Raw genomic sequence first — 72,089 nt, forward strand, 5'->3', positions numbered from 1 at the left:
ATCTGGAAGTCAGTGTCTTGTAAGTCCCAGCACACGTGACATCTCTCGCTTAATTGCCCTTTAAACTGTTTTATGGCTTTATAGCAGCCCGTAAAAGGTGATTTCCAAATATGACAGGCGCTGAAAGGCTGAAGGGGCGAGTTATCCAGGAACTGTAATCACTACATCTGTAGCTGCTCCCCTAAGAGCTCAGCCTTCCCAGGAAAGGGAGAGGGACCGTGGAGAGCGGAGCGCCATGGGGCGATACTCAGGGAGAAGCTTCCGTTTAATCCTCATGTGCGTTGTGAGCAGCCTCCTTTTCGTGATGGAGCTGGTGGTCTCCCACCTAGGCAACTCCCTCTCGTTGGCCTCCGATGCTTTTGCCGTCCTTTCCCACTTCGTCTCCATGATCGTTGGTCTTTTTGGCGTAAGGGCCAGCAGTATAAAACAGCACCGGAAGAGCACATTTGGCTTTCTTCGGGCAGATGTCGTGGGAGCATTTGGCAACTCCATTTTTGCTGTGGCCCTGATGTTCAGCATCCTGGTTGAAGCTGTCAAAAGGTATATTGATCCCCAGAAGACAGAGGCTCCACTGCTGGTTCTCAGTGCTGGAGTCATAGGGCTGGTCTTCAATGTTCTTAATTATGTCATCTTCTTGGACTGCTGTTACTGCGAGGCCCCAGGGCCCCAGGGAGACGCTGAAACAGGTAAACGGCTCCTCAGATGTTGTCGTTTGGTCAGAGTCCTGGCAGGTGCTATCTTAGGGGGCCCCTGGGGGTGCTATGGAGAGAGGCCCCATTCATTTGATCACCCTCTCGTCCCCCGGACATTACTAAAGGTCTTTCTCCAAAGAGTCGTTTTCAGTCCAAAGTTCCTTATGAGCTGGGTGGCAACTGGCCACATGGGGGTCTTTTTTAGTCACAGGGAATGAGAAAATAGGCAGACAGGCAGACAGGGGGAAAGGCGCTAAACTGTGGCCATAGAGGGAGCACTTTGAAAGTGGAGGTGCCGTTGAAAGCAGCCTCCTTTAATTAGTGACTCAGTTTTGTTTACCCAGACATGACACGACTATGTTTGAATTTTAAAATAATATTTTAATGTCCCCTAAAAATATGTTCAGAAAATACTGGGGTACATAACCAGCTCACATGGAGCAAAGGAGCAAACAATTGGTTAGGCAGATCAACTCAGGAATATATTCAAGGAATGTGATGTAAAAGGGAGAGAAAAAAATAAAGAAGATGATCTAGTAAACTTAGCTCTTTTTTCGGAATGGAAATATTTGTATTTATTTATCATAGACATCTGTCCTGTTTGAGAAAAAGGAAAGCTTATTTACATGTGAATCTTTAGGAGGCACTTAAGAGTGGGTACAAAACTCTTTGGGTCATCCATCAAAAGATTGAGTTAAATCTCGGAAGAGAACAATAAATCGAAAAAATATAAATCCAAAAGATAAACTATTAGATGGAACCATGTTTCTTCAGTGCCACAAAAGGAAGTTTAAAAAATATATGTTAAAAGCTTCTTGCATAAGAGCAATTCCCAGTGCTTTTTAAGGAGTCGTATAGCATGAACAGACCAGGTCCAAATCATGGTTCTCCTACAGGGCAGCTGTCAAATTACTTCACCTGGCTGTTTACCCACCTGTAATGTGGAGTCAGTAAGGACTCAATGGGAATCTAAGTGTTTAGCACTTGGTATAGACTCGTTATTGTTTTTTAAAGAAACCACAATGCAAGGCTTTGAATTATGTGATCACCCAGTATCACTGAATTCTAATTACTCATCTGGATTTTAAGAAATTTAAAGATTTTTCTTATTTGATGCTGAAAAGTTTTCTCTTACTAGTCAGGGCATCATATAACTCAGCCCAGGGACCTCAGAGTAAGAGTTTGCATCTTTTATTGTACTCCTCCTGCCTTTCCTGCCATTGTAAATTTTCTCAGCTGGGAGCACTCCTTTATTCTATCTGGGTCTAAGTTTTCCTATTGGTAGAATGTATGTTATGAGAATCTCCACAGTATGTGTTAAGTATAAAAGGGAACAGACAGGAAACTAGAGTCTGTATCTTTATTTGATTTAATGAGTCAGTTAAGACCTCATCTTATGTAAAAGACAATAATTAACTTGAGATTTTATGCCTTGTTTACATTAGTCATCATGCAAAAATTACTCCTTGGGGTTCCAGATCATAAAATTCACATATCTGATACAAGAAAAAAATATTTACTGCTAAGTATAAGTTTAAGGCAAGGAAGCTGATCAAACCCATGGTTAGTATTGACAATGGTAGTGTCACCATTTCTAAACTTGTGTTTTTAGTTCTAATTTTGTCTTTACTCTAGACATATGATATTTACCTGCATATAGCAAAAGCAATTTAGGCAAAGAGTTTGACTCTTTGACCAATGCAAAAATTGGTAGACAGCCATAGTTCTTTTTTTTATAAATTGAATTATTATCAGGTAGATCTTAGTTCAGCCCTTGTTTGGGAAGCAGTGCTTTCCAATGTTTCTGTCCATGCTCAGATAACAAGAGCCTTAAAGACAAATATTTCACCCTGACCACATGGGTTTCTACTGTCTTAATTCCAGCTTATCTATCTTCTCTTGAAGTGTTTGATGCTGTATAGTATTCTACTTTAACTAATTGTAATGATAGGTACTATATACACATATAGATAATGCTTTAAGATTTATGTTCTATGTTTAAATTATTATTTTAGGTACTATACACACATATAGCTAATGCTTTAAGGTCCATGTTCTTATGCTAAAATTATTATTTTGGTAGCTTTTGTACTGCTGAATTCTTCTATTAGAAATTTTAGAGTATTTAAACCCTCCAAGTGATTTTAGGATAGCTGCTTAGCTTCTTAGCATTTATGTCTCGAGTTATGTATTTATCGCTTTCACTAAAATATACGTTTTGATATCCTTCTCATCACCTAAATAAGCTTAAAGAGTAAATATTTGGCTTAGATACATCTTACTTATTTACATTAACCCAACTATCTCCTAGTGTAAGAAAAAATGTGATTAATCCATACATATTGATTTAAACCAGTAGGTGTAAAATATGAAGAAAAAATGATTCTTGATTTCAAAAGATTCAGCCCAAATTTAGGATAAAGATTTTCTATGTATCTAAATTTTAGCTCGAAGCATTTTGAAGTACCTAAAAACTAAAGAACTGTGGTACCTCCTGATTTAGTGATCAGAATCAAATAATCCATCACTTTTTTTGGTGAGATCTGTGGCCAAAGAGAATTTTTTACTTAGCAAGCCTTTAGTCTCTCCCGGTTCTGTGGGTCTTTTACATGTTTTGCTTCGTCTGGTGTAGGAATTGACACGAGTTATATTTTATGTCTGAAATCACAGAAGAGTAAGAAATAAGACCACTAATTTATTTTAAATATTAGCAAAACAAACTGTATATACTGTAAAGACTTTAAACCTCTCTGGGACTCATGGAGTGAGATACTTTGAAGAATCAGACAGAGGGAGGCAGAAATTTAAAAAATCACCTTGGAGAAAAGAATGTCTGGAAGGTTTAGTTGAGACAGGGAGTCTGGAAGCCTTAGATCAGTAGCTAGCCAGTGGGTGTCGATCTCCGACAGGAAAAGGCGATGGTGGAGCAGATTTGGCTAAAGTAAAAAGCAAAATGAAAAAAGTAAAAATTGCAAGCACGAAAGAAAAAAGCAAACAAAATAGGTTTAAAGTCCAAACTTTGGATGGCTATATGTGTGAGTGTATTCGGGGGAAGAGAGTTATAAATGTGTTTCGGGAAGAGGAATAGGGGTGAAAACAACATGTCGATTCAGATCCTAGGAAATACGGGGCACCCACTACCTTCTTTCTCTAGATTTAGGGATGAAACTTGCTTTGTTTGCATTTTTCCTACTCCTTGTTTACTTTATTAAATTTACCTTGACTTTCACATTATCTTTTATGTTTGCATTTTCTTTCTGACTATTTTTCAGGCTTGAGTTTTCTTTAAAATTTAATGGACAGAACTCTCTTTGCCCTTGACTTGCATTTGAACAAACACTGTGCTGTACATTGGCTTTTATTTTAAAGCAAAGGTAATTTCGTTCAGCTCTGTCCTGGATAGGCTTGCCGTGTACAACAATTTAGATCTAAAATATCTGTTTGTATTTAAAAAAATTTTTTAACAAAATACCTTTCTTGTGTATTTATTTACATTAATTTTGTTCGGTTTCCAAACTGTTTTCTTTCCCTCTCTCTCCCTGTCTTTCTCTTTCTCTCTCTCTCACCACCTTTGTGGCATTACATTTCCCCAGCCAACCTGCTAGAGGCAGTGCCAGCCCAGTAATCAGCAAAGTTTGTTGCTGGGGAGGCTTTTAACAGGCTTCTGATTAGCTGCTCTCACAAGCTTCTCGTTGACTCAGTGCTATAGCCTAATGGGAATATTTTACATGGACAGTCCTGTAGACACTGAAAGCAACTCGTTTTCCTTTTAGAGCAAATTTTATCCAGAGACAAGCAAAGTAGGCAGGGCTCCGAGGGTTTAGGAGAGGCAAGGTTGTGGGGCGGCGGGGGGCGGGGAATTGGCTGCCTCTCTCTGGGCAGCAAGTCACAGAGTAAGTCAGAGATCAGAAACTTCACAAGTGAAGGCGGCTTTTCAAACCAGAAAGGGGAAGAAGGCTTTCTAGATATTGGTTCCCTGAGTGCTCCTTCTACTTCAGAGGCAGGATCGGAATGATTGGGCGTTTGCAATAATTATTAAACAGTTCTAGGAAGCATGATGCTTAATTCCCAGAAGCTGTTACTTTCTCGTTTGTCCATATCTGACACTCACTGTTGTTCTCCAAGCGTTTTGAACAGTTCAGTTCCACAGGAGCACTCAGTGGTAAGTATACACACACCCACCACAGATCACAGCATCTATTCCAGAGCAGGTGCTCTTATGTCTCTTTCTGTACGTTCATGCCAGCTTGCGTAGCACCTCACCTCTCTTGCTGCCCAGAGACCGGGTTCTGGGTCAGTTATAGGGAACGAGTAAGAAAGATTAAAGGAAGACTGAAAAATACGTGCCGTTTCATGGTTTTTTTAAAAAAATAATAATTATTATTATTTTTTTCTGGCTGCTTTGGGTCTTCATTGCTGCGTGCATGCTTTCTCTAGTTGCAGTGAGTGGGGGCTATTCTTTGTTGCGGTGCGCGGGCTTCTCACTGCAGTGGCTTCTCTTGTTGCGGAGCACAGGCTCTAGGCGCGTGGGCTTCAGTAGTTGTGGCTCGCAGGCTCTAGAGCGTAGGCTCAGTAGTTGTGGCACGCGGGCTCTAGAGCGCAGGCTCAGTAGTTGTGGTGCACGGGCTTAGTTGCTCCACGGCATGTGGGATTTTCCTGGACCTGGGATCGAACCTGTGTCCCCTGCATTGGCAGGCGGATTCTTAACCACTGCGCCACCAGGGAAGTCCCTGTTTCATGTTTGTGAAATAAATTCAACCGAATTAATAAAAGGAAGATAAAGAAACCAGATCCCTGTTCTCAGCCATATTTTTCTAATATGCAGAGGCCACTCTGTCTGACACCTGAGTTAAATCTTAATGAAAACCAAGTCTTTCTTGACATCTGTGAGTTGTCAGGTGCTGTGAAAGTCTAGGGAGAATAATCATAGCAGCATATCACATACGTTTGGAGCATTATATGTTTTGTGAAATGATTAGTGAGAAAGAATACTTGCTATTTCTACTTTTTCAGATAAGAAAACAGAAACAGAGTCAGGACCACAATCATGTAGAGACTTAATGGTAGAGGACAAAGACTTAGAAGGTTTAATTATAAAACCTACTCTGCTTGACCAAAGAAAGAAAAAAAAATCATGGACAGTGAAAACTTATTTGGAAATAATCACAAAATTGCATGTCAAAAAGTGCAAATTAATACACCACACATTGATCCTAATTCCAGTAGCTAAATGACCTCCAGAAAGTTACTTCAACTTATTAAACCTCAGTTTCTTGATCTGTAAAGTGGGGAATTATCTGTCTCCTAAGGATGTTGTGAGGATGAAAGGATATAGCGTGTATCAACTGTTCAACATGACACTTGGTGGTGGTGGTTGGTAGTGAGTGTCCAAGGGCTGAAGGGACAAGGAAGAAGGAAATGTTAGTAAGATCCCTCTGTAGACAGGTCCTTGCCTACTCCACATCCACGGACTGGCAGCTGACCTCATCCCGGGCCAACACACACAACGGTTTGCTGTTAGTCATACGTATGGTCCATACAGATCTGTCGCCATTCCTGAAACCTCACAAAACACATGTCTTCCTGATGACAGGTTAGTAGCATCTTTAGTGGGGTGAACAGCAGGAGCAGGGACTGTAACTGCAAAAGACAGGTTCTGGAACTTTCCCTCTTTCACTGGGTCTGACCCTGCAGAAGACACTTAATCATTATGAGCCTCATCTCAGGTATCATTACACCTATTTTAAAGAATCTCCATGCTTTTCCTTTGATAAATAATAATACCTTCACAATGCATTATTTTTCAAAGGGCTCTCATAAATGTTACATTCCTCATCTTCAGTGCTCAAGATAGCACTTTGTAGAAGCGCATTACTTGTATTTTTCAACTGTTAAAGATTATATATTTTGAACAGTTGTAATGGTATTAACATGTCAACATATCACTCATTAAAATAATGCAGATGTAGCTCATATTTCCAAGTCACATATTTACCAATTACGAATGAAGAAACCGAGACATGAAGTGTTTTATAGCTAACCCAAAATTGATGTCAGAACCAAGACTTTGCATTTCCACACCTCTTTTCTGCCATAAGATGGTTTGCCTTTTAAACATTCTCCTGCAGTTCTGCCTAGTTAGATATTCCTATTCTCCTTACTGAGAGGCTTACTTTTCCAGGAAAGTGGGGTAAAAGTAAGCTTATTATTATTTTTTTCTTTTGGTCAGAGGCTTATAAGATATAAAGAATATATTTGTTATTTTTTGCCTCCTTCTTGCTCTTTTGTGGAGAGAGTAGTCATTGAGATTTATATAAAACATTGTGTATAACTCCCTCTGATGATTATGACATAGACTAGTTTTGTCATCATTTTTTTTTTTTTTTTTTTTTTCTGTACGTGGGCCTCTCACTGCTGCGGCCTCTCCCGTTGCGGAGCACAGGCTCCGGACACACACAGGCTCCGCGGCCATGGCTCGCGGGCCCAGCCGCTCCGCGGCATGTGGGATCTTCCGGGATCGGGGCACGAACCCGTGTCCCCTGCATCGGCAGGCGGACTCTCAACCACTGCGCCACCAGGGAAGCCCTGTCATCATTTTTTATAAGAGGCAATGATATCTAGGGACTCCTTTTTCTTAGAAGAATGTCTTCCAACATCTGTGTCCTGCTATTTATTGTCTACATCTGAGAAGGTGTCTTGAGAGAATTTTAAGGGAAGTGATTTTCGATGAACTGTATCTGTGGTCTCGTTCTTTATCTGCCTTGACAACACTATAAATGTATCAGCCCAATAGACACTGGGAAAAAAAAAAGATGATCCTTGACTCAGGCCAATGAGAACTAGAGGTTGGCTCCTTATAGGAGAGCAGCCAGGAAGTCAGGTTGAAGGAGGAACTGCCTGGACAGACCACCTGTTTTCTGTCGAATTATTAACCTGAAGAAACCACCATGAGATTTTGCAGGAGAGAAAATAGGGGAGCCGGTAACCAGCTCTATAGCTCCTGACCAGAGTTGATTGATGACATTGTTGGGACTTTATGCGGCCAATAAATAATGTCTGCTCATGAGTCGAGAGCTAACTGAGAACTAAGGGATCAAAGATAGTCAGATGGCGATAAAATTGTAGCTCTGTTTTTGAAAAAACTGAATTGGAAGATAGACCTTGGAAGTCCCCAAATGCTTCCTAATATTACACTTATCTCAGCAGTAAACATACCCATCTTCTTTGGGGCCAAGATCAACAACGGGGGGCACAGAGTTGGACCCAGGAGCAGAGAGAATGGACACTCCGAGGACAGGTAGTTCAAAGTATAAAGCACGGGAGGGCTGAGCCAAACTTCTATTCCTTTTACTAAGCCCACCAATGAGAGAAGACCTTCCCACCCCAGGAGTGACTTCTCACATGGAGGTTGGAGAGGGAATGAAGGGGTCAGTAAGAGCCTACGTGGTGCTCCCCTCATGGAAACACAAGACCAGAGGAACCATCTCCTCCCAATACTCTCCAGCTTTATGTGTTCTTCACTGGGGGCTCCCCTTGAAGAGCTAGATACAGTTATCAGGATAGTATTGCTGTCAGTATTCACAAGGCTTGCATCCCCTACAATAACCACTGTTTCCTTTGGATATTTTCCTTGTGACCAGTGTTAAGCAATTTTGATACCCATCCGCTCAATGGCTAAAATGTATTAGAACAGAAAATATATAAGTGAAATGAACTCTGAGGCCCCCAAAATGTTCATTATTGCTCATTAGAGATTACATAGTGACATGAAATTTTAGCGTCAAGATAGTCTAATAATTCAATGTCAGTAACATAAAAATGCCCCAAATTTAAATAACATGAATCCCCTGTTAATATCAAATTATAAGGGAAAAATTAAAATTCAAAATTAAATATATTTGACCTTCTGACTTTCTATCTGAAGAAATCAAAGCCCCTGATTATTAACTTAAAGTCCAGGTCAAAGATAAATCAAAACAACATCACAAAACACCAAATCTTCCTCAGTTTGGGAACTTCCTCTGAGTTCATTCTCAGGCCTGGGAGACTCATGATCCCTTCAGTAGTTTTAATCTGGATTGTCTTCCACTGGAATAGATGTCATTCCTTCAGGACATCCAAGGTTGGATAAGTTCACCGCCTTTTAAAGATCTTCTCTTTGTCTTTGGTGTTCTTCAGTTTTGCTACAGTATTTCCAAATGTGAATTTCTTTTTATTTATCCCCCCTGTGAATGGTCCCATTTTGCAAATCTAAGCATTTATAGCTTTTATAAATTCTGGAAGATTTTCAGATATGATCTTTTCTAGTTTTGCCCCTGCCCTGTTTCTCCTTCTGCAACACTAATTAGATAATTTTAGATCTTCTTACTCTGTCCTCCATGTTTTGTAAACTGTTTTTCATATTTTCTACTTTTTGTTGCTCTGTGTTGCATTCTAGGTAGTCTAGGTAGTTCTTTAGATGTACCTGCACTTATTCAGAAATGGACATTGGTGCAATGTGTGTATATAGTTCTATGACATTTTACCATGTGTGTAGATTTGTGTAACCACTACGAAAATCAAGATGCAGAATGATTACATCACCACAAAGTTATCCCCCATGGTACCCTTTTATAACCATACCCATCATTCCATATCCTCACTCCCCATCTCTATGCCCATGAAACCACTCTTTCCATCTTTATAATCTTCTAATTTCAAGAATGCTATATAAATGGAATCATACATATGTGACCTTTGAAATTGGCTTTTACCTTTCAGTATAATGCCCTTAAGATCCATCCCAGTTGTTCTGTGTATCCGTAGTTGGTTTCTTTTTACTGGTGACTATTCCATGGTATGAAGGTAGTTGGGTGTATTTTTTTTAGTCTCTCTGCCAATCTTAGGCCTTTTAATTGGTATATTTAGACCATTTACATTTAAGGGGTGTGGAGCTCCCATGCTCTCTCTGAGTGCACCAACATCCCGGCATCCTGATGTGTTCAATGACCTGGAAGCTCCTGTTCATTTTCCCACCTATCTTCTCTTTGTTGCTCAGATAGGGAACTTTCTGTTATACTATCTTCAACTTCACTGATTTTTTTCTCTATCTTCTCCACTCTGCTGTTGAGCCTATTCATGGAGTTTTCTTCAGTCATGCTGCGCAGCATGTGGGATTTTAGCTTCCTGATCAGGGATTGAACCCAGGCCCTCAACAGTGAGAGCATGGAGTCCTAACCACTGGACTGCCAGAGACTTCCTCATTGAATTTTAAAATTTTGGTTATATTATTTTTCAGTCCTAAAATTTTCATTTGATTCTTCTTTATATCTTCTGTTTCTTTGCTGAGACTTTCTATTTTTTGATTTCTTTCAATTGTGTTTGAAATTGCTTGTGGAAGTATTTTTATAATGGCTACTTTAAAGTCCTCATCAGATAATTCTAACATCTGTGTCATCTCAGCACTGGTGACCTTTCTCACTTAAGTTGAGATTTCCCTGGTTTTTGGTACGATGAAAGATCTTCAAATGAATCCTGGACATTTGGGGTATTATGAGACTGTGGATCTTATTTAAATTTTCTGTTTGAGCAGGCCTTCTCTGACATGGTGCTAGTGGGAGGAAGGGGGTGCTGCTTTGTTATTGTAAGATGGAAGTGGAAATTCAGGTTTCCCACTTGGAGTCTGTTGACCCCCTGAGGAAGAGGGGTACTTCATCACTGCTGGGCAGGACTGGGAGTTCAGGCTCCCCACCAGGCCTTCACTGATAACAACCTGGCTAGGCTAGGAGGAGTAGGCATGCCTTGTATTGAGTTTTCAATTTCAACTAATATATTTTTCATTTATAGTGCTTTGATCTTTATTTATATTTCCTTTACCTTTATTCCTGTATGTTAAATATACTCAGTTTATATTCTGTAGCTGATATTCTCAACATCTGCAACTTTTGAATGTCTGATTCTGCTGTTTATTACTTTCCCTGCCTCTCTCAAAGTGGTTTGCTTCTTCATGTTTTCTGTGTTTCCTAATTTTTTTTTTTTTTTTTTTTTTTTTTTTTTTTTTTTTTTTTTTTTTTTTTTGCGGTATGTGGGCCTCTCACTGTTGTGGCCTCTCCCGTTGCGGAGCACAGGCTCCGGACACGCAGGCTCAATGGCCATGGCTCATGGGCCAAGCCGCTCCGCGGCATGTGGGATCCTCCCAGACCGGGGCACGAACCCGTGTCCCCTGCATCGGCAGGCGGACTCTCAACCACTGCGCCACCAGGGAAGCCCCCATAATTTTTTATTGTAAACTCATGATCAATGGAACTTTCTTTGAGGGAATTCTTTGAGGAATAGATTGTAAGTACATTTTTTCTACAGAAGATTTGCATTTCTTTTCATCGGGTCCCTGAAGCCATTACCAACTTGTGAGCACTTTAAAAATTCTTTGCTTGAGGACTATTATTATTATTATTATTATTGTGAGAATTTAGACTTCATTCCCACATGAAGGCCACAGTACCATTCCAACTTCCCATAGGGGATGTTTTTCTCTCCACCCAAAACCAAGGCTGAAACATGCAAGTTTTCATGCTGTCTCCTTTGAGGTAGTGAGTTTTTGTTTATTTTATCATTTGTTTTGTTTTGATTCAAACTTTCACCAAAGGATTTACCTTTATGAGGGGAATCGCTGATCTCATCTTGCATGGATCTAACTTTTGTCTCTTATGCCATACCTGATCACGTGGCTATTAAAATCCAAGGCTAGAGCTTTTGTCTTTATTGGACAGATATCCTTAAATTGGATTCCGGCTTCAACTCACCTTTCTGGATTTGGGCTTTCACTTCATTTCTGGCCTCTGAGTATTTTCTTAATTTCCTGCCACACTGTTTGAAGAGTCCAAAAACTTTGACAGAACCACATAATATTATCCCAGAGCTAGAGCATTTAATAGAGGTAAATTTATGTTCCCAGAACTCAGCACTTAGTATGAGCCAGGCCCTCATTACTACTTACAAGGATCATAACAGAGGCTCAAGGATGTCAGAGGAAAGGGTGACTGACAGATGGAGTCTTCTTGGTTTCTGCCTCTCTAAGATGTGGGTTGGTATGTGCCAGCAGACTTAGCTCTGCTGGCACAGACCTCACAACAGGAGTTTAATAATGATACCAAGATTTTTATATCTGGTAAACCCACTGCATCCTTTTTCAGGGAGCGACATTTAAAATATTCCCTGTCTACTTGCAGAGTTTAGAAATTTGCAGCAATGACATCCTAGGCTCCAGATTTTATTGGTGGCACTTTTCCTTCCTAGTCAGTGTGTGTGTGTGTGTGTGTCTGTGTGTGTGTGTGTGTGTTTGTGTGTATGAGAGAGAGAGAAGGAAGGAAGGAAGGGAGGGAGGGAAGGAGGGATGAGGTGGGGGAGGGAGGGGGAGTGAGGGAGGGGCGGAGCAAGGGAGGGAAGGGAGGGAGGGAGGAAGAGAGGAAGGAAAGAATGCAAGTAAGCAAACTCCTGAATTCCATTTCCATCTTCAGTGCCTATTTCTGCTCTGTCTACACTCACTCTCCTGTGAGTGGTCTCTTATTGATCCTGTGCCTCAAGGGTTTGCTGCTGCTGTCTCCAGCTGCAGAGCTGCTTAGGCCTGTGACTCCTGCCTCCTGAGGAAGGCTCTCCCTCACTCCCTTGTTTGTTTCAGCCTGAGGGTCAGTCTCCTTGGATTTCTGAGCTGAAGCTGTTCTGAAATATTGGAAGCTCATCCTGTTGTTCCTGCTCCTGCTTTCCGAGCCTCCAGAGATTGTCTGCCCACGGCCTTTGATTGTTGCAGGCCTTGCGGAGTGGATCATCCTGCTGAATCTTCTGAAGTGTAGGAGGGGCTTCTAGTGTTCTCCTTCCTCTTGTGCTCTTCTCTCAGGAAGGCTAAGTTGAGTTGCTCATGGTTTCATGGCTTAATAAGTTCTTAAAGTTGTTCTCTTTCCTTCTCTACCCCACATAAGGCTAGTGTTTTTGTTGGACTTTTTTCCTTTTACTTGGTCCTTGTTTTCTGGGCCAGACATTTATTTTTCCAACACAGATTTTTTTCTTATCACAGTGAGGGAAATGAATTCAGTGTTTATGGATCTGCCAAAAGCAACTGTTAACTGTTGTCCAAACAGATCTCATCTACTCTCACCTCTCTGAATTGGATCATCTCACTTGAAAAGCATTTTCTAAATAAACCCAAAGTCTAAGCCAGGCCTGGACTCACACTATTACGTTCTTGCCTGGTTCCCTTCAGTACGTCTCGTCCTCCTTTTCCCTGACCTTGGTGTCCTAGCTCTGTCTGTTTTTGACTTGTCCAACAGGACACAGGCAAACCGCCACATCCACGATAACTGTTTTGCTTTGAAGGACATCTAATAACACCTTAAATATTCTATGCTAATCTTCCTGGCTTCTCCTCTCAAATAGCTCCAAATTGTGTAGAAGCTTTGGTATAGCTCTGTCAGTCTTTACATGGTGGTTCCCTGTTCTGGTTATGGTGTAACAAACCACCACAAATAGTGGCGTAAAACAGTAAAACAACAATCGTCTGATGATACTCAGGATTCTCTGGGCCAGAATTGGGAAAGGACATAGTGGGAAGATTCAAAGGCCGGGGGTAGCGAGGTGATGGTGACAGGCCGCATCATCATATGTCTGGCTCCTGGGCTGGGAGGTCTCAACGTCTAGGACTGCTGACTGGACCCCTACACATGCCCTTGCTGTGGGGCTTGGTTTCCTCACACAGCGTGGCCTGAGGACATCATCCACGGTGGGTCAGGTTTCAAACATGAGTGTTCCATCAAACAAGGTAGACACCTCAATGCCTTTTCTGGCCCAACCTCAGAGTGTATGGGTTACAAGCAAGTGACAAGATGCAAGGAGAATCAAGCCCTCAGACCCACTTCTGGATAGAAGCATCAAGGCCTCCCTGTGGAATAGGAGATATGGTTGTGGGCATCTTTGGAAAAAATGATCTGCACAGTCTGCCCTCCAGCTATAGTTCACATCATTTCCACATACAAAATCATTCACTGCTCCCCAAACCCCTACAGTCTCATCTCATAGGGCATTAGCTTCACGTTCAGGATCTTGTCATCTTACTCAGGGCCCAGGGCAAATGAGGCTCCTCAGATGCAGCTCCTTAAGTCTTCTCCCCTCCACCCCCCCTGAAGATCTGTGAACTAAAGCAACAAAGAAAGGGCCTGCATTCCGCATCCCCAGCATATGACAATGGGGCAGATGTGGGACAATTGCTGTATTCCCCAGTTGCTTTTATTTCAGATGGTATCATAGCTTTAAGAGGATGCCTTTTTTGTTAAGACTATTGACTCTTTTTAAAAATCTTTTAAAAATTTATTTTATTGAAATATAGTTGATTTACAGTATTGTGTTAATTGCTACTGTACAGCAAAGTGATTCAGTTATACATATATTTACATTCTTTTCCATATTCTTTTCCATTACGGTTTATCACAGGATATTGAATATAGTTCCCTGTGCTATACAGTGGGACCTCGTTTATCCATCCTATATATAATAGTTTGCATCTGCTAATCCCCAACTCCCAGTCCATCCCTCCCCTCCACCCCTTGGCAACTCTAAGTCTGTTCTAAGAGGATGACTTTTAATAGGTCCCTGCATCTGGTTCCCTCTGGGGGTGGTGAAGTGCATTCCTAGATGCCAGTCAGCCATCTGAAATCTTGCTTCCTGTCTCTGAAAGATATCTTTGGTTCTCAGTTCCCAGTCTGATCTAATCTAATCCCCTCTTTAAGTATATTTAGATAGATGTGCATCTCCTTTTCTTTTCTGCATTTGTCTAGCCTGAAGAAAACTCTCTCTTCCTGTGGTGCAATGTCCTTGTTTTTGAGAGCAAACTACTCTCTCTCTCACTTTCTTAAGACTGAAGCACATAGTAAAAAAACAGTCTTAAAAACTCATGCTCTCAAAGGCCTATTAAAACATCTATAACAACAACCATTCTTCTGTAGGCAATAAGCTGCTTTGATTTGCCAAGGTCAAAATCCTGCCTGGCTCACACTTACTGGAGACCTAAAACTTAACAGCGCCTGCCCTGGCCTCACCAGAAGCCTCAATCTCCATGTGTTAGTTTGGCCTCTAGATTCTCACCTTTATCCTTCTCAAGGTTCCTGCCAACTCACCGGTATGTTAGGGCTTTAGGTACTAATTAAGAACACCCCTTTCTTACTCTCCTAGGTTTGGAAGCAATTGATAGGTAAGAGACAGATGATAGTTGAACATAACACCAACTTTAGTATAGATATGACATATTACAGGATATGGCTTAGATGTGTAGCAGCAAAGAGCTTTTTAATAGTTCATCCCAGAATTAAACTCACCCACCCAGTCCCAGACCTCCCTCCACAGGACAGATCCTGCTGGTTAGTTTCCCTCATGTCTAGGATTGCAGGTCTCTGAGGGAAGGCAAATCTGAAAAAGACAGGCCAGAAGAGGTTATCTGGGTATGCGCCACTCTTTCCCCCATGCTTACTAACCCAGGCAGTTATCCTGCCTCTGGGAAAGGGCAGGCAAGTGACAGGAAGTGGGCAGGAATGTTACTCCCGGGGAGGTGCCCTTGTGGGGAATGTGAAGCTTGGGGAATAGAGGGTCTCCTTAAAACAAACAAAAAACTGTCAGCTGGAAGGATCCAACCTGTAGACCATCTGTCGGTGACCTACTTACCTTGATGGGAAGAAGCATATTTGGTAAGGAAGTTCTGAGACATGTGCAACCTGAAGTCACCAGATACCTATGTCTTGATCCCTCCTCCACCCCTTCCCACACTATCAGCAGACTTGGAGCTAAGTGCCCCACTCAAAGGTGCTTAATAAATAGCAAAGACCCAATGTGGGAACACACACATATACTACAGAGAAAAAGTGAGAAAGGAACCAGCAAAAAGGCAGATGAAAAATACATGGAAGAATAATAACCCAGGTGACAGAAGCTGTTTTCAACTAAAACAATGAACATGAACCGTCAGAACTCAGGGGGGGAAATGGAAGATAAAAAAATATTACAGAAATGAAAAACCATTTTGGAAGCAGTGAGACATAGAATAAGCACTATGGAAAGCAATAGATGATGTGGAAGGCAAGCTTGAGAAACTGACCAAGGAATTTAAAGCAATTAGGAGGAAGATAATAGACACAAAAAACAAACAATAGAGGTACTTCATGTACATACTAGGTGTTTCCTGAGGTAGAAAGCAGACAGATGTATCAGAAAAAAATATTCAAAGATATAATAGAAGAATTTATTCTGAAATATTCTAAAGGAAGATAAGAAAATCTGCAAAACAAAATGGAAAATTGATATGGTGCAATCAATGCATACATTCTGTGAAAGTTTCTGAATATCAGGCAAAAGAAAGAATCCCATAGGCATCCAGGCAAAAAACAAACTCATCTACAAGGAGCAAATGTCACGCTGGATTCAGATTTCTTTACAACAACATGCAGTGCCAAGATACAGTGAATCAATGTTTACATAGTCCTGAGAGATAAAGTAAAACATGAACCTAAGAATTGTATACCCATCTAAGTTTTGTTCATTTATAAAGGCAACATAAAGACCATATATATATATATATATCTCCATCACAAGAATACTTGAAAAAAACCACTAAATTATCTGGTCAACCAAAATACGAATGAAGATGAGTTCAGAAATTCAAAAGCCATGGTATGAAAAGACTCTTAGTAAGCATTAAGCCAACTGAAATATAAAACTAAAGCTAATACAATGGAACAAATATAACCTTTTTAACAGAAGGTGCTGGAAGAACTGGACCATCGCATGCAAAAATAAATAAATCTAGACACAGACCTTATACCCTCCACTGAAATTATCTCAAAGTGCATCAGAGACCTAAATGTAAATTGCATAACTATAAAACTCCTAGAAGATAACATAGGAGAAAACCTAGATGACCTGATGTATGGTGATGATTTTTTAGATACAACACCAAAGACACATTCCATGAAAGAATTGATAAACTAGACTTCATTAAAATAAAAATCTCTGCTGTGCAAAAGACAAGAGAATGAGAAGACAGGTCACAGATTGGAAAAACATATTTGCAGAATTCACAGCTGATAAATGACTGTTAGATAAAATATACAAAGAACTTTTAAAACTCAACAATAAGAAAACAACTAATCATATTAAAAATAAGCCAAAGACCTTAACACACATCATCAAAGAAGATAAACACGTGGCAAATAAGCATGCTTCACATGTACACCTATTAGAATCTCTAAACTATGGAACACTGACAACACCAAATGCTGGTGAGGACATAGAGCAACATGAACTGTGAAACACTGCTGATGGGAATGCAAAATGATTACAGCCACTGTGTGAAACAGTTTGGCAGTTTTTAACAAAACTAAATTTACTACTCTTAACCATATGATCCAGCAATCATGCTCCTTAGTACTTACCCAAAGGAGTTGAAAATTTATGTCCACACAAAAACCTACACATGGATGTTTATAGCAGCTTTACTCATAGTTATCAATACTTAAAAGCAGGGCTTCCCTGGTGGCGCAGTGGTTGAGCGTCTGCCTGCTGATGCAGGGGACACAGTTTCGTACCCCGGTCCGGGAAGATCCCACATGCCGCGGAGTGGCTGCGCCCGTGAGCCATGGCTGCTGAGCCTGCGCGTCCGGAGCCTGTGCTCCGCAGCGGGAGAGGCCACAACAGTGAGAGGCCCGCATACCGCAAAGAAAAATAAATAAATAAAATAAATTAATTAATTAATAAAAGAAGACGTGACATTTTGGAGAAACCATGGAGATGCCACTCCGCAGGCTGATGGCACAGCTCAAAATTCATATTAGAGCCGCCTCCTTCTCATGGGCTGCAACTCAAACGTTGATAGTACTTCTCCCAATCAACCTAATTTTTATCTTTTTCATATCTCCTGACTCTATCATTAAAAAAATAGTCATCTCAATTAAAGCATCTCTTAAATTTAATGCATTCTAAAAATCTTCTGAGGGACAAAATGCATACTTTTGGGTAGAAAAATTCCTTTGTGTTACAAATATACATATTATATAAATTCATCAATGAAGAACTGATTTGTACACAAGATTCCTCAGCTGCCTGGAGAAGCACTTTCCCTTTGAAAAGTCATCATGTTTGTTTTGCACTTAGCATGTTTGGCGCTGGGCTAATGATGAGAAGGCTCCAGCCTTTGATGATGTATTTACAATCTGGAGACAGATACTGTGGGGGAAAAGAACTACCTCTTCTTTTGAGTAAGAATTTGGTGCCTTGGACAAGATGTCCATTCTTTTCCCTGAAGGGAGCATCATCCCTTGTCAAAGAGAACTAAAAAATGAAAACAAAAACAGCTGCTTTCAATTTCTAAAACAAAAAACAAAAAAATGGTCTTTTAGTTTCTGGGTCAAACACCAACGTAAAAAGAATTTTGGGTGTCATAATCCGACTTTATGAATTGTAGCACATCAAGTTCTGTACTAGTAAACGGTGAACTTAAAGTCCTTTCATTTGTTTAGAACAAAAGAAGTGTTAAAAATGATCAAATTAGTATATTGCGGGGGCGAAGAAAGTACACTCAAGAATTTGATGCCTAGATCATATCTCTATTCTATCATTTACAGATTGTGTGATCTTAGGCAAGTTACTTAAAATCTTTGGGCTTTAGGTTCCTCACCTATAAAGTAGTACAGGCATGCCTCATTTTTTTTTATGCTTTGATTAATTGTGCTTGGTAGACAGATATTTTGTGTTTTACAAATCTAAGGTTTGTGGCAACCCTGCATCGAGTAAGTCTATTGGGGCCATTTTTCCAATAGCATTTTCTCACTTCGTGTCTCTGTGTCACATTTTGGAAGTTCTCACAATATTTCAAATTTTTTCATTATTATTATATTTGTTTTGGGGATCTGTGATCAATGATCTTTATGTTACTAGTATGACTCGCTGAAGGCTCAGGTGATGGTTATCATTTTTAGCAAGAAAGTATTTTTAATCAAGTTATGTACATTGCATTTTTAGACATAATGCTATTATTGTACACTTAATAGACCACAGTATAGTGTAAACATAGCTTTTAAATACACTGGGAAACCAAAAATTCTGTGTGACTCACTTTATTGTGATATTCGCTTCATTGGCCTTCATTGGGGTCATCTGGAACCGAACCCACAATATCTCTGAAGTCTTCCTGTACTTATTTTATGGGGTGTTGTGAGGATGAAATGAGATAATGACTATAAAGTACTCAGCACAAGGGCTAGGCAGAGAGTCAGAGCTCAATAACCAAAAGCTCCCACTGCTAGGCAGATATCTGGAGAAAACCATAATTCAAAAAGATACATGCACCCCAATGTTCATTGCAGCACTATTTACAATAGCCAAGGCATGGAAGCAACCTAAATGTCCATCAACAGAGGAATGTATGAAGAAGATGTGGTATATATGCACAATGGAATATTACTCAGCCATAAAGAAGAATGAAATAATGCCATTTGCAGCAACATGGATGGACCTAGAGATTAGCATACTGAGTGAAGTAAGTCAGACAGAGAAAGACAAATATCATATGATATTGCTTATATGTGGAATAAAAAAATGGTACAAATGAACTTTACAAAACAGAAATAGAGTTGTAGATGTAGAAAACAAACTTATAGTTATCCTGGGGTCGGCGGGGAGGGATAAACTGGGAGATTGGAGTTGACATATACACAGTACTATATATAAAATAGATAACTATAAGGACCTACTGTATAGCACAGGGAACTCTATTTAATACTCTTTAATGGCCTATATGGGAAAAGAATCTAAAAAAAAAGAGTGGATATATGTATATGTATAACTGATTCACTTGCTATATGCCTGAAACTAACACAACATTGTAAATCAACTATACTCCAATAAAAATTAAAAAAACAAAAAGGGACTTCCCTGGTGGTGCAGTGGCTGGGAGTCTGCCTGCCAGTGCAGGGGACACGGGTTCAAGCCCTGGTCCGGGAAGATCACACATGCCGCTGCTCCTCAACAAGAGTAGCCACTGCAATGAGAAGTCCACACACTGCAACGAAGACCCAACACAGCCAGAAATAAAAAATAAATTTAAAAAAATTTTTAAAAAAAGCTACCAAAACCTCATAATTCATAGTAACTATAAGATGCAGTCTAAATTTTTGGCAATTAATTTAGATTATATATGTATAACCTATATACATATAGATGTGCATGTATACATACACACACACACACAAACTGTATATATGTATATTTACACACAACTATATATATATATGTACACACAGCAACATGTATGTATATACATATACACATAACTATATATATCAGAACATTTTCCTTAAGTGCTTTTGGTTGACACCCTTAGTCTTTAGACTTCCTTGAAGTTAGGAACTAGGCCCTGGGCAGGGCACTACGCTTCGTCAGCCGCTGGCTTTCTAGTTCCACTGACTGCCCTCCCAGGGCAATGACATAATTCTTCTTATATGACTTTGGTTAGGAGAATGACTGGGCAACAGACACAAGTGATATATTTCTGCTGCTGTCAGGTTTTTCTTGCAGTTGTGAATGACAGAGAAATGCAATCAGCGGGGACTGTGTTAGTGCTGTCAAGTGATCTCCAAAAGGCCTTTCTCCCTTATTTTGACTGCTTGGCTTTCTGTCATAGGTTACATGTCTCAGGGGTTTCATAGTCTGCAGTACTTGGGCATAGCTTCTTCTTGTGTTAGAGTGTGTCATCTGTGGCTCAATAGCAATTTTGTTACACATGCTGTACTACTAATATTGGCTAATTATTACTAATTACTAATTATTACTAATATTGGCTAAGTATTACTAATATTAATACCAATATTAATGCCATCATGTGGCCCTCTGGACCACTTCATTCTTCCCTTCTCTTGCCCACTCTCTTCTTCATCCCACACCTTCTTTTTCTTCCTGTCTGCTTCTTTTTTTTTTTTTAATAAGCAGTTAACATCTATTGAGTGCTTACTATTATAATCTGTTACTATAGCACTGTTATAATCAGTTTACACCTATTAACCCCTTCAATCCTCACAACCTTATGAGAGGGCACTATTATTACCCTCATTTTACAGTAGTGAAAACAGGCCCAGACAATTAAGGAACTTGTGCAAGACCATTCAGCCTCAAAACTTTCATCAGCCTATATATCTTTACTGCTTTTTAGTTTTTGATCATTTTAATACTAATTTTTGAAGAAGACTTTATTTATTGATTTATTTTTGAAATAACGGTGGTGTGGTTTTTTTTTTAATTTTATTTTTGGCCGCACCATGAGGCATGCGGGATCTTAGATCCCTGACCAGTGATCGAACCCGCGTCCCCTGCATCGGTAGCACGGAGTCTTAACCACTGGACCTCCAGGGAAGTCCCTAGAGAAGACTTTAAATGATCAATTTCCTCAAGTTCTCAGTGTAGGGATATTTTCCTGGAGGTGGGAAGGGAATGCATCACAGGTTCCCAGAATTTCGAGGCTCATCTTGTATAAGGTGGGACCCTCAGATCCAAGAAGTTTTTGCATCTTGTTAAGGATCCTTGGGGACCATTAAAAGACAAAATCATGCTTTACAAGGCTAAGGCAATGAATGGGACTAGAATTAGAATGTTCCCTGAATGGATTCTGTGGCTATTTTGGAGTGAGACATTTTTATTCATCTCCAAGCCAAAAGCAGATGTGTTTTTTTAGGAATGGTTAAAGTTCAGGGGCTGGGAATGGGGGAGGGAGAAGAGAGATCATCAGACTTCACCCTCAGATCTTTTTCGGAATGAGACAAGAGTATAAAACCAAAACAAACCAATAAAGAAACCTGCAAGGTTCCTCCACCCCGCTCCCTGAACTGACCAAGAGCAAACACCCATCTTCAAGGACCCCGATCCTTGGTTTTTCCCCGAGTCCTGGTGACAGTCCTTATCTAGGTAACGTTTACTTGGAACACAGCCTGTTGCCAACAGAAAGGCTCTATTTGGAATAAGCCTTCACGTAGGTCAGTCACTGAACTCTATCAGGTCATGCTGGGAGGGACCCATGGGGGTGAGGAAAATATTCTCTCCAATGGAGAACGGAGACAGGTACACAGAGGAGGCCAGCCTTGTCTTCTTTGGTGGCCAAGGGACCTGCACCTATGACAGAGAAACTGCATTTCTGAGAGCTGGGAGGGAGTGCCAGGCTCACAGAAGTGTGATCTGAGCTCTCCCCCAGGGCTGCCTGCAGTTCACCTCTGGAAGGCGACCTTGGGAGCCAAGTTCCTAAAGGCGGACAGGGATGATGCTGGGCCATGAGGGGGTGACAGGAGCGATAGTGTGCCCATTAGGAAGGCTGTGAGCAAGAAGAGAGGGTAAAATAGCTATACCACGTGTGGTGTTGGAGCGGGAGCGCCAAGTGAGCAATCAGCTCAAACTTCGCAAAATGCAAGGCAGGAAGCACCCGGAAGGGCAGGGTGGGACGGGTCGGTGCTCCCAGCTTATTAGGGAATCTGTAATGAATCGGTGTCTGGGCACGTACGCGAAGGTGTTCACGTCCACCACTGCGAACACACCCCGCAGCAGTCAAGGTCCTTATCACTAAAAGCCAACAGTCACGGCACGGATGATCAGAGGGACTGGAGAAAAGGGGTCGTCGGGTGAACACCACTTGTGTTTAGGGGGTGTCTGTGACGGGTGTCATCCAGGCACGCCCCCTCTTTTCGGCAGCTCTCCTCTCTGCCCACTTCCGTCCTTAGAAGGACAGACACTGGCCCGTGGCCACGTGCCAAGGGAGGCCCAGCCGCGAGGGAGGGGCAGGGGTCGGGGAGGCGGCAAAAGGTCCCTTAGATACGGCCGCTCGGCCCTTCCTTTAGACTCTGGACGTGCGGGGACCGGGGCCGCTCTGCTTCCGCCTCCGCCTTATAAGAAGCCCGGGCGCCGGCGGGCAGGGCGGCCCGGGAGGCGGGGACCAGGCCTCGGCAGAGTCCAGGGCGCCGCGCCCCACCTGTGGCGGCGGGATATCGGCCGGGCGGGGATGGGCCGCTACTCGGGCAAGACATGCCGGCTGCTCTTCATGCTCGTGCTCACCGTCGCCTTCTTCGTGGCCGAGCTGGTGTCGGGCTACCTGGGCAACTCCATCGCGCTGCTGTCCGACTCCTTCAACATGCTGTCGGACCTGATCTCGCTGTGCGTGGGGCTGAGCGCCGGCTACATCGCCCGGCGCCCCCGCGGGAGCCTGAGCGCCACCTACGGCTACGCCCGCGCCGAGGTGGTGGGCGCGCTCGGCAACGCCGTCTTCCTTACCGCGCTCTGCTTCACCATCTTCGTGGAGGCCGTGCTGCGCCTGGCCCGGCCCGAGCGCATCGATGACCCCGAGCTGGTGCTCATCGTGGGCGCCCTGGGGCTGGCCGTCAATGTGGTAGGGCTGCTCATCTTCCGGGACTGCGCCGCCTGGTTCGCCTGCTGCGGCCGCCGCCACCGCCGCCAACAGCAGCGGCATCAGCAGCCGGCGGCCGGGGGCGGCCCTCGCGGCGTCTTCCCGGGTCCCCAAGGCGCCGAGGGCCGCTGGCACGCCGCCGCCCTGCCAGCCCCCGGCCGCGACTCGGCCGTGACCCTCCCTGTGGCCTCGGTGGACAGGAAGGACGAGAAGGGGGCGACCGTGTTCTCCAACGTAGCAGGTGCCTTTCGGTTGCATCTTCTGGACGGCGTTGCCGTTCCCTCCCCCGCGCGCCCGGTCCCTTCCTCCTCGCCCCACGCCCTCTTTTTACCTGTCTGCTTTAAAAACAAAAAACAAACAAACCAAAAAAAACCCACAAAAAAACCCCACAACTATTTCCTCTGCCGGCCGGCTTTAAGTCTGTGCCGCTAACTGAACGTATTCCCCCGATTTCTTTTCTTTTTCCTCCTGGGTCCTAGGGCCCCCTTTGCTTCTTTTCCCCTCCCCCTATTCTCTTTGTATAGGAGTATTGATTCTCTCGGAAATCAGTTATTCTTATTGGGCAACAGATAGCACTCCCCACCTCTCCCTCCTCCATTGGATACTATCTGCACTTTGTTTTTCTCCCTCCCCCTTTACCCATCCTTCCATCCCCCTGGGAGTTAGGAGTTTGGGGTTGGGGGTGGATTCCCACTGCCTCTTTTTTTGTTTGTTTGTTTGAACTTGAATGAAAGTGTGAAGGTAGTCCAAAGGTGAATCACAAGGCTGATTTAAAGGCCAAAATGTGCCACTCTGGGCTGTGTGTTTGGAGAGGTGGGGGGGCTGATGAGGTAGTGGGCTTTGAAAATAACGAAACGTTTTTTTGAGTCTATTGGTTCTTTTTGTTTGTAGAACTTATACACAACACAAGGTTTCTTCTTTGAATGCAGGTGATTCCCTGACTACGCAGAATGAACCAGAAGAGACTATGAAAAAGGAGAAAAAGTCCGAAGCCCTGAATATCAGAGGTAGGATTGACTTGGGGTCAAGCTGAAATCCTTTTCAGTGTTACGCATGGACTGGGCTGGACTCTTCATTTCTGTTTGCCTTTTCATAGGTGTGTTAGAAAGTAGGCTGGTTACATGCAGAGACTATTACCTAGGTCTCTTGCCTAATCACGGCATTGATTATGGGGGAGACAGAGTTGCTAATGATTTATCCTTGCTCCACTTAGACCCATGCTCACGCTGCCTGCTCCAGAGTCTCACAGATCCCTGGCATGCTACTGCTTGATTTTGCCCGCCCGTGGATATTGCTAAGATAAAATGCAGCCTGTTTGAATTGGATATCATTTGGATAAAGGTTGGAAGAGAGTAGGTGGGATATATCCAAAGTTATGCCCCAAGTGAACTTGCTGACTGACCCTCATTGCCTCACTTTTTTTGGCCAGAAAACTGCTCCTGAGACGGTCTGTTGGTTCAGTTGAGTTTCCACCTCAAGGTACAAAGAGGGGGGTTCTGGGGAGACAGAGGAAGGCACATGACTTTCATCCCTCCTACCATGTGCTCAAGGTCACAAACCCAGGGCATAGTTGAGCCCTGGGAGTTCAAAAGTGGGTTTCTCATCAGACACCAACATGGTACACTACATCTCCCCTTTCCAGCTTCTTGGGCACAGATTTTGCTTCAGAGTGATTCAAGAAAGCCCATTTCCCAATCTGATGGAGAATTTCAACAAAAGTGATGCAGCCCTTTACCTTTAGATGGTTTGAGGAAGCCTGCAGTGGGGCTTAGAGGTAAATAATACAAAGAAAAACAAATAATGCAGGAAACGCCTTCATTTCTGAGAGTCTCACATCTGTTTTACAAAGTGGTATCCAGAATGAATCTGGAGGGAAAATCAGAAAAGACCAACAGCAGCACATGAGCTCCTAAAAATTTCTAAATGAATTAGTTAAAAAAATTTAACTGCAACAGGGGAATTCCTAAAAAACATGGCGGTGAATCTTTTCGGAAAGAGGATCTGTGATGAAAACTCATAATCCTTTAGTTTATCCTTTTTTTAAGGTTCAGTTTAAATATAAATATATAGAGTATATATGTTATTAATATATTATATATAATATATATTAATAACATATATACTCTCTATATATATATTTAATGGGTTTTTAAGATGGAGTTCACCATCATAGCACTTTACCTTTCCAAAGCACATTCTGTTTTTTATTCTTTCTTTAATTGAGATATTATTGGCATATAACACTAGTTGCAGGTGTACAACATAATGATTCTATCTTTGTATGTATTGTGAAATGATCACCACAGTATAAATATAAATACATGAATAACAGTGTCTGGTTAACATCCATCATTATGCACAGTAACAATTTATTTTTCTCATAATGAGAACTTTTAAGATCTACTCTCTTGGCAACTTTCAAATATATGGTACAGTATTATTATTTTTTTCTTATTTTATTTATTATTTTTAATACACATTTATTGGAGTATAATTGCTTCACAACACTGTGTTCGTTTCTGTTGTACAACAAAGTGGATCAGCCATATGCATACATATGCCCCCATATCCCCTCCCTCTAGCGTCTCCCTCCCACCCTCCCTATCCCACCCCTCTAGGTGGTCACCAAGCACCGAGCTGATCTCCCTGTGCTATGCGGCTGCTTCCCGCTAGCTGTCTGTTTTACATTTGGTAGTGTATCTATGTCCATGCCACTCTCTCACTTCGTCCCAGCTTCCCCCTCCACAACCGGTGTCCTCAAGTCAACGCTCTATGTCTATGTCTTTATTCCTGCCCTGCCACTAGGTTCATCATTATAGTCACCCTGATGTCCATGGCATCTCCATGACTTATTTATCTTATAACTGGAAGTTTGTACCTTTTGACTCTATTCACCCATTTTGCCCACCCCTCCACCACCTCTGTCAACCACCAATCTGTTCTCTGTATCTGTGAGCTTGTTTTTTTTTTTTTTTTTTTAAGATGCCACATACAAGTGAGCTTGTTGATTTTGTTGCTCAAGGAGACATTTGTCCAGGTGCAAGCACTGCAGCAAAGGGTCCCAGGTCCCAGCCTGTCTCACCACCATATAAGACACACGTATAGTGGGGTGAGGAGGGCTTAGGCAGGCGGATCTGGTTTGAGTTCTGTCTCTGCCTTCCACTAGCTATGTGACCTTGGGCAAGTAACGTTCCCTCTTGGACCTTCAGTTTCCTTACCTACATAAGGGAGATAATAGCAGTGCTGACATCTCTGTGTTGTTGTGAGAGATACATGGCTGATGGGAACAGCACAGAGGATTCACTTAATGAATTGCCTTCCCATCAGTTCTGTGCACTTACTTCTCAGTGGGTTTTCAGACGTTGTTTCACATCCTTTTTTTTTTTTAATTTCTACATTTTATTTTTTATTATAAATTATATATGCATAATAAGTGACTCAAATTTCAGCTAGACATAGAAATAACAAAATAAAACATCTTTTGACTAGCATGATAATAAGACATTATCCCTGAAAGTCTTTGAGATGGCAACATGCAACACAAATGTATTCAAGATAGCTGAGTCACTAACAAGTTTCAGAGCTACAGATTAGGTCATATTAATTTCCAAGCATTCTACTGACTCTGTTATTCTATGGTCCTGACAGTCAGTAGCAAAAAGCAAATCACGGCAGTATTTCAACAGTTTATCCGGCCACACACACACACACACACACCGGCTATGTTTTCGTTAGATTTTTATACACATTTTTTTCTAGTATCACGTCCTCTTCAGAACTAGCCTCTTCAAGAAGTGAGACAGATGTTATTCTTATTCCCATTTCACCAGTGAGAATCTTGCTGCTCAGAGAGGTTGACTTTCACAAGATCCATGACTCACAGAGACTGTCAGGTCTGTGACTGTAAATGTAGCGCACCCGTCTCCCACGTTGCCTGACAAGCACATGCTCTTCTGCAGCCTCCTTTGAGTTCTCTGCTTAGAGGCCCCTCCCATTGCGGAGCACAGGCTCCAGACACGCAGGCCCAGCGGCCATGGCTCACGGGCCCAGCTGCTCCGCGGCATATGGGATCTTCCCGGACCAGGGCACGAACCTGCGTCCCCTGCATCTGCAGGCGGACTCCCAACCACTGCGCCGCCAGGGAAGCCCCCACTGTTGCCTTTTGAAGTCTGTCTCCTCTTCGAAGTCTTGCCCATCTCTTGAGGAGCCTTTCTTGAGATTTCTCATCACAGGGAATAATCCTCCCTCTGGAAGTTACTGACGCACTTACCCAGAATCCTGCCAGTGGACTGAGGTCCCCAGAAGATAATGACCATCTTTGCATGGGAGGCCAGAAAACACACAGCAATATCTCAGGAATTTAGTGAAATGAAGCTGTAAGCAGTTTTTCAGACTGAAGGTCACAATAGTTTGGGTTGTAAAATCAATTTAGTAGAGTATGATCAGCCTTTTGAAAACTAACTAGAATTGAATGAAATAGAATAGAAAATAATAATAAATCCCATGTAAGGATAGGTTTTGTTTTTTCAAGAAACATTTGTTTCAGTGTGTGTTTGTGCCTGGGCTAGGATGCAAAATAAGATTCTTACTGTGGATTATGTGAAAAATAAGTTTGAACACTCTTTTATATAATTCTTAGGGTCCAGTAGTGAGATTTCTCAGAAGGAGAACCTGAAACTGGAATTTAGGACTTAGATGGGGCAGGATGCACAACGGTTCTCTAGTCATACTATGGAGATTTATATCCCCACACAAACACTTTCTAGCTGTGTGCTCTTGGATAAGTTACTAAGCTACTCTGTGCCTCAGTTTCCTCATTTGTAGAGTTGAGAGAGTAACCACTTCAGAGAGTCCTTAAGAGGACTTAATGTGTAAATACATGCAACATACTTACAACAATGTCTGGTGCATATATGTTAGCTAGCATTACAGTTATTATAATTAAGTAAAAGGCAGAAGGTACTCTATGTCGTGGGAGTTATGACTGACCAACCAGAAAACTGTTTTTTATTGAGTGCCTAGATTGTATGCCTCCAGTGCTAAAATACAAACAAAGGAAATGCAGGGTACGACCCTCACCTTCATGTTACTTATAGTCTAATGGAGGAAACGAGGCTGACATCCATGAAAAAGAGAATAACAGATAGTCTCAGGCTGTGAAAATGATGTTGAGTGCATATAGGAAATGTTTGGTCTTCATATATATATATTTTTAACTCCAAGCTTTATTTCACCTTCATTTTGAGGGATTTTAATTGGAAATAGAATTATAGCCTGACAGCTTTCCTTCAGCATTTTTTTCTTCCAGTTTTATTGAGATATAATTTACATACAGCACTGTTTAAGTTTAAGGTGTACAACATAATGATTTGACATACATACATCATGAAATGATTATCACAATAAAGTTAGTAAAATCCTTCATCTCATGTAGATACAAAAATAAAGAAATAGAAAAAAATTCTTTTTCTTGTGGGAACTCTTAGGATTCACTCTCTCTCTCTTTTTTTTTTTTTTTTTAGTTTCTTCTTTATAACAAAGTGAATCAGTTATACATATACATCTGTTCCCATATCCCTTCCCTCTTGCGTCTTGGTCTTCATATTTTTATGGTAGTATTTTTTACTGTCCTGGAGAAGGTTAAAACTTTGATCTTCAGTTCCTCCTGGAGAAACAAGCTGTAGAGACCAACTCTTGGGAACATTTTGAGTTTCTCTTTTTGGCTGAGGGCAGGGACTAGGGAGTAAGAAGCTCCCATAGGGGTGGGGTGGGAAGAAGGGGGCACAGAATTTAAAAATGGGACTACTTAATGTATTTATTGAATCGGGACCCTATTACCGTAAGTATACACTCAGCCAGAAGGAGATGTGGGGATTCTTTTTATTCTTGTATTTTTTGGGGGGCGGGGGGAGGTTGCCACAAACTACATTTAGTGTGTTTACAAAATGCCATTCGACCTATGATGCTACTCAGAATCTTAGAAGTGCTGCCAGGAGGAAGTAGCCTCTTCTAATTGAAACTATTCAGTTGCAGCCATGAGTGAGTTGTTAGTATTTTGGATGATTATTAATTCTACTGAGTGAATCTGGGATACATGGAGGGTTAATCCATATACTTTCTTCTAGAGCAGTGCCTTGAAAACTTTTATGTGCATTTCAGTCACCTGGGGATCTTATTAAAATGCAGAATCGATTCAGTAGATCAGAGGTGGGGCCTGAGATTCTGCCTTTCTCAGAAGCTTCTAGGTGATGTTGGTGCTTCTGGTCTGCAAACCATACTTTGGAAAGAAAGATTCTGATGTTGCTTTCTGTAAAGAAAAAAACTTTGTGTTTATACTTTATAATCCTAACAAATCTCCACTCCATTTACTAAATCCCAGTTCAGTCTATGTCCAACAAACAATTGGACACTTAGATCTTCTTTAGTATTACATGCTTTCTGTATCATAACCGAAAACTTTCGAAGTGGTTCCCTTAAGTAAAGGCATCCACAATTTTTGTTATTATCTGTAGAATTTAAATTATTTTATTGTTACAAAGGGCTCTTTATTTAGTGGGAATGTTGCTGGACACTGTGGAGGACCTCTTAAACCAAAGGCAGTTTAAGTGACCACAGGCTAAGTGAGAAGTAGGTAGATGCATTTAGGGAAAGGGAAAATGGATCAAGGTAGAGGGAAGACAAAGAATAAATAAATAAATATAAATATTATATTTATCTGTAACAAACCATAATGGAAAAGAATATGACAAAGAATATGTATACCTGAATCACTTTGCTGTACACCAGAAACTAACACAACGTTGTAAATCAACTATACTTCAATTAGGAAAAAAAAGTTTGGAAATTCCTTGGTGGTCCAGTGGATAAGACTCTGTGGTTTTACTGCTGTGGACCTGGGTTCGATCCCTGGTTGGGGAACTAAGATTCCACAAACCACGTGGCATGGCACCTACCCCCCACAAAAAAAAAGAAATGTTTGAAACAATTTAAATCACAGACACCTGTCTGAAAGAAAAAGAAACCATTTACATAGTGTCTATTTCCTGCTTGGTGCCCTCTGATGGGTGGTAGGTCACAGCAATGTGGCACCTTGAACTGGCACAGTCCCTCTTCCCGCAGGTGTCTGCAGCTCAGAATCTTCCTAGACTGTTCCAGGTTCTCTGGACCCTGGGATGGTGGCCTGAGGTTTTGTTTTCTGTGCAGTAGTGGCCATTGCTTTTTGCTTTCAAATCCAGCCTGCACAGAGAACAAATAGCAACAGGTATTCATAGACATGGGAAGCCAAGTCAGTGAGTGTCACGTGGGCTTTATTGGTCTTTCTTTCTTCCCCACAGGGGTACTTTTACATGTGATGGGAGATGCCCTGGGGTCGGTGGTTGTGGTGATTACAGCCATCATATTCTATGTGCTTCCCCTGAAACATGAGGACCCATGTAACTGGCAGTGCTACATTGACCCCAGCCTGACTGTCATCATGGTCATCATTATTTTGTCATCTGCCTTCCCACTCATCAAGGAGACTGCTGCCATTCTGCTGCAGATGGTCCCCAAAGGCGTCAACATGGAAGAGCTGAGTAAGTCATGCAATTCTTATCTTGAACCACTGCCCAGTGAATGTTCTTCAGGCCAAAGGGCCAGCATTATTTCAGAGCAGTGTTTGATTTCTGTATCCTGAAATACTTTAAATCACAAAGCAATAGAGACATCCTCACATGTTTTGTAGATGACTGCTGCTACTAAGATGACTCACAGCTCCGAGAACCAAAGGTCTTTTTTGGCCCATCATTCTCTGACTCTACTGCAAATTTTTAAGAATGTGTTGCTTTGGCAATACCTATTCCTGGGCTATTTATTTACCTTCATGTCAGAGATTTATTCTAACTCAGATAAGGCCACTTTGCCCAGGACTTGATTTTTATTCCCCCTATTCTGAAAACATGAGTCATTCCTTCCTATTCTAGATCCTGCTTTTTAGTTAACTGATTTTTGTGGGCACACAAGGCACTGTGTGTCCTATAACACAGTAAAATGGACCATATTTAAATTCACTCATTCAGTAGTGGAATCTGTTTCTTTGCTTTGCTCAAATAGAAGGTCAAACTCTCACTTGAGTTTATGTGCATCTGAGGATATAACATTTTTATAGACTTTATAGAATGTCTGAATGGGAACTCTCCAGATGTTGGTGAGAAACTGAATGTGCAACTTTAGTTCTAGTGTTTCTAAATGGAGATGAAGTTTTTATAGGAAAAAATTTTTTATGAATATTTGCTATTATTCTATGTATCATTACTTCATCAGTGAGTCAGTAAACATGAACTATAGCCCAGGCCCACTATGCAGCTGAAAGTTGGAAGACCTTATTTCATGACAAATAGCTGAAATTAGATTTGATGGGTCTTAATATATGGAATAGCTATGGCTAGCCTTTCCCCCTACAGGCATGATATACAGTGTGACTGTCCTGCATGCCTACTTTTTGCCCAGTGCTGCAGGCAGAGGACGATGGAGGTAAAAGAGTCTCCGAGGAGCAGATATATAGCATCATTTTCCTTCCAGGGGCTTGTTTGCCAATGGAAAAAACAAAATAAGCATATACAAAGCAACTTGTGATATATATTGGCTTATATTGCCTTTTAACAAAATAATATATATATATATTGAAAAGCAGATATTAAAAAATTAGATTGTAAGAACAATAGCAACACTTTTTTGATACTTATTACATGCTAGGTAATGTTGTCCAAGTGCTTTACTTATATTAACTCATTTTAATCCTTAAAATAAACTTATGAGGTACTGTCATTATCATTCCTAATTTACAGATAAGGAAACCGAGGCACAGAGGGACTGGGTAAATTTTACAAGGTCATGCAGGTAGTAAATGATTAACTGGGATTCAAACTCTATCTGGCTACAGGTTGTTCATAATCACTGTTCAATACCATCTTTCTGAATACATACTAATTTTAGAAAGTATGGAAAATATAGAAGAGCCAAAATAAGAAAATAGAAATCTTTCATAATCCTACCACCCAGAAATTACCACTCTTAATATTTTATGTCAGTCATTCAATAAAACAAGACTTAATCTATGTAAAAAAATCATTTTTGTGTGTATATATATATACACTGATGTTTCATTATTTAAAAAAAGGAAAGGTAAGCAAAATAAGAAGACAGAGAAATACACAGCAAGTGAAGGAGCAAAGTAAAAACCCACCAGACCAAACAAATGAAGAGGAAATAGGCAGTCTACCTGAAAAAGAATTCAGAGTAAAGATAGTAAAGATATCCAAAATCTTGGAAATAGAATGACAAAAATACAAGAAACATTTAACAAGGACCTAGAAGAACTAAAGAGCACATAAACAATGATGAACAACACAATAAATGAAATAAAAAATTCTCTAGAAGGAATGAATAGCAGAATAACTGAGGCAGAAGAACGGATAAGTGATATGGAAGGTAAAATAGTGGAAATAACTTCTCTAGAGCAGAATAAAGAAAAAAGAATGAAAAGAATTGACAGTCTCAGACACCTCTGGGAAAACATTAAACGCACCAACATTTGAATTATAGGGGTCCCAGAAAAAGAAGAGAAAAAGAAAGGGACTGAGAAAATATTTGAAGAGATTATAGTTGAAAAATTCCCTAATATGGGAAAGGAAATATTCAGTCAAGTCCAGGAAGCACAGAGAGTTCCATACAGGATAAATCCAAGGAGAAGCACACCAAGACACATGTCAAACTATCAAAAATTAAATACAAAGAAAAAATATTAAAGGCAGCAAGGGAGAAACAGCAAATAACATAAAAGGGAATCCCTATAAGGTTAACAGCTGATTATTCAGCAGAAACTCTGCAAGCCAGAAGGGAGTGGCAGGACATATTTAAAGTGATGAAAGGGAAAAACCTACAACTAAGATTACTCTACCCAGCAAGGATCTCATTCAAATTCAACAGAGAAATTAAAAGCTTTACAGACAAGCAAAAGCTAAGAGAATTCAACACCACCAAACCAGCTTTACAACAAATTCTAAAGGAACTTCTCTAGGCAGGAAACACAGGAGAGGGAAAACAGCTACAATAACAAACCCAAAACAATTAAGAAAATGGTAATAGGAACACACATATCGATAACTACCTTAAATGTAAATGGATTAAATGCTCCAACCAAAAGACATACACTGGCAGAATGGATACAAAAACAAGACCTATATATATACTGTCTACAAGAGACTCACTTCAGACCAAGGGACACATACAGACTGAAAGTGTGGGGATGGAAAAAGATATTCCATGCAAATGGAAATCAAAAGAAAGCTGGAGTAGCAGTTCTCATATCAGACAAAATAGACTTTAAAATAAATACTATTACAAGAGACAAAGAAGGACACTACATAATGATCAAGGGATCAATCCAAGAAGAAGATATAACAATTGTGAATATTTATGCGCCCAACATAGGAGAACTTAAATACATAAGGCAAATGCTAACAGCCATAAAAGGGGAAATTGACAGTAACACAATCATAGTAGGGGACTTTAACACCCCACTTTCACCAATGGACAGATCATCCAAAATGAAAATAAATAAGGAAACACAAGCTTTAAATGATACATTAAACAAGATGGACTTCATTGATATTTATACAACACTCCATCCAAAAACAACAGAATACACTTTCTTCTCAAGTGCTCATGGAACATTCTCCAGGATAGATCATATCTTGGGTTACAAATGAAACCTTGGTAAACTTAAAAAAATGGAAATCGTATCAAGTATCTTTTCCGACCACAACGCTATGAGACTAGATATCAATAACAGGAAAAAAACTGTAAAAGAAATACAAACACATGGAGGCTAAACAATACACTACTAAATAACCAAGAGATCACTGAAGAAATCAAAGAGGAAATCAAAAAATACCTAGAAACAAATGAGAATGAAAACACGATGACCCAAAACCTATGGGATGCAGCAAAAGCCGTTCTAAGAGGGAAGTTTATAGCAATACAATCCTACTTCAAGAAACAAGAAAAATCTCAAACAAACAATCTAACCTTACACCTAAAGGAATTAGAGAAAGAAGAACAAAAAACTCCAAAGTTAGCAGAAGGAAAGAAGTCATAAGTATAAGATCAGAAATAAATGAAAAAGAAATGAAGGAAACAATAGCAAAGATCAGTAAAACAAAATAAAAACTAAATAATAAAACCTTTTTCAGGTTCTTTGAGAAGATAAACAAAACTGATAAACCATTAGCCAGACTCAACAAGAAAAAAAGGGAGAAGACTCAAATCAACAGAATTAGGAATGAAAAAGGAGAAGTAACAACTGACACTGCAGAAATACAAAGGATCATGAGAGATTACTACAAGCAACTCTACAGCCAATAGAATGGACAACCTGGAAGAAATGGACAAATTCTTAGAAAAGCACAAACTTCCAAGACTGAACCAGGAAGAAATAGAAAATATAAACAGACCAGTCACAAGCACTGAAATTGAAACTGTGATTAAAAATCTTCCAACAAACAAAAGCCCAGGACCAGATGGCTTCACAGGCAAATTCTATCAAACATTTAGAGAAGAGCTAACGCCTATCCTTCTCAAACTCTTCCAAAATATAGCAGAGGGAGGAACACTCACAAACTTATTCTATGAGGCCGGCCACCATCACCCTGATACCAAAACCAGACAAAGATGTCACAAAGAAAGAAAACTACAGGCCAATATCACTGATGAACATAGCTGCAAAAATCCTCAATGAAATACTAGCAAACAGAATCCAATAGCACATTAAAAGGATCATATACCATGATCAAGTGGGGTTTACCCCAGGAATGCCAGGATTCTTCAATATAGGCAAATCAACCAATGTGATACACCATATTAAAATATTGAAGGCAAAAAACCATATGATTATCTCAGTAGGTGCAGCAAAAACTTTTGACAAAATTCAACACCCATTTATGATAAAAGCCCTCTGGAAAGTAGTCATAGAGGGAACTTGCCTCAACATAATAAAGGCCATATATGACAAACCCAAAGCCAACATTGTTCTCAATGGTGAAAAAATGAAACCATTTCCACTAAGATCAGGAACAAGGCAAGGCTGCCCACCCTCACCACTATCATTCAACATTGTTTTGGAAGTTTTAGCCACAGCAATCAGAGAAGAAAAAGAAATAAAAGGAATCCAAATCGGAAAAGAAGAAGTAAAGCTGTCACTGTTTGCAGGTGACATGATGCTATACATAGAGAATCCTAAAGATGCTACCAAAAAGCTACTAGAGCTAATCAATGAATTTGGTAAAGTCGCAGGATACAAAATTAATGCACAGAAATCTCTTGCATTCCTATACACTAATGATTAAAAGTCTGAAAGAGAAATTAAGGACACACTCCCATTTACCACTGCAACAAAAAGAATAAAATACCTAGATATAAACCTACCTAAGGAGATGAAAGACCTGTATGCAGAAAACTATAAGACACTGATGAAAGAAATTAAAGATGATACAAACAGATGGAGAGATATGGCATGTTCTTGGATTGAAAGAATCAACATTGTGAAAGTGGCTCTACTACCCAAAGCAATCTACAGATCAATGCAATCCCTATCAAACTACCAATGGCATTTTTCACAGAGCTAAAACAAAAAATTGCACAATTTCTATGGAAACACAAAAGACCCTGAATAGCCAAAGCAGTCTTGAGAAAGACAAACGGAGCTGGAGGAATTATGCTCCTTGACTTCAGACTATGCTACAAAGCTACAATAAACAAGACAGTATGGTACTGGCACAGAAACAGAAATATAGATCAATGGAACAGGGTAGAAAGCCCAGAGATAAACCCATGTGCATATGGTCTCCTTATCTTTGTTAAAGGAGGCAAGAATATACAATGGAGAAAAGACAGCCTCTTCAATAAGTGGTGCTGGAAAAACGGGACAGCTACATGTTAAAGAATGAAATTAGAACACTCCCTAACACCATACACAAAAATAAATTCAAAATGAATTAAAGACCTAAATGTAAGACCAGACTCCATAAAACTCTTAGAGGAAAACATAGGCAGAACACTCTGTGGCATAAATTACAGCAAGATCCTTTTTGACCCACCTCCTAGAGAAATGGAAATAAAAACAAAAATAAACAAATGGGACCTAATGAAACTTGCTTTTGCACAGCAAAAGAAACCATAAACGAGACAGAAAGACAACCCTCAGATGGGAGAAATTCTTTGCAAATGGAGCAACTGACAAAGGATTAATCTCGAAAATATATAAGCAGCTCGTGCAGCTCAATAACAAAAAAATAAACAACCCAATCCAATAATAGGCCGAAGACCTAAACAGACATTTCTCCAAAGAAGATATTCATGTTGCCAACAAACACATGAAAGCATGCTCAACAGCATTAATCATTAGAGAAATGCAAATCAAAACTACAATGAGGTATAACCTCACACCAGTCAGAATTGCCATCATCAAAAAATCTGCAAACAATAAATGCTGGAGAGGGTGTGGAGAAAAGGGAACCCTCTTGCACTGTTGGTGGTAATGTAAATTGATACAGCCACTATGGAGTACAGTATGGAGGTTCCTTAAAAAACTAAAAATAGAACTACCATACAACCCAGCAATCCCACTACTGGGCATATACCCTGAGAAAACCATAATTCAAAAAGAGTCATGTACCACAATGTTCATCACAGCGCTATTTACAATAGCCAGGACATGGAAGCAACCTAAGTGTCCATCGACAGATGAATGGATAAAGAAGATGTGGTACATATGCACAATGGAATATTACTCAGCCATAAAAAGAAACAAAATTGAGTTATTTATAGTGAGGTGGATGGACCTAGAGTCTGTCATACAGAGTGAAGTAAGTCAGAAAGAATAAAACAAATACCACATGCTAATACATATATATGGAATCTAAAGAAAAAAAAAGTTTCTCAAGAACCTAGGGGTAGGACAGGAGTAAAGATGTAGATGTAGAGAATGGACTTGAGGACACGGGGAGGGGGAAGGGTAAGCTGGGACGAAGTGAGAGAGTGCCATGGACATATATGCACTACCAAATGTAAAATAGATAGGTAGTGGGAAGCAGCCGCATAGCACAGGGAGATCAGCTCTGTGCTTTGTGACCACCTAGAGGGGTGGGATAGGGAGGGTGGGAGGGAGACTCAAGAGGGAAGGGATATGGGGATATATATACATATAGCTGATTCCCTTTGTTATGCAGCAGAAACTAACACAACATTGTAAAGCAATTATATTCCAGTAAAGATGTTAAAAAAAAGAGGAAAAATATCACACCTACCACATGTACATTATAGCTATTTGCTTTTTCACTTAAAAATACATTATATACACTTTCTCATATCCTTAAATATGCAACTTACTTTTTCACAGCTGTATCATATTCTATCACATAATTGATTTAACGATTTCCATTTTTTTCATTAACACAAAAAGCATTGTCCAAACCATTCTTGTACATAAATATTTGGTTATTTGTTTCAGTTAAATTCCTAGTATTAGAATTGCTGGTTAAGGGTTTTTTTTGTTTGTTTTTTAAAATTTATTTATTTACTTTTGGCTGTGTTGGGTCTTTGTTTCTGTGCACAGGCTTTCTTTAGTTGTGGCAAGTGGGGGCCACTCTTCATCGCGGTGCGCGGGCCTCTCACTGTCACGGCCTCTCCCGTTGCGAAGCACAGGCTCCAGACGCGCAGGCTCAATAGCTGTGGCTCACGGGCTTAGTTGCTCTGCGGCATGTGGAATCTTCCCAGACCAGGGCTCGAACCCGTGTCCATTGCATTGGCAGGCAGGTTCTTAACCACTGCGCCACCAGGGAATCCCTGGTTAAGGTTTCTGATCCACATTGCCAAATCCCCTTTAAAAAAGGCATCCTACTTTATATTCCCACGCCAGTCCATCAGAGCGTCGAATGCCCTGTAAACTCAACCACCCTGGGCATTTTGTGGGGAGGATTGTTATGAAACTTATTTTCTTGAATTACCTTTTATGGGCTAACAGTATATGGTAGAGGAATTCAGAGAGGAAGAAGAAGATTATTATGGGAAAATATATGGGAAGATGTAGCCATACACGGTACAGCTATTTTGCTTCCTGTTATTCTTAGTTACTACATCATTCTGGTGAGAATGCTTAAGGGGACCCTATCCTCCCGTGGTGGTTCCATGTTTCAAATGGAGCCCTCACCTTGGCTATTGTTTTCTTTGCCCTATTCTAGTGAGTAAGCTCTCTGCCGTGCCTGGAATTAGCAGTGTCCATGAAGTTCACATCTGGGAACTTATAAGTGGGAAGATCATTGCCACTCTGCACATCAAGTATCAGCAGGACGGGGGAGATCAGGATGCCAGTATAAAAATTCGAGAAATCTTCCACAACACGGGAATCCACAATGTGACCATCCAGTTTGAGAAGGTGGACCTGAAGGGACCCCTGGGGCAGAAGGACTTGCAGTTGCTCTGCAGCTCACCCTGCATCTCCAAGGGCTGCGCCAAGCAGCTGTGCTGTCCCCCCGGGGCACTGCCTCTGGCCCACGTCAATGGCTGTGCTGAGCACAATGGCTGTCCCCCACTGGACTTGTCCCGGAGTGATGGCCTTGGGAGACGACAAACAGCAGAAGTGGCTCTTGAAGTACCTTTGGAAGGTTGTCTGAGTGACCATGGACAAGCTCTTAGCAAATCTCAGGGGGACTCACATTATGTCAACAGCACACATTTTTAGTTTGGTGCCCACATCAGTAAGCTGTATAGGCGAGGCACTTTGGAACCACTAGCTGGGCTTGTGGGAAGAGATTTGTGGGTCATAGACTCTGATCACACTCACAGTGTGCACACGCTCTGTGTTCAATAAGGGTTTTGGCTGTTTGTGATGTTAGTTGAACTTGTCTGTTAATTTTTATGTGACCGAGAACCCTATTATATTATCCTGGGTGTTTCATGCTGCTCTTCAACAATTTTGTTTGAACATTTATTTTCTGAAGCAAATGCACTAGTATACATATCAGGGACATTGAAGGCTGGGACTCAATAATTGTGGACACAGGATTCAAAGTAGTTTTTGTTTGAAATTGCTTAGAACTGCTAGCTGACTCTCAGGTGAGCTCATAGCCAAGCACATCAAAAAAACCTTAAGAACCATAATAGCTATATTCTTTTCTATTCCACTGGGAGATCATAAAAGAGGAAAGTTAAGTAGTCCTATAACTGCAGAAATTTTTTTTCTTTGACTAATTTTTGAATAAACGTAAAACGAATACCTAGTAAGGTAGAAAATATTCTCAGAACATTAGAGGATGTCAAGTTTATTGGGGGTGGGGAAAGGCAGGAAGAAAATGCATTTTGATGATTTCTTCATTTTGAGAGGTAGAGAGAAAAAGGCTTTCTGCTGTGAACTGAACTACAACTATAGGATGTTTCAAATGTTCAAATACATAAGATGCTTTTTTTTTCACTTGGAAGTGTGGGAATATTTCTACTTCTTTAAGTATGACACAGTACTTATATACTGTCTTTTAGAGTCAGCCTAGTTAGGACTGTTTTCATTTATTGCTTATTAATGACTTACTTATTTGCCCAAGTTTCCCTTCAGTCTTCTTTTATATGATCACATTGATCTATGTAGCATTTACCAGGAAAAAATGAGTATTCTCGGGATAGGAGAATATATGACATTGAGTATGTATTCCTGCCCAAAAAATAAGCTAGATTGACTTTCCTTTAATTAGACATATTTTAAAGTATTTACTATAGTTGCCAACTAGTAATTTGATGGAAAAGTGTATGTCCAAGGGAGAAATGAGAATTAATTAAATTGCTGCCTTTAATGTGTTTCAAGGAGCTTACATTTTTCTTTTATGTCTCTTGACCCATATTATCAAGTTCAAATACATCTATTAGAATCTGATTTTCGTTCCATGTACTGGAGAAACATCTGGCATGAATTCAACAAACTGTTCAGGCAGCAATATTTTCACCAGAACAGTCTCAAAATAAGTATAAGAAAACGGAGGTGCCTCGCTAAAGAACTAGAATCTTTTTTGATGGGTTGCAAAATTGACTGAAAAAGATCATCCCTCAGGCTCTAAGCACTGAGTCTGCACAGTTTAGAATCTTCACAGTTTTCATCAGAAATGTTGGATTGGGAACAGAAAAAGCACCCACATTTTTCAACACAAACACCATTTAAAAAACTGTGTCTTAGTTTTAAATTCTAAGGCTGAAATAAAAAAGCAACTGTGATCAGTAGAATAGGAAAATTTTTATTCCTTGAAAACTTATTATCTGAGTTTAAATTGGCCATGAATTAGGTAAATAGAAAAATGCCTAAATATGTTTTTATCCCTAGGAGTTTATTAAGCATATATACTTAATAGTATTATATAGTATGTACTATAGCTATTATATAGTATGTACTTAATAGCTAAATAGTATTATATAGTATGTACTTAATAGCTAAAATGGGGGTAGATATAAGGCAACATTTTTACTTTTAATATTAAAAGCATGGCATGTACTCACACAAAACAGAGGATTCTCTGTGAAACTCACCACAGTAAAATGTGGACCAAATTCTCTTGTATAAATGTTGGTTGAGATGCACTGATTGGAGCCAAAGAAGAAATGTCTCTCACTTCCAGATTTGAAGGTCTAATTTGATTTCATATCATTCTGCTTTTATTGAAAGGGAAAAATTATAATTTTATAGTTTTTGTGCAGCTGGGTAAAGGAATGCATATTAGTTTACATCCAAATAATGTTCTTTAATTAATCTCTAAAGTATTTTTCTGGAAAGGAAAGGCTCTTAATTCCAACATAATTAAATCTAACCTCAGAAAATTATCTCGATGGACATTTATGAACATACCAAATTATGGAGTGCAGTCAATGTGAAATAGTACCTTTTTTTTTTTTTTTTTTTTTGTGGTATGCGGGCCTCTCACTGTCGTGGCCTCTCCCGTTGTGGAGCACAGGCTCCGGACGCGCAGGCTCAGCGGCCATGGCTCACGGGCCCAGCCGCTCCACGGCATGTGGGATCTTCCCGGACTGGGGCACGAACCCGTGTCCCCTGCATCGGCAGGCGGACTCTCAACCACTGCGCCACCAGGGAAGCCCGAAATAGTACCTTTTGAAGACAGTTGGGCTCGGTGTGTTTAATAATGTCCAAACAAGCTAATTAAGTGCAATATTTTTCTATCGGGTTAGGTGCTTGCATTTGCCACTCAGGCACCGTGATGCCTGCTGTATGGTGTTTTTACTTGGGTTTTACTCTCCCATTAGTTGTCCTGCATTTTAATTCTCCCAAGGAAACACAAAAATTTTCTTTTTTCCTTTGAATGAGTCCTGCACAGTGGCAGTGGTGCCTAAACAACACTGTTTTTTCCCCGAGATTACAAAGATACTGCTACTCAGTTTCCTGTGTGCTTAGGTTAGTTCCAGAAAATTCTCTTTTTTTTTTTTTTAGGAACTGAAAATAAGTTTTTAAGAGTCTAGGGAATCCTCTCGGTGTCAGATCAGGACCAGCCATCAGGTGTTCTAACCTGGGGACGAGGGATAGCCTCCTATTTCTATGGAAAGAGTCCTTTCCGCATTATTTCATCACCAGCTATAATAGGAAAAACTAAGTCTGCTTTTATTTTCCAACTTTCAACTCTGTTTGTGAAAATAGAGGTTACGTTTTTTTTTTTTCATGATATATGTCCGTTATGAATACCCGTGGGGTTACCAGGTTCCATTGTTGACAGAAAAAAATATTATCCCTTTAATTTTTTGATCAATAAAATAGGGAGACATTGAGGAAGAATTTAGAATACTCTCCATATTTATTTACTTTTTTTCCTTCTTTCTATTTTTTTTTTTTTTTTTTTTTTTTTTTTGCCACCAGCTGGCCAAACTCTAGTGGAGGTAAATCAGGAACTTCAAAATTCAGTAGGAATGGGTGCTTTGAATGTCAAAGAAATCACTGGGGTAGATTTTGTAGTATAATAAACTGCCTTTTGAGGTAGTAAGAGCTTTTGCTATGCTTCTTCAATCTCCTTGTCCTTGACATTTGAACTGGATAACTCCTTGTTGTGTGGGGCTGTCTTGGCCTTGTAGGATTTTTAGCAGCATCTCTTGACTTCTACCCCCTAGATGCCAGTAGCATCCCCCCAAGTTGTGACAACCAACCATGACCCCAGACATTGCCACAGGTCCCCTGGGGAGCAGAATAGCCCCTAGTTCTGAGCCACTGACTTAACCTAAGGGTCCTTGAGGGATATTGTTGATGAAAGCCCTTCCAGGGCCCAATAATCCTTTTAATATAATCACTCTGCAGAATTTGCTCTTTAAAAAAATATTTTTAAAGGCTAGATAAAACTATTTATAAAAATACAGTCGTCTTTACATAGAACAATGTAATTTGGAAAATAAAGCCCTTATAAATCTGACTATACAGATCAGTCAATATAACAGTGAATAAAATGCTCACTGTTCTGTGATGACCTCTTCAACTCATGAATATTCTCAGTTTGATGAACTCACTGCTAAATGAGAAGGGGTTACATCAGCACAATTGATTCTTGGAGTTAAGGTGTTTAATTTCCCACCAATTTTAAACTTGATGATATTTTTTTGTTACTGGTTTCTGACAAACAGCGCATCTTAGTGCTATGACAAATTCGGATGTTAAAAACATTTTTTTATTGTTCATGACTCACTTAATCCTTTGCCCAATCATATCCATTTTTTTCCAAGAGAACAAAATACATTTCCTGTTTTTTAAATTACCCCGCGTGTAATGTATCTTCACACTCTTGCAATTAAAGATCGCAAAAAAGACTGGTTTAAAAAAAACGACGAAAGGCAACCTAATTTGGGTTTCTAATTTAGGCTTAGTAAGCATGCCTATTGTATAGCCCTTGTCGTTCACTTGATAACTTGTCACCTATTTGTGCTTCTGAGTGTATTTGCATGTGATTAGCCACAGGAATAAAACAGGAATGAAGCTGTTGAATCGGGGAACTAGCTGCTCAAATGGAACTTGCATCAGACCCTAATCCTCACTGTAATCTCAATGTTCTTATGAATTTGGAGTATAGCTAATGAAAATGTGCATTTTTTTCTGGAACGTTTCAGGTGTTTTATTCTGGACTTTTTTGTTTACATGGAACTTTCTTGCTTATTGCTAGATGGATCAGTGGGCTCCTCTTGGTACAAAGCCAGGCCAGAGACACTGAACCTCCTCTGAATTCTGATGGGAATAATCTGGAAAGGACAATGATTTTCAAGGGAGAATAACCCCTTCCTGGAGGTCTGACATTATGTTACAGTATTGTGGAGTTTTGTTGCTTAAAGTCTTCCTTCTGCCCTCACAGGTGATTTTGCCGAAGTATAATTGTTACATTTGGGGGAATTATTAAAACTCTAAGACACAAAGTTTCAATAACTCATCGCTAATTGCATGTGAAGTCCCCCAGTGATGTATGCACAGATGCATACCTTTAAAAGTGAAGATGTTCAATGGTGCTATCAATAAAAAGTTTTTAAAATAAATATATGACTGAGAGATATGTTTGTGAAAATTAAACCGATAACGCAAAGTAGCTGAACGCATTTTGTCTTTGTCACTTACTCTAGTCAATTGCCACGCAGTAACTCCGTGGATTGATTTTAATAATTCAGGACTAATTCTGTCTCCATTTCACACCCCTCTGCCACTCTCCACTCTTGGCAGAAATGTCACCAATTGACCCAGCTACCTTACTTACTGTAACCTGGACTGATCTGGTTTTCTGGTGGGGCCTGTTTGGCCCTGGCTACCCAATGGGTTTGTGTAGGAGGGTAGCTCCTGGGATTTAGGGAATGGTGAGAGGTTAGGCTTTTTTTGGGAGAGACCCTATAGATTTGAAAATCTCTCCAATGAATTGACTGGCATCTTTATGACTATTGAATAAGGGGAACAGTCTTCCATTTCTTTCAATTGCTTTTATGCTACCCATCAGTCAACTGATTAATCGGCTTATACTTATTGTAAATCATGTACAAGTGCTTCTTGCCTCTAAGGAGTTTATAATCTATATGTGAAAAAGGCAGTCCACCTTTGTGGGAGTTTAAAGAGAGCTACCTGTAGCCTGGATGGCCGGGGAGTGGGGGGATCTTGTGCTGGAGGGGTTCTGGTGCTCCAATGTGCACATTCTAAGCCCTGGGCAGCATCTGCAAAAGGAGAGGGTTACATAATATTTCATGACCATTAGCTTCCTTCAGCAGTAAGAGTCTGGAGTATGGAGCAGAGGTGAAAGTACTCAGTACTCTAGGGCTTAGGCTCCAGAATCTCTGACTTCTCCATTTAAAAGAGAACCCAGCCTCTCTCTGTGTCTCTTACCTTCCTTAATGTTTCTTTCTTTTTTTTTTTTTTTACATCTTTACTGGAGTATAATTGCTTTACGATGGTGTGTTAGTTTCACTGTTGCTTGGTAACATTATATTACGCATTTGTTTATTTCCTGTCTCTCCAAATAGAATAAGGCTTTGTATAATCCACCACTGTGTTCTTCAGCCTCTATCCCAGTGCTTGGAACAGTGCCACAGTACCTGGCACATGAATGAATGAATGAACACATGAATGAATGAATAGGCTCAGCACTTGGTGTTCCTGGTTGGAGGCTTTGGACAAATCATTTAACTTCACTGTGCTTCAGTTTTCTTATCTATAAATGAGGTTAATGATGAAAGCCTGTGTTATCTTCCTTACAGGGTTATTGTAGGAATCCTAGGAGATCAAATAGGTGAGAGCAGAGTTAAATGTCAATGGATTTTATTATCTTATGCTTTCAATCTGGCGTTCACATCCTTCCTGCTCTTATCCTGCCTCCTCTCATCTCTGTAATCCCATTTTGTCAGTTAAATACCCCGTAAAGCTACATGGCAGTAAACAGTGGTACCATCAACACGGGTAAAAGTGAAGAGGAGAGAATGAAGAGTCAAGGACAGCGCAGAAGATTTCCATTTGAAACTAGCCTTGGGGTAGTTCAGTGGGTGAAGAAACAGGGAGAGGACAACCCATCTGGAGAGCTGAGACTTCATTCTCTAGGCAGCAGGCGCCAAGCTTTTGTAGGAGGGATGTTGGAGGGTGCAGATTGGGGAAATACCAGGAACAAAGTTTTTTGGTGAAACGATTTTATGCAGACATCTTCCCCACCACGATCTATGCTGCTCTGTGTTCAGTGTTCAGCAGACCTACCACCTCATCTCCTGCCTCACGCAGGATCTTGTGCCCCAGGAGCTGTTGCTAAGGACTCCCTGGGGATGTCCTACAGGAGTCTACAGACATTCCACATTCACTGGGAGTTTATCCCAATTCTTTTTTTCTCTAATGAAGTATGGTTGATTTACAATGTTGTGTTAATTTCTGCTGTACAGCAAGGTGATTCATTTATTCATGTATATATACATTCTTTTTAAAAATATTCTTTTCCATTATGGTTTATCGTAGGATACTGAACACAGTTCCTTGTGCTGTACAGTAGGACCTTGTTGTTTATGCACTGTATATATAATCGCTTACATCTGCTAATCCCAACCTCCCACTCCATCCCTCCCCCAACCCCCTCCCTCTTGGTAACCACAAGTCTGTTCTCTATGTCTGTGAGTCTGTTTCTGTTTCCTAGATAGGTTCAGTTGTGCCATATTTTAGATTCCACCATATAAGTGATATCATATGGTATTTGTCTTTCCCTTTCTGACTTACTTCACTTAGAATGATCATCTCTAGTTGCATCCATGTTGCTGCAAATGGCATTATTTTGTTCTTTTTTTGTGTGTGTGGTACGCGGGCCTCTCACTGTTGTGGCCTCTCCCGTTGCGGAGCACAGGATCTGGACACGCAGGCTCAGCGGCCATGGCTCATGGGCCCAGCCGCTCCGTGGCATGTGAGATCTTCCCAGACTGGGGCACGAACCCGTGTCCCCTGCATCGGCAGGTGGACTCTCAACCACTGCGCCACCAGGGAAGCCCTATGGCTGAGTGGTATCCATTGTATATATCTACCACATCTTCTTTATCCATGAGTTTATCCCAATTCTAAAATCAGCGTTCCATGATGCTCTTCTGTTGGTTTTAGTGGGAGCATTCTGCCCACAATCCCTCCTCCATGCCCCTCTCCCCAGACCAGCTGGAACCTTGCTGCCACATTTAATACCACCTTCCCTCTCATCCTGTGTCTAACTAATCTTTACGCTCAATTAATGTTCCCTTCAAAGGACTCTTGACATCAGCCCCTCCTTTTCTACTCCTGTCCCATTTCTTGGGCGCAAACACCTCACACCTGTGCTGGTGCAGAAAGCTCCTGACCAGCCTCCTGGCACCTTGAACTTCCTGTCGACCCTCTTGTTTCCCTCTGCTCCAGGAAGAGGACAAACTCCTCAGCCTGTCACCGAAGCCCCCTTTGCCCCGCTGGGCCCCGGCAAGCTTTATCTTCTTCAGCAGACAAGAAGAGCACCAAGATAACCTAAGGAAGTTAGAACGTTAGAGGGTGTAATGGTGGGTCCTTGTGGACTGGTAAATGGAGTTTTGTATGAGTTGGGGAGTGAATATCACACAGTAGCCTGTTCTGTTTATCCTTAAAAGGCATTTTCACTTTTTTGAGTTTTGAATGAGATTTGCCAAGTAATTTCCTTTCTGCTTTCTCTCTCATTTTTTTCTGATTCCTTCCTTTTCTATGTTATCATGTCACTTTGCCCCAAAGGGTGATTTTCTGTGGATGACAAACTGCCACTCTTCCAGCCCTAGTGTCCTGATTCAGGAGCATGCTCTGAAATGAATATATTCCATGCAGGGAAATAGAGCCACGATCTCGCTCATCTTTTGTAAGGCAGAAGGATGGTGGACTTTCCTTTGTCTCATACTTGAACCCTATGTTCACAGAGGTGGCTGTACCATTATAATAAGCTCCCATATAACGTCACAATATTTGGTTCATCACACTGGTTCTTTTAGGCTTGGAGATGCAAATGTAATTTTCATGGAATTTTTAACCACAGGGCTGGGTGGGTTTTTTGCCTGCATTTTCTCAGGGGAGGGAGGGGAAGGAGGAGGTATAAATTCTCTGAGTGGCTAGTGTCGATATGGGCTTGCAGTGGCAATGATAATAACCAGGTCTTCTATCTGCCTCAGAAACCTGGGACCTGTGCCGGGCTGTGAGTGTGTGGCTGTAATCGGGTGTTCAAAGGTATTTAGAAAAAACGAATATGACACTTTTAGAAGGAGTGATGCCTGAAGCTTTGCTTTATAGCTTTTGCTTTCTATTGTCAAAACTTGCACAGCAGAGGACTTCCTAAGTGCAGAGACGTGATCTGGCCCATGACCTGACCAAATCTAGGTTATAGAAAAGGGCTTTCCAGGAGGGTGAGAGGAATTGGGAGATTGGGATTGACACATATACACTATTGATACGATGTATAAGATAGACAGCTAATGAGAACATACTGTATAGCACAGAGAGCTCTACTTAATGCACTGTGGTGACCTAAATGGGAAGGAAATCTAAAAAAGAGGGGATATATGTATATATATAGCTGATTCATTTTGCTGTGCACTAGAAACTAACACACCATTGTAAACCAACTATACTCCAATAAAAATTAATTAACAAAAAAAGAAAAGAGGTTTCCAGAGAGATTTTATTATGAGAATTAACATATACTATGAAGTATAGCTTGGAGTTTGAGCATTCTGGCTCTGGGGTCTGCCTGCTGTCAAGTCCCAGCTTCACCAGCTGCTTGGCCTCAGGAAGTCCACTATCTGTGAATAAAAAAAGTTTCCTGGGCTTCCCTGGTGGCACAGTGGTTGAGAGTCTGCCTGCCAATGCAGGGGACATGGGTTCGTGCCCCGGTCCGGGAAGATCCCACATGCCGTGGAGCGGCTGGGCCCATGAGCCATGGCCGCTGAGCCTGCGCGTCCGGAGCCTGTGCTCCGCAACGGGAGAAGCCACAACAGTGAGAGGCCCGCGTACCGCAAAAAAAAAAAAAAAAAAAAAAAGTTTCCTGAGCCTCATTTTTACCATCTGTAAAAGTGGAGAAAGTCTTAATTCCTGCCTCATGAGATTTTTGAGAGGATTAAAGGCGATGGTCCCTGTGGAGTACCTAGCACAGAGCCCGGATCTATAAATGCCCTTAGGAATGCTAGGCCTTCTTTAAACTACCAACTTTAATAAGTAAGATTTCAAGAGTTAGTCTTATTTTTGACTCACTACCCACAGTGGAAATGCCAAAATGTATAGCATAGACCAGCCTTGAGTGTCAGCACCCAATTCTATTTTAAACGTCTTGAGGGCAGAGGCCATATTCCACTATTTCACCAAAGAACAATCTAGACTTGGTCACATGACCGAAAAATCCCAAGGCACCTTATTCCCAGGAAAGCAAAAGTGACACAATGCTGAAGGGCTTCAGTAGATTACCAGGGCCCAATTCTGCAGGGCCTCACCTCCCAACCAAGTTGGTGTCTCCAACAAGAGCTTTACGGAGGGTTCCTGGGTCCAGGTTCCAGTCAGAGGCAGTGAGGGCTTCAACTCCATGGCTGTCACTGCCTTTCAGCCACAGACCGCCAGGACACACCTGTGGATAAATAATAAAACAAATGGGTTTTAATGTTCAGTGCAGGGAGGGGACTGTCCACCATGGGGAATCATGAAGCATCTTGGCAAGAGCGTGTTCACAAGGATTTGTTACAGCATCTGGGCTGTGTTAGCTGATCTGGGGGAGGATTCAAGGAAGGGGGGCTTTGCCCTGGATTAGATGCTGCTGGCAAGTGGGATAATTCTATGACTGGTGTCTTAATAAATTCTGTCTATAAGGTGAGGGGAATGAAGCGAGGCTTCAGTTTTAATAGGTAAAGAACAGCAGTCATTCATATTATCCTGGGTAGGGGGATGTCCAGTATTTCTCTGGCTGGCAGAGCGCTCTTGTTTTTATCTGAGCTTAAGATCAGAGGGCAGAGTGGCTTCTTGTGTGGTGCTGATGTCCTGAGAGATTGTATTCAACAGAACACTGTGACTTAGCTGTGAGTGCCAGGCCAGTCGTAGCAACACCAAGGCCAAGCTGTGTCAGTTCCAGAGGTCAGGGGACCTGCTTGTTTCTTTTTCATATTTTCAGTATGTAATATATTTGTTGATGCATTTTAATGAAGCAGGCTATGAGCATTTAAATCCTGTTTAGAAGATCACTTAGAAGCTCTGTGACCCTAGGCAAGTTACTTCACCTCTTGGAGCGTCAGTATTCTCCAAACTTTTCGACGTGAGGTATGATACCTACTCTCAGGAGTGCTGTGAAAATAAAATGAGATCATGCATGTTCCTGGCAAAGACTCAGTGACTTTAAAATGTTAGCTGTTTTTATTGAGCCCCTCTATGTATATATCTGCCTCCATGACTGTCTCATTTTTAGGACATGAATCAAATGCACTTTCTCCTTTTGCCTCATTTCCTTTCATCATGGGACTATTAAAAAAAATCCTTTAAGAAAAGGGAACCCTCCTACACTATTGGTGGGAATGTAAATTGGTGCAGCCACTATGGAGAACAGTATGGATGTTCCTTAAAAAACTAAAAATAGAACTACCATATGATCCAGCAATCCCACTACTGGGCATATATCTGGAGGAAAACATGGGTTTCAAAGGATACATGTACCCCAATGTTCATTGCAGTGCTGTTTACAATAGCCAAGACATGGAAACCACCTAAATGTCCATCGACAGATGAATTAATAAAGAAGATGTGGTGCATATACGCAATGGAATATTACTCAGCCATTAAAAAGAATGAAATAATGCCATTTGCAGCAACATGGATAGACCTAGAGATTGTCATACTAAGTGAAGTAAACCAGAAAAAGACAAATATCACATGATATCGCTTATATGAGGAATCTAAAAAAATGATACAAATGAACTTGTCTACAAAACAGAAACAGACTCACAGAGTTAGAAAATGAACTTATGGTCACCAGGGGGGAAGGGTGGCAGGGAGGGATAGATTGGGAGTTTGGGACTGACATGTACACATTGCTGTATTTAAAATAGATAACCAACAAGGACCTAAGGTAAAACACTGTTGTCTTTTTAATGAATATGTGCAAACCAACATCCAATTTCTCTTATTACAGGTAGATTTCTTGTAGCTGTTTATGTTATTATGAAGAGGGAAAATATATTGGCCTATTTTTCCGACTTTTCCCTTAAAGCACAAAGCCATTTTTTTTTGTTTTAGTTATAAAGAAGAGGGGGAATACATGATAAAGTAACTGGTTTGATTTCTCTTTCATTGTACACTGCTTCTGAACATCTAATTGTTTTTAGTTGTCTAAATAAAATGCCTCTAAAACAAAAACAAAACAAAACAAAACAAAATCCTTTAAATATCATGATTAGAAGGCTTGCTAGATGTCTAAGGTGATTTCTTCTTTTGTGGTCACTCCTAGGAAATACTCTTCATGTCACTGCAGCCATCACTACTGCTGTAACCAATAAGATGGTGTCAAATAATCAGGGCTAGAGAGAGTCTGGCTAACGTGTGTGTCCTAGCATGGGATGTCACACAGCTTGTCAGTGGCCAGACTGTTACCCAAATACTCAGGTAACTATCTGTCAAACATCAATACATGAATGAATGAAGGGAGGTAAATGGTGAAGTGCGGTTCACCTCTCACCCCACAGTCTGTCAAGTAGGTATTTTCTTTCTCTTTTGACACCAACATTCAAATGAGGCTCTGATATACAGTTTATAAGTCACTTCAGTGCTCAACACTTAACTGCAAAAATGCCCTGGGTGAGATATCTGTGTTTTCCAACAATGTTGGCCTCCTATCTCCTCTTTACAGTGTCCTGGACTTGGACTTCCACGCCCACATATGTTTCAGGCCATCACATTTGAAACAGATGTTTTGAACCCCGTTGCTCATATGCTAAGATAGTGTCCTTTGTTATTTGGGAGTATTTTTTTTTTTAATTTTTATTGGAGTATAGTTGATTTACAATGTTGTGTTAGTTTCTGCTGTACAGCAAAGTGAATCAGTTATACACGTACATATATCCACTCTTTTAGATTCTTTTCCCATATAGGCCATTACAGAGTATTGAGTAGTTCTCTGTGCTCTACAGTAGGTCCTTATTAGTTATCTATTTTATATATAGTAGTGTGTATATGTCTATCCCAATCTCCCAATTTATCCTCCCCACTTTCCCCCTGGTAACCATAAGATTGTTTTCCACATCTGTGACTCTATTTCTGTTTTGTAAATAAGTTCATTTGTACCATTTTTTTGGATTCCACATATAAGCAATATCATATGATATTTGTCTTTCTCTGTGTGACTTCCTTCACTCAGTATGATAATTTCTAGGTCCATCCATGTTACCGCAAATGGCATTATTTCATTCTTTTTTATGGCTGCGTAATATTCCATTGTATATATGTACCACATCTTCTTTATTCATTCCTCTGTTGATGGACATTTAGGTTGCTTCCATGTTATTTGGGGGTTCTTGATGTCTTTTTGCCTTTCTTAGAACTATTTTTTAAATTACTAAACTGTCATAAAACAAAATTGTACAGACATGTATAAAGTGTTTGAGATAATTCTAAACCTCAGAGGAAAGCATGCTTCATAAAATAACCATTTCCAACTATATATTTTGTTCTTCAACTTGCTTTTTATTCATATTAAAAAATGGAAGTATATTGATTTACAACAGTGGATTAGTTGCAGGTGTATGGCAAACTGATTCAGTTATACACACACATATGTATATATCTATACTCTTTTTTTGATTCTTTTACATTATCATTTATTACAAGATATTGAATATAGTTCCCTGTGTTTTTCCTTGTTGTTTATCTATTTTATATATGGTAATGTGCATCTGTTAATACCATAGTCCCAATTTATCTTCAACTTGCTTTTTATTTTAATTTAAAAAAATTTTTGGCCATGCTGTGTGGCTTTCAGGATCTTAGTTCCCTGACCAGAGATTGCACCCAGGCCCTTGGCAGTGAGTGTGGAGTCCTAACACTGGACCACCAGGGAATTCCCTTCAACATGCTTGTTAAAGTGAGCAATATATTCTGGCTACTTTCCAAGTCAGGACATAAATATTCACTCTATTTCTATTAATAGCTACATAGTATTCCATTGCATGTCTATATCAATAAATATCTAATCTCCTACTGATGAATTTTACTTCTAGAAAGCCATATGGACTTAAATCTACATACAATTTTATGGGTATTATGTGTGAGTATGTTTGGACTTCATGCCATTAAAAGTGTTTCTTTATACTTTTTGCCCCCCCCCATTTTCTATAATGAGTATAAGATACTTATATAGTATCAGAAAAAAAGTTATTTAATAATAGTATTCATTTCACAAATGTTCAATTCAATTCAACAATGTCTCATATCTTCAAATAAAAATGTTCCTTGACAACATAGACTGCGTCTCATATAATGATAACATTGACTCAGCACTCCTATGTGCCAGGTACTTGACATGTATATATGATCTCATTTAATCATCACAAATGTCTGCAAAGTCAGTTCACTTTTTTACTTATGAGGAAAATGAAGCCCAGAGAGTGCTTTTCTTCTTTTTAATTTTTAAATATATTTATCTTCTTGGCTGTGTTGTGTTTTTGTTGCTATGCATGGGCTTTCTCTAGTTGCGGCTAGAGGGGGCTAGTCTTTGTTGCGGTGCACAGGCTTCTCATTGCGGTGGCTTCTCTTGTTGTGGAACACGGGCTCTAGGTGCACAGGCTTCAGTAGTTGGGGCATGCAGGCTCAGTACTTGTGGTGCACGGGCTCAGTAGTTGTGGCGTATGGGCTTAGTTGCTCCGCGGCACGTGGGATCTTCCTGGACCAGGGATTGAAGCTGTGTCCCCTGCATTGGCAGGAGGTTTTGTTTTTTTTTTAACTTCTTTATTGGAGTATAATTGCTTTACAATGTTGTGTTAGTTTCTGTCATATAACAAAGTAAATCATCTATATGTATACATATATCCCCATATCTCCTCTCTCTTGTGTCTCCCTCCGACCCTCCCTATCCCACACCTCTAGCTGGTCACAAAGCACTGAGCTCATCTCCCTGTGCTATGCGGCTGCTTCCCACTAGCTACTTATTTTACATTTGGTAGTGCATATATGTCAATGCTACTCTCTCACTTCGTCCCAGCATACTCTTCGCCCTCCCCATGCCCTTAAGTCCACTCTCTACATCTGCGTCTTTATTCCTATTCTACCCCTAGGTTCTTCAGAACCATTTTTGTTTATTAGATTCCATAGATATGTGTTATCATAGGTATTTGTTTTATTCTTTCTGAGTTACTTCACTCTGTATGACAGACTCTAGGTCCATCCACCTCATTACAAATAAGTCAATTTTGTTTCTTTTTATGGCTGAGTAATATTCCATTGTGCATATGTGCCACATCTTCTTTATCCATTCATCTGTCGATGGACACTTAGGTTGCTTCCATGTCCTGGCTATTGTAAATAGTGCTGCGATGAACATTGTGGTACGTGACTCTTTTTGAATTATGGTTTTCTCAAGGTATATGCCCAGTAGTGGGATTGCGGGGTCGTATGGTAGTTCTATGTTTAGTTTTTTAAGGAACCTCCATACTCTTCTCCGTAGTGGCTGTATCAATTTACAGTCCCACCACCAGTGCAAGAGGGTTCCCTTTTCTCCACACCCTCTCCAGCATTTGTAGATATTTTGATAATGACCATTCTGACTGGTGTGAGGTGATACCTCATTGTAGTTTTGATTTGCATTTCTCTAATGATTAATGATGTTGAGCATTCTTTCATGTGTTTGTTGGCAGTCTGTATATCTTCTTTGGAGAAATGTCTATTTAGGTCTTCTGCCCATTTTTGGATTGGGTGGTTTGTTTTTTTGATACTGAGCTGCATGAGCTGCTTATAAATTTTGGAGATTAATCCTTTGTCAGTTGCTTCATTTGCAAATATTTTCTCCCATTCTGAGGGTTGTCTTTTGGTCTTGTTCATGGTTTCCTTTGCTGTGAAAAAGCTTTGAAGTTTCATTAGGTCCCATTTGTTTATTTTTGTTTTTATTTCCATTTCTCTAGGAGGTGGGTCCAAAAGGATCTTGCTGTGATTTATGTCATAGAGTGTTCTGCCTATGTTTTCCTCTAAGAATTTGATAGTTTCTGGCCTTACATTTAGGTCTTTAATCCATTTTGAGCTTATTTTTGTGTATGGTGTTAGGGAGTGATCTAATCTCATACATTTACATGTACCTGTCCAGTTTTCCCAGCACCACTTATTGAAGAGGCTGTCCTTTCTCCACTGTACATTCCTGCCTCCTTTATCAAAGATAAGGTGACCATATGTGCGTGGGTTTATCTCTGGGCTTTCTATCCTGTTCCATTGATCTATCTTTCTGTTTTTGTGCCAGGACCATACTGTCTTGATTACTGTAGCTCTGTAGTATAGTCTGAAGTCAGGGAGCCTGATTGCTCCAGCTGCGTTTTTCATTCTCAAGATTGCTTTGGCTCTTTGGGGTCTTTTGTGTTTCCATACAAATTGTGAAATTTTTTGTTCTGGTTCTGTGAAAAATGCCAGTGGTAGTTTGATAGGGATTGCATTGAAGCTGTAGATTGCTTTGGGTAGTATAGTCATTTTCACAATGTTGATTCTTCCAATCCAGGAACATGGTATATCTCTCCATCTATTTGTATCATCTTTAATTTTTCATCAGTGTCTTATAATTTTCTGCATACAGGGCTTTTGTCTCCTTAGGAAGGTTTATTCCTAGATATTTTATTCTTTTTGTTGCAATGGTAAATGGGAGTGTTTTCTTGATTTCACTTTCAGAGTTTTCATCATTAGTGTACAGGAATGCCAGACATTGCTGTGCATTAATTTTGTATCCTGCAACTTTACCAAATTCATTGATTAGCTCTAGTAGTTTTCTGGTAGCATCTTTAGGATTCTCTATGTATAGTATCATGTCATCTGCAAACAGTGACAGCCTTACTCCTTCTTTTCCGATTTGGATTCCTGTTATTTCCTTTTCTTCTCTGATTGCTGTGGCTAAAACTTCCAAAACTATGTTGAATAAGAGTGGTGAGAGTGGAAAACCTTGTCTTGTTCCTGATCTTAGTGGAAATGGTTTCAGTTTTTCACCATTGAGGACAATGCTGGCTGTGGGTTTGTCATATATGGCCTTTATTATGCTGAGGAAAGTTCCCTCTATGCCTACTTTATGGAGGGTTTTTATCATAAATGGGTGTTGAATTTTGTCGAAAGCTTTCTCTGCATCTATTGAGATGATCATATGGTTTTTCTTCTTCAATTTGTTAATATGGTGTATCACGTTGATTGATTTGCATATATTGCAGAATCCTTGCATTCCTGGAATAAACCCCACTTGATCATGGTGTATGATCCTTTTAATGTGCTGTTGGATTCTGTTTGCTAGTATTTTGTTGAGAATTTTTGCATCTATATTCATCAGTGATATTGGCCTGTAGTTTTCTTTCTTTGTGACATCCTTGTCTGGTTTTGGTATCAAGGTGATGGTGGCCTCGTAGAATGAGTTTGGGAGTGTTCCACCCTCTGCTATATTTTGGAAGAGTTTGAGAAGGATAGGTGTTAGCTCTTCTCTAAATGTTTGATAGAATTTGCCTGTGAAGTCACCTGGTCCCGGGCTTTTGTTTGTTGGAAGATTTTTAATCACAGTTTCAATTTCAGTGCTTGTGATTGGTCTGTTCATATTTTCTGTTTCTTCCTGATTCAGTCTTGGCAGGTTGTGCATTTCTAAGAATTTGTCCATTTCTTCCAGGTTGTCCATTTTATTGGCATAGAGTTGCTTGTAGGAATCTCTAATGATCTTTTGTATTCCTGCAGTGTCAGTTGTTACTTCTCCTTTTTCATTTCTAATTCTATTGATTTGAGTCTTCTCCCTTTTTTTCTTGATGAGTCTGGCTAGTGGTTTATCAATTTTGTTTATCTTCTCAAAGAACCAGCTTTTAGTTTTATTGATCTTTGCTATTGTTTCCTTCATTTCTTTTTCATTTATTTGTGATCTGATTTTTATGATTTTTTTTCCTTCTGCTAACTTTGTGGTATTTTTGTTCTTCTTTCTCTAATTGCTTTAGGTGCAAGGTCAGGTTGTTTACTCGAGATGTTTCCTGTTTCTTAAGGTGGGGTTGTATTGCTATAAACTTCCCTCTTAGTACTGCTTTTGCTGCATCCCATAGGTTTTGGGTCGTCGTGTCTCCATTGTCATTTGTTTCTAAGTATTTTTTGATTTCCTCTTTGATTTCTTCAGTGATCACTGCGTTATTGAGTAGTGTATTGTTTAGCCTCCATGTGTCTGTATTTTTTACAGATCTTTTCCTGTAATTGATGTCTAGTCTCATAGCATTGTGGTCGGAAAAGATACTTGATACAATTTCAATTTTCTTAAATTTACCAAGGCTTGATTTGTGACCCAAGATATGATCTATCCTGGAGAATGTTCCATAAGCACTTCAGAAAAATGTGTATTCTGTTGTTTTTGGATGGAATGTCCTATAAATATCAATTAAGTCCATCTTGTTTAATGTCTCATTTAAAGCTTGTGTTTCCTTATTTATTTTCATTTCGGAAGATCTGTCCATTGGTGAAGGTGGGGTATTAAAGTCCCCTACTATGAGTGTGTTACTGTCAATTTCCCCTTTTATGGCTGTTAGTATTTGCCTTATGTATTGAGGTGCTCCTATGTTGGGTGCATAAATATTTACAATTGTTATATCTTCTTCTTGGATCGATCCGTTGATCATTATGTAGTGTCCTTCTTTGTCTCTTCTAGTAGTCTTTAGTTTAAAGTCTATTTTGTCTGATATGAGAATTGCTACTCCAGCTTTCTTTTGGCTTCCATTTGCATGGAATATATTTTTCCATCCCCTTACTTTCAGCCTGTATGTGTCTCTAGGTCTGAAGTGGGTCTCTTGTAGACAGCATATATATGGGTCTTGTGTTTGTATCCATTCAGCCAATCTGTGTCTTTTGGTGGGAGCATTTAGTCCATTTACATTTAAGGTAATTATCGATATGTATGTTCCTATTCCCATTTTCTTAATTGTTTTGGGTTCATTATTGTAGGTCTTTTCCTTCTATTGTGTTTCTTGCCTAGAGAAGTTCCTTTAGCATTTGTTGTAAAGCTGGTTTGGTGGTGCTGAACTCTCTCAGCTTTTGCTTGTCTGTAAAGGATTTAATTTCTCCATCAAATCTGAATGAGATCCTTGCTGGGTAGAGTAATCTTGGTTGCAGGTTTTTCTCCTTCATCACTTTAAATATGCCCTGCCAATCCCTTCTGGCTTGCAGAGTTTCTGCTGAAAGATCAGATGTTAACCTTATGGGGATTCCCTTGTGTGTTATTTGTTGTTTTTCCCTTGCTGCTTTTAATATGTTTTCTTTGTGTTTAATTTTTAACAGTTTGATTAATATGTGTCTTGGCATATTTCTCCTTGGATTTATTCTGTATGGGTCTCTCTGTGCCTCCTGTACTTGATTAACTATTTCCTTTCCCATATTAGGAAAGTTTTCAACTATAATCTCTTCAAATATTTTCTCAGTCCCTTTCTTTTTCTCTTCTTCTTTTGGAACCCCTATAATTCGAATGTTGGTGCATTTAATGTTGTCCCAGAAGTCTCTAAGACTGTCCTCAGTTCTTTTCATTCTTTTTTCTTTATTCTGCTCTGCAGCAGTTATTTCCACTATTTTATCTTCTACATCACTTATCCGTTCTTCTGCCTCAGTCATTCTGCTATTGATCCCATCTAGAGTATTTTTAATTTCATTTATTGTGTTGCTCATCGTTGCTTGATTCATCTTTAGTTCTTCTAGGTCCTTGTTAAATGTTTCTTGCATTTTGTCTATTCTATTTCCAAGATTTTCGGTCATCTTTACTATCATTATTCTGAATTCTTTTTCAGGTAGACTGCCTATTTCCTCTTCATTTGTTAGGTCTGGTGGGTTTTTATCTTGCTCCTTCACCTGCTGTGTGTTTTTCTGTCTTCTCATTTTGCTTATCTTACTGTGTTTGGGGTCTCCTTTTTGCAGGTTGCAGGTTCGTAGTTTACGTTGTTTTTGGTGTCTGTCCCCAGTGGCTAAGGTTGGTTCAGTGGGTTGTGTAGGCTTCCTGGTGGAGGGGACTAGTGCCTGTGTTCTGGTGGATGAGGCTGGATCTTGTCTTTCTGGTGGGCAGGTCCACGTCTGGTGGTGTGTTTTGGGGTGTCTGTGGACTTTTTATGATTTTAGGCAGCCTCTCTGCTAATGGGTGGGGTTGTGTTCCTGTCTTGCTAGTTGTTTGGCATAGGGTGTCCAGCACTGTAGCTTGCTGGTCGTTGAGTGAAGCTGGGTGCCGGTGTTGAGATGGGGATCTCTGGGAGATTTTTGCCATTTGATATTATGTGGAGCTGGGAGGTCTCTTGTGGACCCGTGTCCTGAAGTTGGCTCTCCCACCTTAGAGGCACAGCACTGACTCCTGGGTGCAGCACTAAGAGCCTTTCATCCACATGGCTCAGAATAAAAGGGAGAAAAATTTGAAAGAAAGAGTAGAAGTAGAAAGAAGGAAAGAAAGATAGAAAGGAGGGAGGGAGTGAGGAAAGAGGGAAGGTAGGAAAAAAAGAAAGAAAGAAGATAAAGTAAAATAAAATAAAGTATGATAAAATATAATAAAGTTATTAAAATAAAAAATAATTATTAAGAAAAAAAGCAAACGGATAGAACCCTGGGACAAATGGTGGAAGCAAAGCTATACAGACAAAGTCTCACACAGAAGCATACACATACACATTCAGAAAAACAGGAAAAGGGGAAAACATCATAAATCTTGCTCTCAAAGTCCACCTCCTCAATTTGGGATGATTCGTTGTCTAAAGGAGGGAAGGAACGAAACAAAGAAAGAAAGAAAGCTGATAAAGTAAAATAAAATAAAGTAAGATAAAATAAAATAAAGTTATTAAAATAAAAAATAATTATGAAGAAGAAAAAAAAAAAAACAAAACGGGCAGATAGAACCCTAGGACAAATGGTGGAAGCAAAGCTGTACAGACAAAATCTCACACAGAAGCATACACATACACACTCACAAAAAGAGGAAAACGGGAAAAAATCATAAATCTTGCTCTCCAAGTCCACCTCCTCAATTTGGGATGATTCGTTTTCTGTTCAGGTATTCCTCAGATGCAGGGTACATCAAGTTGTTTGTGGAGCTTTAATCCGCTGCTTCTGAGGCTGCTGGGAGAGATTTCCCTTTCTCTTCTCTGTTCACACAGCTCCCGGGGCTCAGCTTTGGATTTGGCCCCGCCTCTGCGTGTAGGTTGCCTGAGGGCGTCTGTTCTTCGCTCAGACAGGACGGAGTTAAAGGAGCAGCCGCTTCGGGGACTCTGGCTCACTCAGGCCGGGAGGGAGGGAGGGGTACGGAGTGCGGGGCGAGCCTGCGGCGGCAGAGGCCGGCGTGACGTTGCACCAGCCTGAGGCGCGCCGTGCGTCCCCCCGCGGCCGTCTCTGGATCCCCGGACCCCGGCAGTGGCGGGCTGCACAGGCTCCCCGGAACGGGGGCGTGGACAGTGGCCTGCGCTCACACACAGGCCTCTTGGCGGCAGCAGCAGCAGCCCCAGCATCCGACGCCCGTCTCTGGGGTCCGCGCTTTTAGCCGCGGCTCGCGCCCGTCTCTGGAACTCCTTTATCAGCGCTCTTAATCCCCTCTCCTCGCGCACCAGGATACAAAGAGGGAAGAAAAAGTCTCTTGCCTCTTCGGCAGCTCCAGACTTTTCCCCGGACTCCCTCCCGGCCAGCCGTGGTGCACTAACCCCTTCAGGCTGTGTTCACGCCGCCAACCCCAGGCCTCTCCCTGCGCTCCGACCGAAGCCCGAGCCTCAGCTCCCAGCCCCGCCCGCCGCAGCGGGCGAGCAGACAAGTCTCTCGGCCTCGTGAGTGCTGGTCGGCACCGATCCTCTGCGGGAATCTCTCCGCTTTGCCCTACCCAGGTACGTGGGGAGTTTCTTGCCTTTTGGAAGGTCTGAAGTCTTCTGCCAGCGTTCAGTAGGTGTTCTGTAGGAGTTGTTCCACGTGTAGACGAATTTCTGGTGTGTCTGTGGGGAGGAAGGTTATCTCCGCGTCTTACTCTTCCGCCATCTTCCCCTTTCCCCCTTAACATATGTCAATTCATTTAATCCTCAAAACAATTCAATGAAGTAGGTGCTATTATTCACCCCCATTTTATTTATTTATTTATTATTATTTTTATAAGGGGAAATTTTTATTTGATGTTTGTGTTTTGTTTTGGTTACACCATTTTAAAAGATATTGCTTATTGTTTTTTCAAGGATTCACAAGAGAAATTTTTCATTAAATTAACAGCTACAAAATTTTTTTTCCCTCAACATAAGGATATATGTATGCACCAATTTTGCATTAAACATTGATTACATATTTTAATTAGAAAAAGGAAATTCAACTATTCAATACTTTTTCTTTATTCCTAGATACCAGGAATTCACCCCCATTTTAACCACGAGGAAAGAGGCATAAGCCAAGTCAGCTGCCCAAAGTCACAAAGCTAGTGGAGGCAGCACCAGGATCGGAACTTAGGTAGGTTGATTTCAGGACTGTGTTCTAACCACTAAACAATACTGCCTCTAAGAAAGTAACAGAGTACATGGCATAAGATTTTAGCAAAAGTCATGAAGGTGGTTTTGAATGACTGAAGCTTGGAAAGCTTCCAGGTCATGGAAAACACATGGGCTTTGGCATTGGACATATCTCAAATGCTGGATTGGTTATTGATCAATTGTGTGTTTCTAGACACATCACTTAACCTCTATTAAAATGCTGGAGAAAGTATAAGGGGCTCATTGTGTCATAAGTTTTAACACATATTAATTCCCTTTCCTCCCTGTGACTCTCATTTTTTTTATCCATAAGACACCAAGATCAGTGAATATCGAGAGGATTAGATCAAGTAGCAGTTATCAATGCATGGTAAGTGTTTGTAAAGACACATTGATGTCTTCCACTTTGTTGATCTCTCATAGTGGGCACCTTGACATTTATGATCCCCAAGTGCTTTAAGAAAAGGACCCTCTTACCTTCTCCCCACCAGCAACCAACACGGGGTCAGCCTGGTGAATTTCACTGATGCCAGGCTCTCCACTGGAAAGGGCAGAGAGTATAGGGTAACCACAGCCAGGAAGAGAATACATTCTTGATTGGAGCTGGGCTGATGGGAGAGGGGTTGTATCTCCATCAGAAGAGAAGGGAGTGGGAGATGGAGGTGACTTCTCTGGGGTCCATTCCAGGTCTATGAGGCCATGTGTGGGTAGCTTCAGAATTGTTTTGTTCACTAAATGTATCATAAAATGAAGTTCTTGACCTGCAAGATGTAACTGTGGGCAGGGACAGCTGAGGTTCAAAATGGGAAATGCTTATAGCAGCATTCTTGTGGTAAAATATTTCCAGATTTTACAACTTTGAACCCATTATCCTGTAAGGAATAATACAAATGGCTCCAGACTATTTACCCAAGTGATTACAATGGCATTTGGTAAAGATAGGGCCATTTTATTCTTCACAAATGATTAAACCTCTATGACTAGTACAAGGGCAGTTGCATTTTAAAGGAAAAGATCAATTTGCTAAGCATTTTGAAAAATAGCTGTATGCCCTGGATATCATAACTGAAAATGAAATTTCATGCATTTTGGTTGCAAGGGCTGTTTATAAGCCCTCCACCTCCCCTCATGAATGTATGTGCCTTTTTAAAAAATAATACTTCATTCTCCTTGACTTCTTCTGTAATGCAGGGAAAAGCAGAATTTGGGTCCAAAGCTCTAATTCAGGTCTCCGCATTTATATTTAAGACGACTGCATGACCTTGGGTAATTCATGAAACCATTCTGCACCTGCGTTACTTATCAATAAAGTAGGGATAATGATACCTGCCCTGCCTGCCTTTTAGATTTAAGGCAGGGGTTATCACATAAGATAATACATGTGAAAGTGTTTTGAAAACAGTGAAGTGCCATAAAATGCAAGTTCTTATTATTTTCCATGTCTTCTACTCAGACACCAGGTCATTTTCACCTTCCAAATTTCAAGTGCCTTTCCTATCTCCTCCCTAAAGCTTAACTCCAAAATGGTTCAGGAGTTGGAGAATGTGAGATTCCGCTGTCTAATTTAATCCTTGGTGACTACTGAAGAATTGTACTTTTGTTTGGATTTTTTTTTTTTGTAAACACAAAATGAAATCTCATTAACTTGGGGGAAAGTGATTGAAAATTACAGGAAGAAAAGGAGCAATTCAAAATACTAACACGATTTTATTATGTTTTTCCATAATAGTAAGAGTTTTACATGCCTACCATGTGTGCTCACCAATATTAGAGGAGATGCAAAAGAAACTTTTGATGGAGCTTTAGTTCAGTGTGTGTGTGTGTGGCTTAGCCTCAGATCTTCCATGAACACAATGCGGATTTGGTTTCCAACTTCCTTCAGTTGTTGAAAATACTTTATTTCATCTTTGGCTTGTCCAATTGGCAAATGATCTGAATCTACTGAGTCTGCAGGTTCTACAGTGGGATGTCTTGTCAAACGTGTGATACAAATGTTATTATTTTAGAGGCAGAGGGGATAGCTTGGGGCTATGAAAACTTTGTGGAGGGGTGACTTCAGCCAATTGTTGAATATAGGGCAACAGGGACACAAAACTACAGTAAGTAGGGTAATTTCATTTTCTAAAGTTGGTTATTATTATTATTTTTTAACTATGTGTCAAGTGGACCCTCCATCGCGAATGCAAATGTGGCCATTAGCTCAACTCAAGTCAAATGATTACACATTTTTAATTGGTATTGATTCATCAATGACTGTTTTTTCCTTCCTCTTAAGACATTAGCATAATTAAATTAGTCCCATTTAGAGAATTATACATGCAAGAGGCTGAACCGTCATAGAATTATCTTAAGACAACTTTGTGGGACTACCATAAGTGATAATAGTAAATCTGAGTAGAACTTTATAGTTTGCAAAGTACTCTTGGATAAAGTTTAAAATATTGGCATACGGTATCATGCATGCAACAAGGCAAAGCATGATCTACATTACAGTGTCAGAAGTTATTATTTACCTTTTGTGTATGGGAAAAAAGTTACAGAGGAATTCAGTGGGCTGCCTCAGTTTACTGATGAGCTAAACTCTTTCCTCGGCTTCCATGATGCTGCTCCAAGCTTTCTGGTGACTTGTCCTCTGTCTCCTTCACTGGCATCTCTTTTTCTACTGCTTCCCTATCCTCTGCCTTCTTTGCTTCTTTTAGTCCATGTTTTCACTTGATCGTGTCATGGTTTCCACCCCATGAATGGCTCCAAATCTTATCTCCACACTTCATTATTTTCCTAAGCAGTAGAGCTCTGTACTTAATTGTCTGTTGAACATTCCTAGCTAGAGGTCTTATCAGCCTCAAACTCAACGTGTTAAAAACAAACTTCTTATCCATATGCCGACTCATCTCTTCTTCTTGACCTCCTTAACTCTGTCAGTAACATCACCAACCTCCAAGCCACCAAGTCACTCCTTTAATACAAGCTATCACGTAATGAGAACTTGTGTGCTGTATTTATGTTGTTTCCATAATCTTAGCAGAACCAGCAGAGTAGGGGGCTTTCTTTCATTGCTCCTTGTTTCCCATATCCCTGGCTGAGGATTGGTACCAGAAAGACCTAGCTCCCTATAAGAGCTTCTCAACAGATTGGTTGTGGTGACCTTCAGCTCAGTTTTCCTAGAATGTAAAATGGGAATAAGAGTACCCATTTGTTTAGGAGGAAAAACATCTTGAGGTAGGAAAGAGGAGAAGATAAAAGGCAGGTGAATTGGTAGCTGAGGGACAGTAAGTTGAAGGACTCCCTCTCTGGTGGTCGCTATTTCATTCAGAACTCAGGGTTCTTCTATTGAGAAAATATAGCCATGAGGCCAGGCTGAAGGAGAGTTGTGAAAATTTGCACCGCTGCTCTGAAGTAGAGAGGAGCTAGGGAGGACCAGAAGGGATGGCTTAATGTACATTAAAAAGCAAGATCAGGGTGAAGAGGGAACAAGAAATAAATATCTAAGAGTGGGCAATTGAAGTTTCAGACTGCAGAGGTGGAATGGTTCCTGGTGAAAAGGGTGGATTGTAAGAGTGAGTGGCTGCTATAAAATGCATGTGAAGGTTATTTGGAATCAAGGAATTGGAGCATGGGCTACAGGATGGGTAATCCACTTGCATGGTGGAATTTGCTAGGATGATGGCAAGATTAGAAAATGGTGAACAGGTGTCAAATTAAAAAAAAAATAATGGCAAGGGGAGAGACCAAGTGCTGGGTATTCAATAGGCAAGGAGACAATTAAAAGGTGGCATGAGGACACTCCACTCTCTGTCCTACCTCTGTTCTCGCAGATGTTCATGTCTTCTTTTTGTTCATCCTGCACAAAATTTCCAGAATTATCTTTACAAAGAACAGCGTTGATCATGCCATTTCCGGCCTCAGAATCCTTCAAACTGTTCCCGTCCTAAAAAGAATCTGAAAAAGAATGGATATATGTATGTGTATAACTGAATTATTTTGCTGTACACCTGAAACTAACACAACATTGTAAATCAGCTATCCTCCAATATAAAATAAAAATTAAAAAAAGAAAAAAGTTATTCCCATCGTCTACAGGAAAAGCCTCAACTTCTAAACTTCAGGTGAACTCTCTTCATCTTTTCTTTCCAGCCCTTTTTGTTTTTTTATCACAGCCCTTTTTTCACCTCTTGTGTCAGTCAAACTGAATTATCTGCTTTTCCCTTATCCTCAACTTCTCTTTCTTACGTCTGTGCACTTATCTGCTCACATTGTCTCTGTGACTAGAATGACTGGGCTTCCTTTCACCCAGAAGCTGCACGAAGTTGATACTGATTCCCCCTGACTTGAAGTGCTGTTTCTCTCTGAACTCCTGTAGTGCTTTACCTGAATCTCATTTCTGGCATTTATGACATGGGCCTTATTTTACAATTCTCTCATTGTGTATCTGATTTCAATGTTGCACAGTTCTTGAGAGGAAGGATGTTGTGTTGGCATCTAGCACATAAACTATATATATATATATATATATATATACACATATATATAAGTGCATGTGCTTATATATTACACATATATACTTATATATAGATATATAAGTGCATGTACTTATGTATTACATATAAGCATATTTTAAAAATAATATTTTTAATAAAGTGGTAATATATGTAATACAAAAAAATTGAAACCACAGAAAGGCACCCCCCATACATACACATAAAAAGAAAATAAAAATCCTAGGAATTCTAACAGTTAGAAATAAGATTGCTAACATATTAGTATATAACCTTCCAACTGAAGGCTTAAATTATAATACATGGTCATAGCCCCACAATCCTTGGCTACACAATCCTCCAGTCCTTGGAGTTACTTCTGGGCCTCACCCTTAAAGATTCTGATTTAATTGGTCTTAGATATGACCTGGGTATCAGTCTTTGAATTTGTGTAATAATAATATCTAACATTAATCATTACTGTTTCAAGCACTTTATAAGACTAGTTCTGAGTCAATGAATTCTCCAAATAATCACTTGAAATTAATATTCTTTTTAACTATTCCTTTATTGCCTACTTTTAGTTGTGAAAACTAAAAACCAGAGAGGTAAGTAATTTGCCCCAAACAAGTGTTAAGTGGCAGAGCCAGGAAGCGAGCCCAGGCATTCAGACACCCTAGCCTACCAATGAGTATACAACCTGATTGACTGTTACATAACATATATTCACAAATTATATATATTTAAAGATCAAAAGGATGTCATTCTTAAAATTGATGCATTTTCTATTTGCTTTCCAAGTACTTAGATTGCCTTAATTTCTCCTTCCTTGTCATTTTAAATATTGCAAGTTGATATTTAGCATGGCATAAGTGAGCAAAATGATGTGTTTTTAAAATATATTTTGTTAGATGTTTGAACTTGTCTTGAACTTTGGTTTTATAATCTCATGAAAGGAAGCTTTGTATTTGTTTCTGAGAAAAATTTCCATGCATTTTATGTTTGGGGTTAAGGGTTTTGCTTTGACTACCCAGAGACAGTATTCCTAAGAGCTCCTAACATTCTCTCTCATATATTTGGTTTTATTAAAGTACCAGAAGGTTCTCAGGACATCCAATATGCAGGTTCATTTCCATGCTCTTGAGATAAACACCCAAAGATGAAACACACCAGTTCAAGAAATCTAATCTGACTGCTGAAGCAGATTATAATCTAAGCATCGATTTTCTTCTTTTAAGAGCATATCCCAAACTAGAAATCAGTATCTGTCAGACTCAGTATGTTTGCAACAACTGGTTTATAATCTACATCAATGATACAATCATCAGTTGTGAAAAATATGTTTTCCCAAGATTGTTTATAATGCCCTTGCATCTGGTAAAGGAACATGGAGAAAAATGGGAATGTGAAAAAGAACTTAAACTTTTCAGAGCCTTAGGAAATTCATGCCAATTACCCAAACTTTATCACTGTTAAATTCACTGGAAGGAATCTTTCTAATCAAGAACATAGCAGAGTATCCATTCTCTTTCTTCTCCTCCTTAATAGAACCCTGAATATTAGCTGGGCACGTAGATACTCAGAATAAAGACTACATTCCCGGTGTCCCTTGAACATCAGTGTGGCCTTGTGATAAGTTTTGGAAAATGGAATATATGGAGAAGTTGTGAGTGCACATTTGTCCCTCTTCTTTCTGGCTGGCTAAAATGCAAATGTCATGGCTGGGACACAAGGAAGGGGTAACAGATGTGACCATTTTACAGTCATCAACTAAGGTCATTCTAATTGTGTGTGTTAAAAGTATCTTTTCCCACTTGGTGCTTACCTTTTCACTCTCTTAATCATTCATGTCCTTTGATAAACAGGAATTCTTAATTTTAATGCCATTCAGTTTATCAGGTTTTTACCCTTTTACCCAGTCGGTGTTTATTTATTTATTTATTTATTTATTTAGATGTTGGGGGTAGGAGTTTATTCATTTATTTTATTTATTTTTGCTGTGTTGGGTCTTCGTTTCTGTGCAAGGGCTTTCTCTAGTTGTGGCAAGCTGGGGCCACTCTTCATCGCGGTGCGCGGACCTCTCACTATCACGGCCTCTCTTGTTGCGGAGCACAGGCTCCAGATGCGCAGGCTCAGTAGTTGTGGCTCACAGGCCTAGTTGCTCCGCGGCATGGGGGATCTTCCCAGACCAGGGCTCGAACCCATGTCCCCTGCATTAGCAGGCAGATTCTCAACCACTGCGCCACCAGGGAAGCCCAGTCGGTGTTTATTGTGTGCTGTTCAAGTAGCTTTTCTACCTTAAGAGCACAAAGACTCTCCTATGGTATTTTCAAAAAACTTTGTTTGACAATTCACATTTAGATATACAGTTCTTCTGGAATTTATATACACATAGAGTGTGAGGCTAGGGCTAAGTTTTATCTTTTTCTATATGCCTAATTAATTGATCCCGTACCATCTATTGAAAAGATACTTTACTGCTCTGCAGTGTCACCTTTGTCACAAATCCAGTGTCCATATATGCATAGATCTGTTTCATGACTCTGTTCTATTACATTGGTCATTTGTGTATCCTTGGATAGGTACCACACTGTTTTAATTGCTATAGCCTCATAATAAGTCTTTATAGCAGGTGTAAAATTCTTGGTCCGCAGTCATGTTCTTTTAGAAGGTAAATATAGTATCCTTTTGTCTTCTGGTTTTTGTTATTTTTATAGAAATACCAGCTAGTTGTCCAACCTTCTTGAAGACAATCTTTTCTTTTTATTCTTTCCCTTCCTTTTCCTTTCATTCTCGAAAATTCCTCAGTGACCTATTCTCATTGCTTTTGGTTTTCATCAGCTTTATTATAATGTACTTAGTGTGGCTTTCTTTTTTATTTTTTTCTGCTTGGAGTTTATTTCATTTGCAGTTTTTCATCAGCCATTATCTCATCAAATATTGCTTCTGTTCATTCTTCCTCTCCTTTTCTTCTCTGAGTAATCATATGTTAAACTTTCTCACTGCATCTGATATACCTCTTATCCAATTATGTATTTTCCATCTTTTTATCTTTCTGTGCTTTATTCTGAATATTTTCTTCTGACTTATGTGCTAGTCTACTGCTTCTTTTTTTCAGATATATTTAAACAGCTGTTATACCCATCCATTTCAATTATTTTACTTTCTAGCTCTTGAAATTTATGTGCATACATATTTTTCTTAGTTTTCTGCTGAATTTTTCATGCCTTTTATTTCTTTAAATGTCTTTAGCATATTTATTTTAAAGTCTGTGTCTGGAAACCTAATAATTAGAGTCCCTGTTGATCTATTTATATTGTCTGATTTTTTTCCTGCTGCTTTTTTGTTCGTGTCATATTGTCTTCTTTTTTATCTGCTTATTTTTGATTGTGTGCTGCATGTTGCATAGCAAAATTCTTTGTATAAATAATTTGAGGCTAGGCTAATCTTATCTTCCTACAGAGAAGATATCATTTTGCCTCTTCTAAGCATCTAGGGGGCACTCAATGCTGGATCATTTCAATCCAATTTATGGACTGAGAGGATTTGAAGTTGAATTGCTATCCTGTAAAAATCTATTTACTTCTGGTTAATCATCATTGGTGTCCTAGAAGGAGAAGAGAGGGAGAAAGGGGTAGAAAGCTTATTTAGAGAAAAAATGTCTGAGAATGTCCTAAATCTGGGGAGAGATTTGGACATCCAAATTCATGAAGCTAATAGGTCACTCCAAAATTTCAATCCAAAATCATATTCTCCAAGACACATAATTATACTTTTTAAAAGCAGAATTTTAAAAGCAGCAAGAGAAAAAAACTTTGTTCTCATACAAAGGAATCCTCATAAGGTTATCAGTGGATTTCTCAATAGAGACCTTGCAAGCCAGGAGAGAATGGGATGATAAATTCAAAGTACTGAAAAAAAAAAAAAAAAAAAGACACAATGCCTACCAAGAATACTTTACCCAGCAAAGTTGTCCTTTAAAAGTGAAGGTGAGATAAAGACTTTCCTAATAAACAAAAGCTGAGGGGATTCTTCACCATTAAACCTGCCTTACCAAAAAATGCTGGAAGAAAATTCTTCAAGCTGAAATGAAAAGATACTAAAAGTAACATGAAAACATAAAAACATATATGTACAACACACTAGTAAAGGTCAGCATAATGTCAGATTCAGAATACCCTTATACTGTAAAATGGTGATGTGTTAACTACTTAACTGTAGCATAAAGATTAAAGGACAAAAGTATTAAAAATTGCTATAGCTACAATAATTTGTTAGTGGATACACAATATAAAAAGATGTAAATGGTGACATTTAAAACATAAAAGTGGGGAGAGTGAAAGGGTAGATTTTTGTAACTGATCAAAGTTAAATGGTTATCACCATAAAATAGACTGTTACATTCATAAGATGTTTTATGTAAGCCTCATGGTAACCAAAGCAATCCTGAGAAAGAAGAACACAACTGGAGGCAGCACACGTCCTAATTTCAAAATATTCTACTAAGCTACAGTAATCAAAACAGTTGGTTCTGGAAAAAAAATAGACACCTAAACCAATGGAACAGAATCAAGAGTCCAGAAACAAAGCCTTACATATATGGCTAACTGATATTTACAAGGGAGCTAAGAATATTCAATGGAGAAATGATAGGCTCTTCAATAAATGGTGTTGGGAAAACAGGATAATCACATGCAGAAAAATGAAATTAGACCCCTATCTTATACCACTTATAAAAATTAACTTGAAATGGATTAAAGACTTAAACATAAGTTTCAAAACCATAAAACTCCTGGAAGAAAATTTAAAGAAAAATTTCCTTGATGTTGGTCTTGGCAATGATATTTTAGATATGATCCCCAAAACACAAGCAACAGAAGCAAAAATAAATAGGTGGGAATGTATGAATCTAAAAAACTTTCACACAGCAAAAGAAACAATCAACAAAATGAAATTGTAACTTATGAAATGAGAGAAAATATTTTCAAATCATCTATCTGATAAGGGGTTGATATCCAAAATATATAAAGAACTCATACAACTTGATAACAAAAAATCCTAAACAATCCAATGAAAAAAAATGGGCAGAGGATCTGAATAGACATTTTTACAAAGAAGATATACAAATGGCCAACAGGTACGTGAAAAAGTGCTCAGCATCACTAATCATCAGGAGAATGAAAATCAAAACCACAATGAGATATCATCTCATACCTGTTAAAACGGTTGTCACCAAAATGACAGGAGATGATGAGTCTTGGAGATGATGTGGAGAAAAGGGAACTCTTGTGCACTGTCGGTGTGAATGTAAATTGGTGCAGCAACTATGGAAAAAAGTATGGAGGTTCCTCAAAAGATTAAAAATAGAACTACCATATGATCCAGCAATTCCACTTCTTGGTATTTATCCAAAGGAAACAAAACCACTATCTCGAAGAGATTTCTGCACAGCCATGTTCATTGCAGTGTTATTTATAATAGCCAAGGCATAGAAACGACCTAAGTGTCCATTGATACAGGAATAAATAAAGAAAATGGGGTATCACACACACATACAATGAAATATTATTCAGCCATAAAAAGAAGGAAATTCGCCATTTGTGACAACATGGATGGACCTTGAAGGCATTGTGCTAAGTGAAATAAGTCAGATGGAGAAAGACAAACACTGTATGATAGCACTTGTATGTGGACTCTAAAAACACCAAACTCAAAGAAACAGAACAGATTGGTGATTGCCTGAGGTGGGGAGGGGCAGGGAAGGGGCAAGGAGAAATGGGGAGATGTTTGTCAAAGGATACAAACTTCCAGTTATAAGATATACAAGTTCTGGTTATCTATTTTACAATGTGGTAATTATAGCTACTATATACTTGAAAGTTGCTAAGAGAGTAGATCTTAAATTTCTCACAACAAAAAGCAATGATAGCTATGTGATGTGTGGGAGGTGTTAGCTATGTTTTAATCATTTTGCAATATATAAGTGGATCAAATCATAACATTGTACACCCTAAACTTACGCAATGTTACATGTCAATTGTATCTTAATAAAGATGGAAAAACATATATATATATATATATATATATATATATATATGATACTTATATATGGATGGTAATAATTTGGTAGAAAGGAGAAAATGATGATTCCGGTGACCTCAGCTGAGAAGCAGTTTTACTCCTAGGGTTTGCATGTTGGGTAAATTACAGTCCCAGTCCCAGGAGCCAATGAGCAGGACCTGGTGGTAGGTGTGTCTTTGTCCGTTTTCCAAGAGAGCAGCTTGTTTCCAGTGGTAACTGTAGCCTTCAGTTTTCTGTGTACAAAGCTGGCCCCAACTTTATGCAAAAAGCCTCGTTTGAATTCAGTTCCTGTTTTCCTGAGGAAGTAGAAATTCCGTTCCTCATAGTCTGGTGTGTCTGTTGGACTGAGGCTTGAGTTCTTGCAGGCTTACTATGTGGAGCTTGAGTTAATGAAAGATAATAATATTAATTGAGTGCTTACTATACACGAGGCACTTTGCATTTATCAACTCTAGTAAGCCTCACCACAGCCCTATGAAACTGAAACACCGAGATGTTAAGCAACTTGCCAGTGGTCCCACATTCAGAACTCAGGAAGTGGCAGCCCTGGGATTTGAACCTAGGGAGCCTGACTGCAGAACTCTAGGGTTTGATAACAGTTTATCTAGAGGGTAAATGGGCGTGTGGATTCATTACACAGCACATAGTAATTTGGGGATGCTGATCTTAAAAAATATTCTCCACCATAAC

At 40.0% G+C, this 72,089-nt stretch overlaps 1 protein-coding gene across 3 annotated transcripts; it reads left to right on the forward strand.

The window, feature by feature from the left end:
* Nucleotides 1-235: 235 nt before the first annotated feature.
* On the forward strand, nt 236-39,095 carry SLC30A10 (solute carrier family 30 member 10; the record flags this gene model as incomplete). Of its 3 annotated transcripts, none has more annotated exons than XM_079698242.1 (4): nt 236-686; nt 24,069-24,146; nt 30,474-30,713; nt 38,415-39,095. In XM_079698242.1, the coding sequence occupies 4 exons, from the start codon at nt 236-238 to the stop codon at nt 38,912-38,914; spliced, it is 1,269 nt and encodes a 422-aa protein (XP_079554368.1). In that variant the 3' UTR covers nt 38,915-39,095. The 3 variants fall into 3 exon arrangements, with proteins under 3 accessions (XP_079554368.1, XP_079554366.1, XP_079554367.1); XM_079698240.1 differs by lacking the exon at nt 236-686 and adding an exon at nt 22,738-23,380; XM_079698241.1 differs by lacking the exon at nt 236-686 and adding an exon at nt 22,738-23,361 and having other exon boundaries at nt 24,050-24,146.
* Between the last annotated feature and the right edge of the window lie 32,994 nt (nt 39,096-72,089).

This window comes from Hyperoodon ampullatus, assembly GCF_949752795.1.
Source record: "Hyperoodon ampullatus genome assembly, chromosome: 2".
NCBI classification, from domain to species: Eukaryota; Metazoa; Chordata; class Mammalia; order Artiodactyla; family Ziphiidae; genus Hyperoodon; species Hyperoodon ampullatus.